Below are 62,660 nucleotides of genomic sequence, written 5' to 3'. Positions count from 1 at the left end.
GGCCCTGCACCAGCTCCGCTGCCCTTCTCTGGACCCGCTCCAGCACCTCAGTGCCATCGGACCGGTGCAGCTCGCCCAGCACAGGGACCTGTCCCTCACGGCCGGTTGAAGCAGAAGCAGCAGTGGAGAGGCCGAGCCCCGGGGTGTGGGCAGCGGTGGCAGGGCCGAGCTGCCCCTGCCTCCCGGCAGGCGGGAGCAGAGCAGCGTCCCTCGGGGGATCCCTTTATCTGCTGTGGGTGCAACTCCACGTTTTTATCTGCACGCAGCAGCTTCCGTGTTGCTGGATGTAGACCAAGTAATGCAAGCTAATGCTGTGCTCGGTGTGAGCCTGGTATTGGCAGGGCAGATGCTTGGTGTCCCGGTTCTCTGCCCTCCTGGATGGGGGTTAGTGGTTGTGCAGCTCTGATGTGCTGTCTCAACAGTGCTTGTGTTTCCACCCATTGTTCTGCCCTTTTCTGGTCATTGTTACTCCATCCCAACCTACGAAAAAGAAAACTGGCTAAGAAAATTGGGGCTGTTCAGCCTGGAGAAGAGAAGGCTGCATGAAGACCTCATAGCAGCCTTCCAGTGCCTGAATGGGGCCTACAGGGGTGCCAGAGAGGGACTCTTCATTAGGGACTGTAGTGATAGGACAAGGGGTAATGGAGTCAAACTTGAAAAGGGAAGATTTAGATTAGGTATAAGGAAGAAATTTTTTACTGTGGATGGTAAGGCACTGGAATGGGTTGCCCAAGGAAGTTGTAATGCTCCTTCCCTGGCAGTGCTCAAGGCCAGGCTGGACAGGGCTTTGAGCAACCTGGTCTAGTGAAAGGTGTCCCTGCCCACAGTAGGGGATTGGAACTAGATGATCTTAAGTTCCTTTCCAACCCTAACTATTCTATGATGCTATAAATGTCAATAAAGTCATAGAATCATAGAATCGTAAGGGTTGGAAAGGACCTTAAGATCATCTAGTTCCAACCCCCTTGCCATGGGCAGGGACACCTTGCCCTAAACCACATGGTCCAAGGCTCTGTCCAACCTGGCCTTGAACACCGCCAGGGATGGAGCATCCACAACCTCCCTGGGCAACCCATTCCAGTGCCTCACCACCCTCACTGTAAAGAACTTCTTCCTTACATCTAATCTAAACTTCCCCTGTTTAAGTTTGAACCCATTACCCCTTGTCCTACCACTACAGTCCCTAAGGAAGAGTCCTTCCCCAGCATCCTTATAGACCCCCTTCAGATACTGGAAGGCTGCTATGAGGTCTCCATGCAGCCTTCTCTTCTCCAGGCTGAACAGCCCCAACTCTCTCAGCCTGTCTTCATACGGGAGGTGCTCCAGCCCTCTTATCATCCTCGTGGCCCTCCTCTGGACTTGCTCCAACAGCTCCATGTCCTTTTTATGTTGAGGACACCAGAACTGTACACAGTACTCCAAGTGAGGTCTCACGAGAGCAGAGTAGAGGGGCAGGATCACCTCCTTTGACCTGCTGGTCACGCTTCTTTTGATGCAGCCCAGGATACGGTTGGCTTTCTGGGCTGCAAGCGCACACTGCCGGCTCATGTTAAGCTTTTCGTCAACCAACACCCCCAAGTCCTTTTCTGCAGGGCTGCTCTGAATCTCTTCTCTGCCCAACCTGTAGCAGTGCCTGGGATTGCCCCAACCCAGGTGTAGGACCTTACACTTGGCTTGGTTAAACTTCATAAGGTTGGCACCGGCCCACCTCACAAGCGTGTCAAGGTCCCTCTGGATGGCATCCCTTCCCTCCAATGTATCAACCGAACCATACAGCTTGGTGTCATTGGCAAACTTGCTGAGGGCGCACTCAATCCCACTGTCCATGTCGCCAACAAAGATGTGGAACAGGACCGGTCCCAACACCGATCCCTGAGGGACACCACTCGTTACAGGTTTCCAACTGGACATCGAGCCATTTACCACAACTCTTTGTGTGCGGCCATCGAGCCAGTTTTTGATCCACCAAGTGGTCCATCTATCAAATTGATGTCTCTCCAATTTAGAGACAAGGATGTCATGCGGGACAGTGTCGAACGCTTTGCACAAGTCCAGGTAGATGACGTCAACTGCTCTGCCCCTGTCCATCAGTTCCGTGGCTCCATCATAGAAGGCCACCAAATTGGTCAGGCAGGATTTCCCCTTAGTGAAGCCATGTTGGCTGTCACCAACCACCTCGTTGTTTTTCATATGCCTTAGCATGCTTTCCAGGAGAAACTGTTCCAAGATTTTGCCAGGCACAGAGGTGAGACTGACTGGTCTGTAGTTCCCTGGGTCTTCCATCTTCCTCTTCTTGAAAATGGGGGTTATATTACCCTTCTTCCAGTCATCGGGAACTTCACCTGACTGCCAGGATTTTTCGAATATGATGGACAGTGGCTTAGCAACTTCATTCACCAGCTCCTCTGGACCCGTGGATTGATTTCATCAGGTCCCATGGACTTGTGCACGTTCAGGTTCTTAAGATGGTCTCGAACCTGATCCTCTCCTACAGTGGGCCTAAGGTCTTCATTCTCACAGTCCCTGCATTTGCTTTCCAAGACTGTCGTGGTGTGGTCAGAGCATTTGCTGGTGAAGACTGACGCAAAGAAGTCATTAAGAACCTCAGCCTTCTCCAAATCCATGGTAGCCAGTTCTCCTGATAGCTTCTGGAGAGGGCCTACATTGTCCCTAGCCTGTCTTTTATTTGCTACGTATCTATAGAATCCTTTCCTGTTATCTTTTACATCCCTTGCCAAACTTAATTCTAGCTGGGCCTTAGCTTTCCTAACCTGGTCCCTAGCTTCCCGGGCAATGCTCCTATATTCTTCCCAGGCCGCCTGTCCTCGCTTCCACCTTCTATAAGCTTCTTTTTTCCCTCTAAGTTTCCTCAGCAGCTCCTTGTCCATCCATGGAGGTCTCCTGGCCCTCCTGCTGCACTTTCTTCTAGTTGGGATGCAACACTCTTGAGCACGTAGCAGGTGATCCTTGAATATCGACCAGCAGTCTTCGGCCCCCCTGCCCTCTAGGACTGTATCCCATGAAACCTTACTAAGGAGGTTCCTGAAGAGGCCAAAGTCTGCTTTCTTGAACTCCAGGGCAGTGAGCTTGCTGCATGCTCTTCTCACTGTCCTGAGGATCTCAAACTAAACCATCTCGTGATCACTAGAGCCAAGGCTGCCCTGGAGCGTCACATTTCCAACCAGTCCCTCCCTGTTGGTGAGCACGAGGTCAAGCATGGCACCTCTCCTCGTCGGCTCCTCTATTGCTTGAAAGAGGAAGTTGTCTTCCACACAATCGAGGAACCTCCTGGATTGCTTGTGCCGGGCCGTACCGTCCCTCCAACAGATGTCAGGATGGTTGAAGTCCCCCATGAGGACAAGGGCCTGCGAGCGTGAGGCTGCTCCTATCTGTCTGTACAACGCTTCATCCACAGAGTCCTCTTGATCGGGCAGCCTGTAACAGATCCCCACCGTAATGTCCCCCATTGCTGTTTTCCCTTTGATCCTGACCCACAAACACTCTGTTACCTCATCACCCGTCCCCAGACAGAGTTCCATACTCTCTAGCCTATCACTGACATAGATAGCAACGCCCCCTCCCCGTCTGCCTGGCCTGTCTTTTCTAAACAGCCTGTAACCTTCCATTCCGACACTCCAGTCACAGGAGCCATCCCACCATGTTTCTGTGATACCAATGGCATCATATTCCCGTAGCCTTGCACACATCTCTAATTCCTCTTGCTTGTTCCCCATACTACGGGTGTTTGTATAGAGGCACCTTAGCCGAGCTCCAAATGCAGCTGACTCAATGGCTGGGGCAGCTGGAACATCTCTACATCGCTCCAAGCACTTATTACAGGTGCTGGCAACTGACCAGGAGTGTTGGGATGGATCAATGCTCCCCTCCCCCAACACATCTAGCTTAAAGCTTTCTTGACCAGCCTGGCAAGCCTCCTACCAAAACAGCTCTTCCCCTTCTTTGTCAGACCAGCTCCACCAGCCTCCAGTAGATCTGGCCTCCCAAATGGAGCCCCATGTTCTAAATAGCCAAACCCCTGACTATGGCACCACCATTCCAACCATTTATCAACCTGCCAAACGTGCCTAGCTTTTTTAAGGTCCTCCCCTTTGTCCTGGAGAATCGATGAAAAAAACTATCTGAGCTACAGAGCCCCTAACCACCTCTCCCGGGGCTCTGCAGTCCTTCTTAATGTTCTCCAGGCTACTGCTATCTATATTTCTAGCACCCACATGGACCACTAGAAGGGGGTAACAGTCAGCAGGGCTTACTAGAGCAGGCAGCCTCTCAGCAATATCCCTGATCCAAGCCCCTGGCAGGCAACACACCTCCCTCGAGACTGGATCAGGCCAGCAGATGGGTGCCCCTGTGCCTTTCAAAGTAGAGTCCCCTACTACTATGACCCGCTGCTTTTTCCTGGAGGCACCAGTAGTGATCCTCTTTACTGGTGCATCAGCAGGATGCTCATTAGGTGTGGTGGGTGCTTTCTCATTAGCCCCCTGCAGAACCGCAAAGCGGTTCTGGGTGGGGACATCAGATTTAGGAGGAAGCCCCTTGTCGTTAATTGTCCTCTTCCTCCTTTTTTTGTTCGTTTTTCTCGTGACTAATTCCCAGCTTCCTGGGTTGCTGCCCTCCTTCTTTCCTATGTGAGCAATGCTGGACGTTTGCGGCCCCTGCACAGTCTGGGCCTGGAGCAAGCAGCCCAGCTTCCTCTCAACTTCCCTGGCATCTTTTAGCTCTCCAACAGCCTCCCGCAGCTCAGCCACCTGCTGCAGGAGGACCTCCACCAGGGCGCACCGAGTGCAGCCCTGCCCATTGTGCACCCTCGCCTCAAGAGACCAGTCGAGGCACTCTCTACACTCCGAGGTCTGCGCCGCAGCCTCCCCTCTCATCGGCTCTGTCTGGGTGCCTACGCTGGCCACCGCCGGGGCAGAGCTCCCAGAGCGGGCCCTGGTCCTGAGGCGAGTGCTCACCATCCCGCTCGCTGCCCGCTCGCCCTGCCTGCGCCAACTGCCGCGCCACGCCCTGTTCGCCGCGCTCCTGCTCGCTCGCGCTCCCCAGGGCGGGTTTTTCGCCACTGAGGGCTGGTGCCGTCACTCCTGGCAACGCCCCCTGTGAGTCAGCTGCTCGCGTCAGCTGAGCTGCCGGCTCCTGGGCAAGTCCTGTCGAGGGCTTGAGGCTCCGTCGGTCGCTCTCGCCGCTCCGAACTGAGGCTCCTGGACGCGGTGCTTCCCCCCGCTCCGGTGTTAAAGGCGTCCTCTCTGGAGATACTCACCTCGGCAATTCAAGTCCATTCGCACAGGTCACAAAAAATGCCCCATTCAGCTTAATCAAAAATAAAATCAAAAATCGGGAAACCACAAGATGCATTCAGTCATGGAGGGGGAATGTAATTCCTCTCATTCAATAGGGCACTTGTCTGGGGGAAATCTGTGTTGTGGTGCAGTCTGCTTGAATGAACTCTACGGCAAGTATTGAATGCAGCATGCATGCTATAGGCCCTGAAGCGGGGCTTGGACTCAGCTTACTTTTTGGAGGCAGAAGTTCTGGTTTCATGACTAAAAAGCTCATCTTTTCTGTTTCGTGTTTTTCATGAGGTTGCCCAGCTGCAGTGGTTGGGAGGGTAGAAGTCAGGGTTTACCTTTCGCTTCCTACCCTCTCAAAGCAAGAGGCTCCTAAGTGGTCACAGCAATGTGTTCAGAGATGAGGATTTGAAACTTGGGTAGGGAAAGGTCTGTGCCCTCTACATCCTAGGTGTTAATAAACATTACATTTTTTTGTTGCTTAAGGAGATGATAATCCTTCCAGCCATACTTCTGGGTAAAAGTGCTCTTAGCTGCTGTCGATGCTTCTTTTCCTGTGAGGTGCTACACATGCTCTGAGTGTGTCTGCAAAGCCCAGGCTCTCCTGGGATACCAGTGAAGCGACACGTAACTGGAGATTTAATTCTTTTGGCCTGTAGGTTAAGAAATGCTTGAGGGTTGCTAGAGGGCAAGATGCAAAAATAAGCAAAATTAAGTCATCAGCAGCTAAACCCAATGTCAGTTTTGCTTGTTAAAAGCCGGTACTGTTAGTATCTAACTGTGCTTACAAAATGCAGATGCTATCGATTCCTCTAAATGAACATATATGCAGCATTAGACAACTCAGGGATGTAAAAACTGCAAACATGTCCTATCAAAAAACCTGATGATTGAGAAGAGGCTGATACTAGTACAATGAAGGTTATCCACAAGAGGTTGTGGATAACCATGTCTTTTGAAACACATGATGTCTAATGCTATCTAGTATGCTACCAGTGCCTATACCTAGCACAGTTTCTTAAAAAAAAAATAGTTTATGGAGTGTTTAAACAATCAATGTAATTTTAGTTTCTGGTTTCCATTATTAATTTGTTTGGATCAATAAATATGCAATGCAATATATAATGTGGAAGTGTATTTATTGTGTAACAGAATAATAGTGAATAATAGGCTACTAAGTACCACTTGGTGTGGGCCATCATGTCTGTCATGATTATCCTATGACATTGCCACTAGACAGTCAGTGAGGAGAAAGCATGTTGTGATGAAGGTTACAAAGTAGGACATAATTTGTGAAGTATTGTCAGCTTCACCACAGCTTCCTGTGTGATTTTGTGTAAACTCATTGCTCTTTAAGACAAAGGCTGTTATTTATCCTTTTTCTGAAGCTGTAAAAAAAAAAAAAAAAAGTCAGCATATGAGCATTGCTGAAGTGCTTTTGCAATCTCAACAAGAGGATTTCAAAGCAACATTCAGTGTAGCGGTTGTACTGTCGGTGCTCTTTGATAAATGGAGTGAAATTACAACCTTTTATTAGCTTGTAAGAATCAGGAATGCCATTTTCAGGAGACAAGCCTTTCTGGTGGCAGTCTGCTGTGGACAATTCTTTGGTAATTATCTAATCTTGAGTGGCCGTGCTCCTAGCAACAACTAGGGCTCTCCAGATTGGCAGTCTCCTTGAGAACGAACTCAAGTGACACATTGTTATGTCCACAGTGTTAACTGCTAACACCAAATAGGTCTTCACTTTGTGCATCATTGATGCTATGCTTCTCCAGATCAGGAGGAGTACCCCCTTACGGGGTCCAACAGAGCCAACGTTAGACAGCTCTTTCCCACCATAAGATGGGCATTACTGTGAACAAGCAGCAGATGTGTCCCCCAAGGGTCTCTCCTCCCTTTTGCAGGGGTGCTGGATTTGCTGTATGTGTGCAGACCATGTGCGCAAGATGCACACAAGGTTCACTGTTTCCTGGAAATGTCATGTTTTCTGATGTAAGACACACTTGCAGGAACGCTTGGGCAGACACCTTCTGCGCCTGCAGCCTGTTGCTGCAGAGATGTGAGCAACACCTGGATGAACGGTGAGTAGGAGCAGGCTGCTGCTATCAGAGTGGTTCATAGGGCCTCTCTCAGCTTCCCACACACTCTTGAGACTAAGGTAGGGAGCCCAAGGCTGTGCTGGCAGCAGTTGCTGTGTGATGAGAGGAAGGCTCTGGACAACTGAAGATTTTGGCGGCTGAGTGTATGTGACTGCCAGCTCCACTGTTGTGAAGTGCTAAAAGCTGAGATATATACTTAGTGCTTTTTTTTTTCATCTTATTGGGAGGAAAACTATGCCCGTTGAAGGTGGGAGTTGGCTGCAGGAATTATGCAAAATGTGTTCTTGCAAGGTATAGGATACTATGATACTAAAATTATGAGTTTGGTTAAAAACATCTATAAGACAGAGCTGATCATGGTAAAGTCTGCTCAGCTATGAAAGCCTTGCCAGGAAAAAACCCAAACCAAACCCAAACCTAACCATTCTGCACATCAAGCGTGAGCTATTACTGAAATAAGTGATGCATTATGGTTGACCCTCTAGAAGATAAATGCGTGGATATAACATGATGCTTAGGGGGATACGGTGTTGCATTTCCCACCTTGATTCAGATTTATTCTGTGATAATTTGTTACCTTGTGTACAGGCAGTTTATAGGGAAACATTTTTTATGGCAAGTTATTTTATGTAAACCACACTTCACTGTAACTATTTTGTGCTCCAGTTAATGAACTACAAGTAGCTTACTATTTTATTACTGGTAGGAATATTTCATAACCTACCAAATATACCACAATATTTAGAGTTTATATTCTGGTAAGTCTAAATGCAGCTTCCTCACTGGTATTATAGAAGAAAGAAGCAGAAGCTCTATCTCCAGTACACAGGCAACCAAACAGAAGAGAAGACAATGTGTGCTCCTGTGGTCATCAATACTAAAACATACATGTGATGGAGGAAACTAGGCCACTCAGGCCTCACTGCATTTATTTCAGTTGGCTGACAGACAAAGGAGAAACTATTTGCTTGTTTCTTCTCATGGCAGCTCTGGAACAGGATAAAAGAAGGAAATACGGCATTTCATCTTGTTTGAAAAGCACGGAAACATAGGTTCAGGAAGGACACCCCTTAGGGAGTCCAGTGGTTCATTGTACAGGCTCAAGGCAGGATCAGTTGTATCTCCCCCCTTCCTAACGGTCATTTGAGGTTAGTTGTTGGTTTTGTTGGGGTTTTTTTTTTCTTTTTTTTTTTTTTAAATATGCCACTTCTCAGACAATATTTCCTATATTTTTTCTGTTTTCATCATTAGAAAACTTTACCTCTGTCTTGTTGTGGTCTTGTAACTGCTTTCATGTCTGTCATGGACATAGCACAGATTATTCATTATTCCTTAATGTGTCTGTGACAGTATCTTGTAAGTTATTACAAAAAATCTTATCACAGTAAAAATATAACCTACTGCTTCTGCCTCATGCACAAAGTTGGCTGATGTTCACTGAAAGGAATTAGAGCAAACTTTTGTTAATATACTGATACTCTGCAGCTGAGTGATAGTTTTTCTACAAAGTTTTTGAAGCTCAGAACATTATAAGTGAAGTATATATTAAAAACCAAACCAAACCGAACCAAACCAAACCCTGCTTCTTTCCCACTTATTTCCCAGCACTGTGTTTGGATATTTCTACATTTCTTGGACAAAGTGGGGTTGAACTGCTGTGCTTGCATGAAACCCCACTTCATAAAAATAGATGTGTGCCTTCCCCCCCCCTCCCCCCTTCTTCCTTCATGTGTTACAAAATTTGCTTTTAAAACTATTCTCTTTGGGATTGGGGTATTTCACATTGGGGAAAGCTACATAATAGCAGGTCAAGTTTTCCAAAATACTTCAATATCCCTTCTCATTCTAATTTGCAGTTCAATCTGACTGATTGCTCTGTGGCAAGGAAGAACCTTGTTTGCCTGTGGCATGTCCCTTTGTCGTGGTTTGAGCCCAGCCGGTAACTCAGAACCACACAGCCGCTCGCTCACTCCCCCCCCTCCTTCTTCCTCCCCCCGCTCCCGGAGGGATGGGGAGGAGAATGGGAAGAATGTAACTCCCACGGGTTGAGATAAGAGCAGTCCCGCAACTAAGGTATAACACAAAACCACTACTGCTACCACCAATGATAATAACGATTAGTGAAATAACAAGGGGAGAGGATACAATTGCTCACCACCCGCCGACCGATACCCAGCCCGACCCGAGCAGTGATCTGGGCCTTCCGGGTAACTCCCCCCGGTTTATATACTGGGCATGACGTGCTGTGGTATGGAATACCCCTTTGGCTAGTTTGGGTCAGGTGTCCTGTCTCTGCTTCCTCCCGGCTTCCCCTCCTCCCTGGCAAAGCATGAGACTGAGAAAGTCCTTGGTTGGAATAAACATTACTTAGCAACAACTAAAAACATCGGTGTTATCAGCGTTGTTCCCAGGCTGAAAGTTAAAAAACACAGCACTGCACCAGCTACTAAGCAGGAGAAAAATGACTGCTATAGCTGAACCCAGGACAGTATCCACCCCTTATTCCATACCATTCACGTCATGCTCAGATCCCACATCTCTCAGCACACCATCACCCCTGTCCCATATATACACATATATATACACCCACACCCACACACAGAGAAAGATATCGTTCCCTAGTCCATGGACCAATCCCTGTAAAATTGCTGAACTCATCCAGTCCATGATGTCAGGTTCCATCTCTTGTAATAGTCTTTCAGGGCAGGAGGGACGGTACATGGTGTTGGGTTGTTGCCTGCTGATGATACCGCCAAACTCATCTGGTCACTGCTGAGCTCATCTGGTTTCCTCAAAATTCATTCTTTGTTGAGGTGATGATCGGAGGGAAGTCAGGGTCAATGGCTGGTGACCTGAAGATATCTAGCTGGTGGGCTATAAAAGTGTTATAGAGCAGGCAACAGCGTACAATTGAGTTCATTGGCTGTTTTCCCCCAAAATCAAATCCCCTTGAGGTACACATCGGACTTCCCCATCTTCCCGCATTACCCACCAAGTATATCCAGGTCCCTGAGCAAAAGCAACCCCACGAGTGGGTTTGCCTTTACCTGAAGCAGGAATAACCCAGACTGTCTTCCCCAACAAATTCTTTATGTGCACCACAGGAACTTTATCCCCCTCTACAGTACGTAAAAGTTCTGATTGGGCTGGGCCAGCCCTGTTGGCAGATCCCCTACTGTTGACCAACCAGGTGGCTTTTGGTAAATGTGTATCCCAGTGTTTGAAAGTCCCACCACCCATTGCTCTCAGTGTAGTTTTTAACAGCCCATTGTACCGTTCGATTTTCCCAGAGGCTGGTGCATGGTAGGGGATGTGGTATACCCACTCAATGCCATGCTCTTTGGCCCAAGTGTCTATGAGGTTGTTCCGGAAATGAGTCCCATTGTCTGACTCAATTCTCTCTGGGGTGCCGTGTCGCCACAAGACTTGTTTCTCAAGGCCCAGGATAGTGTTCCAGGCAGTGGCATGGGACACAGCGTATGTTTCCAGCCAGCCGGTGGTTGCTTCCACCATGGTAAGCACATAGCGCTTGCCCTGGCGGGTTGGTGGGAGTGTGATATAGTCAATCTGCCAGGCCTCCCCATATTTGTACTTCAGCCATCGTCCTCCATACCAGAGAGGCTTTAACCGCTTGGCTTGCTTAATTGCAGCACATGTTTCACATTCGTGAATAACCTGGGCAATAGTGTCCATCGTTAAGTCCACCCCTCGATCACGAGCCCATCTATATGTTGCATCTCTGCCTTGATGGCCTGAGGTGTCATGGGCCCACCGGGCTAAAAATAATTCACCCTTATGTTGCCAATCCAAGTCCATCTGAGCCACTTTAATCTTAGCAGCTTTATCCACTTGCTGGTTATTCTGGTGTTCCTCAGTGGCCCGACTCTTGGGTACATGAGCATCTACGTGGCGTACCTTCACCACCAGGTTCTGCACCCGAGCAGCGATATCTTGCCACAATGCAGCAGCCCAGATGGGTTTACTTCTGCGTTGCCAGTTGCTCTGCTTCCATTGCTGCAACCACCCCCACAGGGCATTTGCCACCATCCATGAGTCAGTATAGAGATAAAGTACTGGCCATTTTTCTCGTTCAGCAATGTCCAAGGCCAGCTGGATGGCTTTCACCTCTGCAAATTGACTCGATTCACCCTCTCCCTCAGCAGTTTCTGCAACTTGTCGCAGGGGACTCCACACAGCTGCCTTCCATCTCCGATGCTTTCCCACAATACGGCAGGACCCATCAGTAAACAAGGCATATTGCTTTTCACTCTCTGACAGTTCATTATATGGTGGGGCCTCTTCAGCACGCGTCACCTCCTCTTCTGGTGACATCCCAAAATCTTTGCCCTCTGGCCAGTCCATGATGACTTCTAGAATTCCTGGACGACTGGGATTTCCTATTCGAGCTCGTTGTGTAATTAGTGCGGCCCACTTACTCCATGTAGCATCAGTTGCATGATGTGTAGAGGAGACCCTGCCTTTGAACATCCAGCCCAGCACAGGCAACCGGGGTGCCAGGAGGAGCTGCGCTTCAGTTCCAATCACTTCTGAGGCAGCTCGAACCCCTTCATAGGCTGCCAGTATCTCTTTTTCAGTGGGAGTATAGCTGGCCTCGGATCCTTTATATCCCCGACTCCAAAAGCCAAGGGGTCGACCTCGAGTCTCCCCTGGAGCTTTCTGCCAGAGGCTCCAGGTAGGACCATTCTCCCCAGCTGCGGTATAGAGCACATTTTTCACATCTGGCCCGGCCCGGACTGGTCCAAGGGCTACTGCATGAACTATTTCTCGTTTAATTTGTTCAAAGGCTTGTTGTTGCTCAGGGCCCCATTTGAAATCATTCTTCTTCCGGGTCACGTGGTAGAGAGGGCTTACAATCAGACTGTAATTTGGGATGTGCATTCTCCAGAACCCCACAACACCTAAGAAAGCTTGTGTTTCTTTCTTGTTAGTTGGTGGAGACATTGCTGTTATCTTGTTGATCACGTCTGTGGGGATCTGGCGGCGTCCATCTTGCCATTTTATTCCCAAAAATTGAATCTCCTGTGCAGGTCCCTTGACCTTATTCCGTTTTATGGCAAAACCGGCCTTCAGCAGGATTTGGATTATTTTCCTCCCTTTCTCAAAAACTTCTTCCGCTGTATCACCCCACACGATGATGTCATCAATGTATTGCAGGTGTTCTGGAGCTTGCCCCTGTTCCAGTGCAGTCTGGATCAATCCATGGCAGATGGTAGGGCTGTGTTTCCACCCCTGGGGCAGTCGGTTCCAAGTGTACTGGACGCCCCTCCAAGTGAAAGCAAACTGTGGCCTGCATTCTGCTGCCAAAGGGATTGAGAAAAATGCATTGGCAATGTCAATTGTGGCATACCACTTGGCTGCCTTTGACTCCAGTTCATACTGAAGTTCTAACATGTCCGGTACGGCAGCACTCAATGGTGGTGTGACTTCGTTCAGACCACGATAGTCTACTGTTAATCTCCACTCTCCATTAGACTTTTGCACTGGCCATATGGGGCTATTAAAGGGTGAGCGGGTCCTGCTGATCACTCCTTGGCTTTCCAGTCTGCGGATCAGCTTATGGATGGGAATCAAGGAGTCTCGGTTGGTGCGATATTGCCGCCGGTGCACTGTTGTGGTCGCAATTGGCACTTGTTGTTCTTCGACCTTCAGCAACCCCACAACAGAAGGATCCTCTGAGAGACCGGGTAAGGTGGACAGCTGCTTAATTTCCTCTGTCTCCAAGGCAGCGATACCAAAAGCCCATCTATACCCTTTTGGGTCTTTGAAATACCCTCTCCTGAGATAGTCTATGCCAAGGATGCATGGAGCCCCTGGACCAGTTACAATGGGGTGCTTTTGCCACTTCCTCCCAGTCAGGCTGATTTCAGCTTCCAGCATAGTTAACGCTTGGGATCCTCCTGTCACTCCAGAAATAGAAATGGGTTTCACCCCTTGATACCTTGATGGCATCAGAGTACACTGTGCACCGGTATCTACTAGAGCCTTATACTTCTGTGGGACTGATGTGCCAGGCCATCTGATCCACACAGTCCAGTAAACCCGATTATCCCTCTCCTCCACCTGGCTGGAGGCAGGGCCCCTCTAATAGTGATCACAAAATTCTCCACTTCTGTCTTGTAGAAAGGGATTAGTATTCCTTATCACAGGAGCTGGAGTAAAATCAGCTCTTTCGCTCCATCTGGGAAACTGCTCGCCAGAGACTGGAGCAGCAGCTTTCCTGGGAGGATCATCCTTGACCATTGTTCTCCTCTTCAGTTCACGCACCCGTTGCTCCAGAGCTGAAGTAGGTTTTCCATCCCACTTTCTCATGTCTTCTCCATGATCCCGCAGGTAAAACCATAGGGTGGCCCGTGGCGTGTACCTCGTATATTTTCTTTCTCGAGCAGTAGGGCGCCTTCTGTTGATAGCTGAGACATGGGTTGGTACGCGTGGAGAGCTGGATAGATCGGATAAATCGTCTCTCAATTGTTTGAACTCCTGGGACAGTTTTTCCACAGCTGAAATGATGGAAGGGGTGAGATTGTCTTCGAACTCTCGGAGTTGACGAATCAGGCAATCCACTGTTGGTGATACTCCGTCATTCCAGGTCATTGATGCCAATGTGTGGGCATACGATGATGGCGCACTCCGTGTAAGTTTCCGCCACATGGGTTGTGTACATTCGACTTCATCTGGGTCTACGGATGTGTTCCTGGAATCCGGCCTACGATAGATCATCTCTATAATGGCTGATTCCCTCAGGGACTGGATGCCTTTCTCTATCGTGGTCCAGTTGGCTGAGCGATTCGTAATATCGTCTTTGTAGGGAAACCTTTCCTTCACAGCTGCCAGGAGCCGCCTCCAAAGACTGAGGGCTCGCTTCTCTCTTGCAATCGCTTTGTCAATTCCTCTTCCTTAGCAAGTGATCCCAGCTGCTTGGCTTCCCTACCTTCTAGTTCATGACCGTCGGCCCCATTGTCCCAGCACCGGAGCAACCAGGTGACAATGTGCTCCCCTGGAAGACGGGTGAAATCTTTTCGCATATTCCGTAGTTCGGTTGAGGTCCGGGGTCGAGAAGTGACCTCTTCTTCTTCTTCCTCTTCCTCTGACCCACGTAGTAGTGACTCTTGTTCAGGTGCTGTTGCATATAGTAATGGCACTGGGTCTTCATCTTTCTTCGCTTCACGGGTTGCTCTTTGTGCCTTTCGTTTGCTTTTGCTTACAGGGGCAACAGACATTGTCACAAACTGGACATTTGGTTTAGCTGCAGTGTTTGTCACTGTGGTTGGAGTGGCTGCAGTGTCTGCCACTAGGATTGGAGTGGTTGCAATGTCTATTGCTGGGGTTGGTGCAGCTGTTGTGCTTGGGAGTTGAGTAACACCAACAGCTGCATTATCTGTTGCTGTCGGGGTTTGAGTAGCTACTGTGCTTGTCACTGGGGTTGGTGTAGCTGCAGTGCTTGGAGTAGCCATATTGTCTGTTGCTGTCGGGGTTTGAATAGCTACTGTGCATGTCACTGGGGTTGGTGTAGCTGCGGTGCTTGGAGTAGCCACATTGTCTGTTGCTGTCGGGGTTTGAGTAGCTGTTGTGCTTGTCACTGGGGTTGATGTAGCTGCTGTACTTGGAGTAGCTGTGTTGACTGTTGTGGTCAGGGTCTGAGTAGCTGCTGTGCTTGTAGTTGGCATAGCTGCGTTGTCTGTTGCTTTGCCATCAGATCCAGAGACATTTTTTTCCCTTTGAAGGTGCTGGATAGTGTTGAGCAGGGCTCTGTAGGCATAGGCCAAGCCCCAGCACGTTGCCAAAATTTGTCCCTCTCTGGTATAACCAGGACGACAGCACACCTCGTTTAAGTGTTTTACTAGTTTTTCCGGATGTTGCACTTGTTCAGTGGTGAAGTTCCAAAGCACTGGAGGGGCCCACTGGCCTAGGTACTTGCCCATACTATCCCACACACCCTGCCACTCATAACTGTCCAGCCTCAGGGAAAATCTCCTGGTGGTCCTCCTATATCGTCGTCTAACCCTAGACCAGATTCGAACCTGATACTGCTGAATTTTTGACATTAAACGAAATAGGATGTTCCTACGACGGGATGGCCGTGGGTAAAACACACTCCGTATGTTTGCCAACATGCTGATCCCCAGCACAATCAGCAGGCAGGTTTCAAGGGTACTCAAAGGCCATCTAAAACCTTCAGAACTCTCAATTGCTGTTGCAAATAGGCTGGTGGGGGAATGGGGGGTGAAAGAGAATGCTTCCTTCGTAAGTTTACCCCCCGAGGAGAAAAAAAAAGATATGCAATTGCTAAAATATTTCATTATATACCTCCCAATGTATAGTGGTGATGGCCACGCTGGAAGCACAAACCAGACCAGTTTCATGATCAATGAGTCTATTGTATTACAAGTCATTACCATGAAGTACAGTGAAACAAGAACCTTAGCCCAGGCCCCCCAGCCGATAAACGCTAAAACAGCAAATAGTGGCTGTAAGTAAGGTACAACATGCTGAAACTCTGAGATCAAGCGCAACACGTCTGAGAGCCAAATAATCACCATTGTGACGAGTAGTAACAATGAATGCTTATCACAAATATGATTAAACACACTCTGGTCAGATCTGTCGTTATCTCAACCTTTCGTGCCCCACGTTGGGCGCCAAAAAGAACTGTCGTGGTTTGAGCCCAGCCGGTAACTCAGAACCACACAGCCGCTCGCTCACTCCCCCCCCTCCTTCTTCCTCCCCCCGCTCCCGGAGGGATGGGGAGGAGAATGGGAAGAATGTAACTCCCACGGGTTGAGATAAGAGCAGTCCCGCAACTAAGGTATAACACAAAACCACTACTGCTACCACCAATGATAATAACGATTAGTGAAATAACAAGGGGAGAGGATACAACTGCTCACCACCCGCCGACCGATACCCAGCCCGACCCGAGCAGTGATCTGGGCCTTCCGGGTAACTCCCCCCGGTTTATATACTGGGCATGACGTGCTGTGGTATGGAATACCCCTTTGGCTAGTTTGGGTCAGGTGTCCTGTCTCTGCTTCCTCCCGGCTTCCCCTCCTCCCTGGCAAAGCATGAGACTGAGAAAGTCCTTGGTTGGAATAAACATTACTTAGCAACAACTAAAAACATCGGTGTTATCAGCGTTGTTCCCAGGCTGAAAGTTAAAAAACACAGCACTGCACCAGCTACTAAGCAGGAGAAAAATGACTGCTATAGCTGAACCCAGGACACCCTTCAACTGCTGTGGATCATACCCGGAGGTGAACATGCTCCATGTTTACTGCAAGTCAGGTCTCAATGATCAGCACATGGAGGAGCTCTTAAGTCCAGCTTGTCACTGTCATTTTACTAATAAACTAAATTCCACTAGAGTGGAATTTAGCAAAGAGCATAAGAGTTATCCAAGAAATATCTTGCCTGGTTCAGCAAGCTAAACTTGTTTTCTAACGGTCACTGTACGTACAGGTTCCCCTGTTCTCTTCACGAGGACCTTGCTGAGATTTTTCGGGTGCTGTACATGTTAGCTACAAGGCCTTGCCCCTCTCCTGCTTGCTCTGTCATTACTCACATGATGTCTGCCTGCTTACTTAGGAGGCATCTGTCTCTCCCATCGCTGTGTTATCTGTATAACATAATCCTCATTTAAGAGCTGAGGGAATTAGAAGGATAACGCAGCCAAGTGATTTGACCTGAGGTGAGAAGTCGGCAATGAAGCATTCATCACAGTCTTCCAAAAGTCAGATCATTATTTAACGTTACTTCTGAATTCCATTAGTATCCAGGAATACTAATGGTGCTTTCCTATACTGCACACATGCACATGCTGGATGTTTATACGACCAAAGGATGAGCAGACAAGCAAGCAGACATTCGTGTTGCAGGATGCCCTGACTGCAAGGTTAGCTCTGCATGAAGTAAGGCTTCTGGCACCAGATACTCACAGAATGTCTCTCTACCCTTTCAGAGAGGCATATATTCTGCATTAGAGCCTTCATTTCTGGTTTGTGTGGCATATAGTTTCCTAACTTTATTTACCAACTTATCTGCATTAAAACACCACCAGCAACAGTGTAGTCTAACAGCTCTGTTAGCTTAATGTCCTCAGAGAACTGGAGCATGGTATGATTGAGGGTTGAACCTTTGCTACGATTGTACATGTCTTCCTGGCAACTTCAGCAACCTCTTGAGATGCAGGGCTGGGGAATTCATTCCTATTTTATGCTAGCTGTGGTGCAGCTGGAATCTTACCTATTTTTCATTTTGGAATTCACTATATAAAGGCTTTATGACAATGATACAGACCTTATAAAAGTTGAAGGTGGGCTCATGTGAACTTAAAGCAGCTGTTTCTTTAAAGACATCATGTTCCATATCAAAGAAAATTTAAACAAAGAAACTGGTCAGGACAAATCCTTCCTTTCCCCATGTGTCTGATGTGTTGAAAGGGGAAGCAATATTCTGAGAACAAAGTCTTTCCCTCTCCTCTCATGTGATAGTACAACAATTGGTATTGGCAAACCCATGAGGGGAAACGCTTCCTCTTTTTAAATGGAGGAAGCCTTTTTAAATGGAGGAAGCCAACCTTTCAAAAGTTCAGAGACGATGTTGTTGCACACATTCTTCCTGCTTTAATCTAAAAACTCTCTCTTGGAATAGCCAAGATTATTTTTTTTCTCTCCCCCAATTTGGCTTACCAATGAACCTGTAATGAAGTGGCAAATCACAGAGGGCTGCCTTTTCTATGCTGTCATCATAACCTTTGAACCAGCTGATTGATTTCAGCCACGTTTGATAGACAGCAGCTTCCTGCTCTTCCATGAAAATCAGCCACTGGATAGATGAAAGCAGCTCTACTAAAAGAATGAGGAAAAGGCAGGGAAATCTCAACCCTCTTCTTGCCTGACAGCAGCTGGCCAGCCAACTAGCACATGCATTGGCCACACGAGCTATGCTATGTGCTTTTTGTCCTCTGAAAGCCCAAAAAACCCCACCAAAACCATTACATAGAAGAAGCTGCTACTGTGGTAGAAGGAGAGGGGACACACAGGGAACTGAATTTTTACAGTGGAGAGGCATACGAGACACAGGACATTGGCCATCATTAGGATCAGCACTCACAGAGCAGCTTTGGTGAGAGGTGAAGAAAAGCACCAATGAAATAAATGCCTTAAAGAAAAACCAAAGTGAAAATCCCTCCTCATTTTTTACATATTCCACATTAAACCAGAATATGATGAAAATCAAAAAGTGCAGAAAAAATGTGGCAGATTACAAAGTGGTAATTGATTCTACAGTGGTACAAAGAGTCGATGCCTGTTTTCCTCATAATTTCTCCTGCAGTGGTTCCCAAGAAGTGTGTATTAATGCATTAACAAACCTCAAATACATAGCCAAAAATGTTGCAATTCTGACGCAACATTATGCTTTACACACAACTTCACTCGTTAGTTCTGCTGACAGAATTCTATTTTTCACTCTCCTTTGATGTAATAATACACACAAAAAGACTCATGTCATAAAATTAGCACACAGTGCAAGGGACACACTTTATGCCCCAGTGTCAGCGTGGATATAACCTTCACATGCCAGCGAGATTGTATTGTGTAATATGGGCATCATGTCAACCTGGATTTACTTTTGTTTTTAATCAAGACTACATATCAGTAGATAGATAAATAAAATGAACCTACCTTTTAACTCCCACTTTAGCTGCAAAGTTTTCCACTGGACTCTGGATTAGGCAGCCAAAATTTAATTAGCCATAGAAACTGTGGGGCACAGGCTCAGGGGAGCGAGCAATACCTGAGCATGGAGGTTATCAGACAGTCTACTGGTGCATTCCCATTATCCTTAGCAATGAGGTATGAGTAACACCTTGCACTGCAAAACACATTGAGTATTTGTGTTTGGTTTGTTCATACCAAGTTCATATCATCATAATAACTTTACAATTTTGCATCAGGTAAAAAAATATTCAATAGAAAGATCATGCCACTAGGAATATTCTTAAGAAATACACACAATTTCTCATTACAAAAAATAAATCAGATCAGGTCCTACTTTACAAAATAAGATTTTCTTTTACAAACCTTATACAAGATACCAGTTTTATTAGCTTTTGCAATAAATAGTTCATCAAAGTTAAATTAACTAGTATTATATATAATTGCTCTTTAAATTAATGTCATGACACAGTGTTAGGTATTGCTACAACTTAACAATGAGCCACTACAAACAGTGGCAAAAATTAGGTATTGATTCCTCATTTATAGTCAAGTTTCTTGTACTTTAAAAAATAATATAATTCTGTCAAAAGTCTGTGTACACATCTTCGTGTATGAATTTTTACTGTCTTAAGAACGTAGCAATAAGAAGGTAAATTCAACAGCCCATTTGCTTTTCTTTAGGTCTGAGTGAAGTATGAGGAGTGCATTCAGGCCTTTTCTGAAGCTGATACTATTATGACTCAGAATATTCTTGTTCAGAGTCCTGAAGGTGCTCTGGTGTCTTGCTGGCTTCATTCCCAGCCTCATCACTGTGACTTTTGGATTCTTCTGAAATGACAGTTAGCTTGTCATAAAAAAGGTGCTCTTCTTGTGGGACTGGAGAAAAAATCTGCGAACCAATGGAAGGCTTGTTCAAGAACTGTGAAGGGAAGAGGAAATGAGAATTAGACTGCACCAGCCATACCATCCTGTTTGCTTAGAAATATGTTTTACATTGTTTTCCACACATCAATTGCTTTTCTCAATCCTAAGAAATCCCAGAGGGGCAACAACGTAGTAACTTCCCTGCTCACTTTAACATCCTGTGCAAGGCTTGGAAGCAAGTCAGAAGTGCCTTTATTTGCAAGAAAATAGCCTAGGTGTTAGTGATTTCTTTGGAATATAAACTTTCTTAAAAAAATAAAATACCTAAGTTTTGTTTGGAAACAAAAAACCTAAAAATGGTGATTTGACTGTGGGTGAAGGAGTTCACAGAGAGATTTGTCAAACAGCTCCAAGAGATGTGAACTGTTCCTGCCATCTCAGAGAGCTGTCTGTGCAGACATCAAATGGTGATGCTTTAAATGTCAACATAAACCATAACCATTTTGTTAAAAAAAGGAGAGGGAGGGAAATTTGTGAGGCTACGCAGTTCAGTGAGAAAGATGACTTAATTTTAGTACCAGAAAATCACAACTTCCTCCCACTCCCTATTCTGCTGGTAAGATGGAACCTCAAGAATCAACATGGACTTCACAGGATGTCATGACTGTATTTTCAATGTCAACAAGAATAGCACACCTACTCAACATCATAACAACATGTTAACCACTCCTTCTGGCAGCTGAAATGGCAGTTCATTTTAATGGTAGTGGCTGGAGGAGTACAACTGCGTTTTGTTCCTGTGACTTGACCCCTGTCTATCACTTTAGTGCATTTTATATAAGAAACAAGATGCTCTGCTCACTGTAGTTACAAACAAACAAACACCCACAAAAAAACCACAAAAACCCCCTAAGACCCCAACAACCTAATGCTACTCTTAGACCTTTTTCTAGCAAACTGTGATTTGAAATGTTCTGTCAGCGACCTGCAATCTCCAATGTTCATGTAGTGAAACCACTGACTTCGATAAATATAATTTTAGGTAAGCATGACTGACTTTGATTACTTTGATTAACGATTATAACCCACTAGCACAAAATGAAAATTCTCCCTTTCTTGTGAGAAGCCTGTGAGCAAAATGAAATCTGACCACATCCTGTATTGATCGGAGCAATGCTACCTTCCCAGCAGCTGAGCTGCGGGTTCTACATTGAGCGCTGAGCATGTGCTCAACGTAAAGCGCAAGATGATTGCTAAGTCAGCTGCAAAGCCTTCGTCTGATGAACTCTAAGTAAGCCAAAATGAAGGACCAGAGTAACTGCAGGAAATTCAGCAGAGTTGCTAACTGTGGTGTATGTCACACTATAGCCTTGTTTCTTGGAGGAGATTCTGATACAGCCTTTTTATGTTGCTATATGGGTAACAAGGGTCAGTGGTATTCCCCAGTACTAAAGCCTAACATTCACTCTCTTATTTTATTTTGAACTTTCAGACTTCACTACATGCTTCACTTAATGAAGTTAAAACTCATTATTGTATTTGTGAAAGAACTTTGTTTCAAACATTCAATTTTAAGTCTCAAATAAAATGGGGAGACATATTTCAATTGTTTACAATCTAACAAGAGGAACTGAAGGTTAATACCTGTTATTCTCTCACTTTAAAATGAAAGAAAACATCTTGTTTCTAAGCCATAGAAAGCTTCATATTGCAAATTATGCAGTTACTTTAGGAATAAAAGCCTATGCCAGGTTTTTTAATTGTTTGGCTTTAAATATTTGGGACCATTCTGTGCAGAACAGTGCGAGATGACAGTATTTTAGAGTTTATTATACACCAGTATACTTCAAAAAGAAGTCTAATATCACTGCTTCTTACTATGTCTATGCAGTGCCACAGAAATTAAATATGCAAAATAACATACACGCAAAATTTATGACCTTATAACTTCAGAAATTAAATATTAAATGAACTAACTTCCACTACCTTTCTCACGCAGAAAAGTACTTTCCTTTGTCAGCTTTTTCCAAAGTTCACAACTTCATCATTTACACTTATTTGAATGGCTTTTTATGTCTGGCAGAAGAATGAGTTTGACAAAAGTATATAATAACAGATAACCAGCATTGCTCCTTCTAGTCTAAAACCCCCTCAGAACAGTCTGCACTTTACAGATGGCTCACAATCAGGTGCAAATGAAAGAAGGTGAAATAAAAGAAGCTCTTAAGGTTTTGGCACATAGAGCTTTGAAAAACAACCGCTTCTGCCGAAAAGGCCAATTTTAATTGAGTTAGGTAGAAAACAAACCTCTTTCAAGTGTTGTGGGAAAATATACGAAGGACAAAAAACATGTTTGGTGAGTCGATACAGGTACAAAAAGAAAAAGAAACAAACAGGAACAGATATCGCAACGACCAACATTGATCCTATAAGAATGGTCACAACTATCCACACAGGAGTTACACCTGCAAGACAAGAAAAAAATAAAACAAAACAAACTTAAAACTGTGATTATTAACTTCTGGATACATTCTTTTGTATCACCTTCTTTATGGAATTAAAACCAAAACAAAACAAAAGCCAACCAACAAAAAAAAAAAAACCAAACCACCAAACACCAACCCCCCCCCCAAACCAAACCAAACTATTACAAGATTGTAACTGCAAACATAAGTCTTTGTTTCCAGATGTAAAATAGCTCTTCAATTTTTAGCCTGAATAGGCTGAGTTGAAGTCCTCAATATAACCTTACAAGCCAGCATATTTACACATTTATGGTTACACATACAGGTGATTCTACATGCAAGACTAGGCAAATGATTAAAGGAAAAAAGACCAACAGAACCACCCATAAGGCAATATCATGTAAAAATGGCAGCAAAATAAAGACAGCAAGGGAAAAATTACTATAAAATTCAAAACTGCTTAGCCATTAAAAAAAATGTCATGCTTGGGGATTTCACAACAGCCAATGGAAATGAAGATGTATCCATACATCACTGTATATATGTTTTAAACCAACTGATGCTTGCTAAGCACTGGTCTAGCTATGAACTAACAAGCAACACCACCACCAAAACCAACGTGCAATTCAGCTGCAGTGCATGCAGGTAATATACATGTAGGAGATATATGTGAGGAAACATTTTATAAGAAAAAAAACTTATGAGAAACAGCTTAGCCCAGCAGCTCCCCCAGAGAGCTTCCTTCTTGTATCTCTGCCTCTGATTTTTCACACGTTATATGAGGGCGTGTTAGCTGAAATACTGACTTTTTCAGAGGCATAATGTGTATCATCCATTCTTTAACTAGGGACATGAAGTTCCCTGCTAAGACAACAGAGTCAGACCACGTGGTGGTTAATTGCTGGACTCCACAGTCAGCAGCCTAGGTGGCATGGCTGGAGAGTGCTTTTCTTACATAACTACCTTCAAAATGAGAAGGAAAGTATCTAAACAAAATATTTATTCAATATTACTGATTAAAAACTGCTCTGTTTCACTGAGAAAGAGCATCATGGCCTAGCCTCATGACAGACACTGGCATTGTCATCACAGGTGAAGCATACTGCTACACAGAGTCCAATTCCTCTCTCAGTGACAAATACACAGAACAAAGGCTTTCATAGGATAAAAAATACAGCTGATGGTAAAAGAAATTCAGACTCAGTGTGATCAGTGAAGAGCATATGCTCCGTTTAACTCTGATTTGCAGAGTAGGAGGAACACAGAGGGCTCTGAAGTAAAGCATCATGACATCGGTGCCATATTGCTTGTAGTTTTCACTTTGTTTCCAGTTCCTGCACTCCAAAGGTACATACGTATTAACCACCAAACTATACTGAAGTAACAAACACATCCATTTTTGGAAGTTTTATATGTTACACCAATATTCATTCTGAATGGCTTTACACATTTCCCAGTTCCCTACAGTGTGTGTCCCGTTGTGATGCACCAGGTATTACCGTTGTGGGTTGTCTGCTCACAAAGCACTTCACTCAGTTCCCCTGTTTTGTTCCACTCAGGGATAACTGCTTGCACTTGAATACAATATATCATCCATGGCTCCAACTGAGATAGTATTTCAGTGTTATGTTTAGTATCTACGTGAGTTACCTAATAACAGAGAATACAAAAAAATTGAAAAGAGTGAGTCCAGTGGTCTGGCTAAGTAATTACAATTACATTTAGAATCACAGAATCATAGAATGGGTTGGGTTAGAAGCGACCTTAAAGATCATCTAGTTCCAACCCCCCTGCCATGGGCAGAGACACCTTCCACTAGGCCAGATTGCTCAAAGCCCCATCCAACCAGGCCTTGAATACCACCAGGGATGGGGCAGCCACAACTTTTCTGTGCAACTTGTGCCACCCTCATAGTAAAGAATTTATTCCTAATGTCTAATCTAAATCTCACCTTTTTCAGTTTAAAGCCATTCCCCCTCATCCTATCACAATGTGCCCTTGTAAAAAGTCCCTCTCTAGATTTCTTGTAGGCCCCTTTTTAGGTACTGGAAGGCTGCTATAACGTTTCCCCAGAGCCTTCTCTTCTCAAGGCTGAACAATCCCATCTCTCTTCACCTGTCTTCGTAGGAGAGGTGCTCCAGCCCTCTGATCATCTTTTAGTAGGACGTCTCATAATTTAGTAGGACAAATCCTAGCAGTTGTAGCTGCAAGGCTTTTAAAGGCAGAATGAGATGCCCTGCCTATGTCAAATAATCGATAACTCTATTTGGATTTTAGCTGTGGTTACTGTGAGACCATTCACATCACTGACTTTGTGGCTGCTATTAGGTGACTGCCAGCAGATGCAACTTGCTGGTTAGAGGCATGACTGGTTATGTCCATGTAACTATAGGGTTCCTGCAGAGCATAGGAATCCCCACTGGATACCCATTATGCAGCAACAGGTTCTTTCTCAGGGATGAGGAGACTGTGTAGCTGGGTTTTAACATTATAAGCAAGGATCCACTTTGAAAAACAACCTATGAAGTTAAACAGTCTATTTCTTCTGCTTCTTTGAGCCCTATGAAATTTCCCAGACTTCTGCTCTGAAGTGTTATAAGCACAGATTCTACCTGAACCTCTCGCTTTCTCTGTGTATTTGCCTAAGTTTGCATCCCATATGCAGAAATACCTCAATTTCTTGTAGTCTGGTTTTTGGGAAATGATGATCCCTCATTTTCTGGAATTGAATGCCTAAGAATTTTTCCAGGATAACAAATACAGATCACAATTATATGTAGTGGAGTCCTATTATATGAAAATTGTACTGATGTACAAAGCACTAATTATACTGTAACTGGTATCTTCCAGTAAAGGGCTTCCTTTTTTCCTGTAATAGAACCTATGACCCTATAATTAATATATTATTTACGATCTTTCTCCATGCATTCTGTGGGGAGCTGAGTAACACATCTGTCTATGGAAGAGGCTGTCCATGAGAGGAAGGAAGCAAATTACAACTTACGGAAATTGAAGAGGTGAAGGTGACCACAGTTAACATAAGGCCTCATCCATGGTGGTATTCAAAGCTCAAAGTCCCATGAAGAGCACAAATACTTGAATGACATGAGATTTGAATCTAAGTCAGCTTATTAGCTATGATCACAGACACTGCTGACATTACAGCTTCTAAGTTTACCCTTGCTTGTATGTATGAAATACAGAGATTTGGTAAGGAAGACTGCATTGCAGGTAAACACACCACTGAACTGAGAGAATAAACTCTCATAATGTAGCAGTTAGTTCTAATTATGGAAAGAGCAAATTATATCAATGCTACCATTTAACTACACAGCTATCTGCCATTTGCTCTGAATAGCAGTTGCAGTGACTAGACTTTCTTACATTAATTAGTAGACAAACATTTTTACTTCAGTACTGTTAGCTTTCAGAACTTCATCAGTTTGGTACTTTACCAAGAAAAGCATGAATCAAAACCATGGAGTCACAATACCCCAGAAGCAGTGCTGCCTTTCTTCCAGTACAGTATCCTGTAATTCCATGAACCGTAATACTGCTTCAGAGGCCAGTTGTCACGTTCAGCAAAAGGGCCTATGAAATCCACATGCAGGGACCCAGACTCTGACTTCACTTTTACATCAGGTGGCCCAATGATGGCTACGTATTAGAACGGTGGAAGAGAAGAAAGAACAGAATTCAGTTTCATGTTGTTTTCAGTTTGATGTTTTTATACAAACCATGACAAGTCACACTTTAAAGAAATTTAACAGAAAAAAGTAATTTCCTGTTATGGATCAGGCATAAATAAATCCTTTTCTTATAGAATTGCTCTTGAAAGGGATTTGTTTTTGCCGTTAGGTAACAGATGCTACTGCAGACTACATTTCCCATAGAATAAATTAACTCAGTTCCCTTTTGCCAGCTGTGTGACTCCTGGGAAAGGAAGGACTATTTCTATAGGTTATTACTCACTTCTCCTTCTCGGCCAAGCTGTTGCAACATCTGTCTTTTCCGAGTAGACCTCTAGTGAAGTGTTTTAATGTTTCTTTCATTGTGATAATTTTGAAAAACTGAAACATTTGAATTATTTCTGCATTTCTTGTACTCCTTAGACTGAATATTATATTCTTGCCATTTGTAAATGGCTTTTCCTTATTACATTTTTGTGCCACTTCCTAAATTATTTCAGGAGCACCTTAGTTAACTATGTTGTGTTAGCAATGAGCACTCCATTAGTGTCTCCTATAATTCCAGCAAAAAAACCTCTGCTCTGGCTACCTCACCAAAGTTCTGCTTGGCTACAGTCACACTATGAAGTGTCTAAGAAAGGAAGAGCTCGATATGCAGACAATTTTGCATTCCTTTAGAAATACATGCTTCTATAATTAAAAATAATAATAAACCCCCCCCAAACAAACTGCTCGCTGAACCACACATTCATGCAATGCTCATGAATGTGTTGTTGAACTTACAAAAAATAATGTGAGGAGGGTCTGGGTGACTCTGCTTTTCTTAGGCTATTCTGATAATACAGAGTGGAATTTATTAAAAAAAGCACTAATAGAAACAGTAACACAGAAAAGAATATCAGACATTTTTATCATGATACCCTGCTCAGATCAGCTATGGTGACATTAAAAATACTCATGTCCTCCTCAGAAATTTGGCCAGTTGGCCAGTACTCCCAGGTAGTTCTTTCCAGGTAGTTTTATACCTAGAGTTTCCCATTCGGGAATAAGCTGCCTTTCCAAAGCCAAGCCTGCTCTGAAGGCCACACATTCTTTCAACTATATGTCAAACTACAACTCTGTTAATGATTTACAAGTTTGCTCTCTACTCTGAAAGTCCATCCATACTTTTTGTATTACATCTTCTTTTGGCTCATACTTGCAACATTGATGTTGCTGTTTTTCAGTGCTTCTGTTATAGGCACATTAAATTATATCAACATTACACTTTTGGAGAGGTAATAAAAGCATCTTGAAAAACAAGGCTGTAAACTGTAAAATTACATTCTGAAATCCAAGGAACATAATGATGAAATTCAAGCAAATGGAGGCAGAACAGGAAAAGAAAAAAAATTTAAAAGTTATTTCTCAAAAATGAGATAGAAGCTTTGCGAATGGTTTTGTATTAACAGCTGTGAGGAGAAAAAGAGCCTTGGGTAACATTAACTACATAATCTAAAATAATTTGATTTTTGCTTATGAGTGGAGTAAGAATGTACAAAACAAAAGACTTTACTTCCTCTGATTCCCAAGCTCAGGTGACAGCAACATGATTAACATCTCTGTTGTACACGCTAATGCAAGGCAATGTCTAAATCACCTCTCATGAAAGACCATCGAGCTTCACTAAAAGAATGGCAATATTGTGCAATGAAGATTTCTTAACTAAAAATCAATCTTTGTGACTTTTTTAATAAAAAAATAAAATAAAGCTTTTTGCCTGGCATAGAAACGAAAAAGAAAGCAATTGAACTTATTGAGATATACAGGATATCTGAATCCTTGAAGAAAAGCTCTCCCTGACTGAAAAATATAAATGACCCTTGTTTTAAGGGAAAGACATACATTTTTGAAAATCTCCTCAACAGAGGTTTCAAGTACCAATACTAACATCTAGCTATAATAGTGAACCTACAATGCCTTCTGACAGCAACTTCTGCCTTCAAAAAATGAAAATGTTACAACTGAGGTTTTATTGTTCAATATAATTAAATCTAAAAACGACCTGCATGCTATAGGTTTTCTTATGGAGTCAAACTGCAAAGGTGCATTAATAGCATACAATATGGTGAGTTTTTCTGAAGATTAAAAAAATGCTTACTGTCATCCATTGGCTTAAATCTGACGGTCATCCAGTCTGAATGGTCATTTTCTGACTCCGCTCGGACCTGTAACATGTAGTCTCCATACACAGACAGAGAAGAGACATCACACTCTGTGACTCTCAGATTTGTGCTCACATTTTCATATGTGTCTCCGGGTAAATTGATGCTGTATGGAAGAGAAACAACACGTCTATGACATTTAAATTATATGTGACTATATGTATTTCCTCTCAATTAACTGGAAAAGTGGCATATCTGTTTGTTATACAGTTATCACTCACAAACAAGAAAAATTAGATCCAGTGTATAAGAAACATCATTACTAGCGTGTACACGCACACTGAGCATTTTATATGCATCTATAAAGCCATGATAGAGATTAAAATTATGATTCAGTAAATAGGTGTCCTTTTATTGACATTGGTTACAAAACTTCATTCAACAGACAGTAGTTATCAGACAAGTCTGCAAATATTAAGACAATATCGCTATGCATGGCTTTGCTGTCTAACTTGGACTTTGTTCAGAACTGTCTTTAAGATACGCGTATAAGGAAAAGCCAGAGAAAATTTTAGATATGCATATAAGGAACAGCCAGAGAAAACAGAGCCTGAAAACTCATTGCAACCATTCAATATATGATACTATTTCTGGTTTGCATCAAAAGCTTATGTAGGAATGTAGTGATCAACAGGTATTTGCTACCAGAACCCAGAAAAATCTTCTTTCAACTAAGACGGCCCATACCCTCTGTTTGGGGGTTTCTCCTCAGGAGGCACCTGCCTGTGGGTGCCATCATCTCCACTTTACATCCTATCTTGGCTTTTACCTTGTCTTGGCCAAATAATTCAACCTTCAGCAGGAACACAAGACCTCTGTCCCACCACAAGGTTTCCTTGCCAAGCACAGAGGCAGGTAGGGAGCCCACCGCTGGGCTGGGGAAGTGGGCACCTTCCTCGGTACAGCTGCACAGGCCACTTTTCCGAACAGAAAAGACCAACTCGGAATGACAGAGTGCCAAAACCAAACCAAAGCTAAATCAACCCACCAAAACCAGTAAAAGGAGACCTCAGAAAATGTGCCCCAAGTTTAAGGCACTGAATGGTCGAGCCACCAGCCTGCAGTTCTTCAAGCATTTCCACTAAGGGTGCAGGCAAGCTGGCTGCATTGGTGGCAGAGAACAAACTGCTGCTGGAGTGAAAGGTCAGATAAGGTCCTAAACACTCTGTAGGACTAAGTCTCTTGAATCACAGGTAACAGTTCCATGGTAGAGAAAAAAACGACACAGACAGCTACTAACAGCCAACGTTAAAATGTGTTTCTGGTTCCAAAAAAAGTACGTACAAAGCTGCCTTTGATGCTGGGTTTGCAGTAGGAAGATCGAAGCTTACCCCAGAAGAAACTATGTGAATATCTGTCAAGGTTTAGAAGAACTATCTTGTTTTGGGTAGATAATGATTGAATGAACAAAGGCCAAAGAGCCTCAGAGGAGGAGAGTAACATCCTCAGACCAAGGACATATATCTCATTAGCGAAAAATTGGCAACGAAACTAACTTTTGAGGCATGCTGAAGGGAACTGCCTTCATTATAATACTAAAAATCACCCCCCCTTAAGATAAGAGACCCTTGCCCACACAGACCTTTACTCACGAACACATGTAGTGAAAGAAATCTATACTGTGCCTTTAAACAGAGACAGAGAATCTAACAGCCAATGATTGTAGGTTACTGACCAATCACTGTAACTGGGAGTGTACTACCTTGGAACTTCTGTGTCTAAACGTAATGAAGAAGCCTCATTGGGTGTGCTTGATTTGTGGAAATGCACCATCGAGCACCCTGACAGAATAAACAATGTCTCCTCTCTAAACAGACTTAGACCGTGTTTTGAGAGTTCTCTTTCAAACACATAACACCTTGGATGTAAAATGTGTAGAAAATGTCTCTGCCCTGTTATTTAGCTTAGAAGATAAACCTCTTACCAGCTAAAAGAAAGGGACAGCTACTGATCTTCCTATAAAAAAAAGGAAACAAATTACAAACACATGCAGCGGTAAAACATGAAGTAAAGAAAGCAAACTCCCCAGACTTACCTCTTAGATTGAACAGTGTAACTTATATTCCCTTTGTAAAACCTAGGTGCATCCCACTGTAAAATGCTACGAAGATTAACTGAAGTTATCCTTGCGTTTTGGGGTTTTGGCACTATTCCAGATACTGTGGGAGCAATCAAAACCAAATAAACATTTTAGCATGTGTTCCTCCAGGTACTTCTCAATCATCCAAAACTTAAATACAGCCTCCTTTCTCTATCCTGTCTCAGAAACTTTTTTAAAACAGACTTCAATGTAATTAAGTTTAATCCTGATGCCTATCCTTCCTTCTGAGCTTGTGCAACAAAAACAAGTTAGCCAGCATCAATGATTTCCAGTAAGTACAGTCTTTATGATATCATCATTTATTATGCATGACTAACTTGCTACTGCCTAAGACTCAGGGCCCATAAAGCTACATGCATGAACTCTCACTGAGATTGTCAAAATCAGTTGTTTTTACTAGAACTATGGAAATAACATGGGTGTGGGGATTGATGTGGTTTTTTTTTTGTTTGTTTGTTTGGTTTTTTTTAAGAGGAACATGAACAGTCTTTATACATAGACCTGGGTATAAGACTGAAATAATTAAAAAACCCCATCCATCATAAGCATATTTGTGTCATCACTGCATGGATTAGCATTGCCATTTTAAATGCTTAACACATGGTGTTACTAAGCCACCCTTTTGAAAAACAGAGAGAAACACAAACTACCTTGGAAGGCAAGAGAGCTATTAAATACACCGTGTATCATTAATTGGCTCTCTTCACAAATGGCAGGAACACAATTGTATTGCTTTTTCAAAACCGAATAAAGCAAACCCTAAGGTAGTATTGATGAACAGTCCATTACTATTATAATTATTTTAAAATAGTTGTTGGTATTGAAACTAAAATCAAAAGGATTTTGGCCCATTCTTGCAAATGCAAAGAAACCCTGTCAGATCAGATTAGTGCTTAAATGTTACAGGAATAAAACCTAATGACATGAGTTCTAAGATAAATAACTTGTATTTCTATAGTTGATGCATAAATACATGAAATTAATGTTGCTTACCCACCTTTAGCAGACAAGTGTTTTAAATCTAAACCCTGCTTAAATAAAAACTACTTCACAGACTCAATTCCTACAATGTTCCCCTTGCACCCAACAAATCAACTTGAATGCACTTCACACCATAAAAGCAGAAGTCGCCTGCTCCCCTGCACCCCAATCTTCTTCAGATGCCATCCCTGTACATATATACCCTCGCCCATACCGGCCTCGGGCACTCTCCTTCAGAGATCTCAGCCCGAGCACACACTGTGCCCCTCCGCAGGCACCTCCAGCCTCCTGCTCCCACACCTCCTGCCTTCAAGACCCCAGGTGTGCAGGACGGTAAGGAAGATGGGTGCAGGGAACAACGGATTGCAAAGCCTCAGCGTGAACAGCACAGCTGAAATAAAATCTGGCTAGTAGAAGGCATATGATTTTTCCTGTCCCGCACGATGTGGCCCTTGCTATGAAGAACCCTTGCTAGGGCGCTGCCTGAGTTTTGAAGAAGCTCCCTCCAAAGCTTTGAGGTGGGATGGTAAATCCCCAGTAAAAAGCGTGATGCCTTGGAAGGTTCGCTTCCCAGATGGCGTTTCCTACTTGAAAAGCCTCCAGCTCAAGTTTTTACTCAGCACTGTGGACCCAAAGAGATGAGAAAGTACTTCTGTGGGTTTGCGCTTTGTAAGCGGGAGGTCTGTACGCTGTTCATAGCACACCTCAGTCTCAGACACGGCCTGTCTTAGAAACGCGTGGCCGGCCCCGTTGAGAGCCCTCGGTGGCCGCTGCCGGAGCAGCCCAGCTCGTACCGGCCGCGCAGGCACCGCTGCTCCCGCGACACGCTCGCTGTGCCCGCAGGAGCGCGGTTTCTCTTCCACACACGCGTTTCACCACCGGGGCTTGCACAAGCGTCCAAACAAGGGACAATTCCAGTTTCTCTGCACAGATACAGCCTTTGAGCGGTGGGGAAAGCCCGTGGGCAGCGGGAGCTGGGTGCCCGCCGGCGCCTCGGCACCCTCCGCGCTGCCGCCGGCCCCGGGGCTCTCCGGCCAGCGCGGCCCGGAGAAAGAAGCCGGCCGCTTCTAGCGACCCCCGCCGCCGCCTCCCCCCTGCTCCCCGCGGGAGGACGGTCCCTCTCCCGGGCGGTCCGCCACCCCCCGCTGCCCCCCGCCAGGCCCGGGGCGGACTCACCGCAGAGCAGGAGGCAGCTGCAGAGGGCGGACCGGAGGGCGGCGGCCATGGCGGCTCCCGGCGCGGGGCTCCCTCAGCAGCGGGGCTGCCGGCGCCGCCGCGCCATAGCACCGGGCGCTGCCGTCGCCGTCGGGGAGCGGGGCCGCCCCGAAACCCTTCCGCCTTCCCGTTGCAGGGCGGGGCGGTGTGCGGCTCCGCGGCCGCCCCCAGCTGCGGGGCTCAACCCTCCGCCAGCGGGGCTGATCGCCTCCGAGCGACAGCGGATACGGCCCGCACCGCGGCCGGCTCACCACAGCGGTTCCGAAGCCTCGCCAGCAGAAGCACACCCAGGTCCTGAAACCTTACCAGCGGGCTGATCGGCGCTGTGCTTTAACCCATCTCGGCGATGCTGGCTGCTCGGGTACTTACGATCGCTAAAGAGCATCTTCAGGCGGGCAGCGGGGAAGGCAGGAGGTGGGAGTTCGGAGCAAAGTGGATAAATAGATAAATGACATATAAAGAGAGGCCAGACGATGCATAGCGTCAAACCTGATCTTGAGTGCAATTCCCGCTGCAGGCAATACAAATGGTACCTGAGGAAAGGTTTGTCTTCTGACTTCAGGATCTGGCCCGCATCAGATGCCAAAAACTAGTACTTCTACCAGAACACTTAGCATCCCTGATCAAAACCAGCATAAACTTGGGGGAAAGAGGGAGCATTTTTATTACTCCCAGAGTAAAAAAGGTTGTTTCTCAAGTGATTACTGTCACCGACTGAAAATGCCAGTTCTTTGTGAGGGTTTAATAGACTTCTTTCCAGCCCATCTGTCACCTCGTGTCATTAAATGGGACCGCACACAGTGCCACAGCCTCCACTTACGTGTGAGCAATTCCCCTGCCCCTACCACCACGGAAATGTGCGCACCAACTGCACGCAGTGGCGCAGGGTGAGTGTGAGTGCAAGTTTCATCTACTAATGTTACAGATGTGTAAATCTGCAAACAATTAGCTAGTCAAGATCCAAGGTGCCAGGTACTTACACTCGCTTCGTTCCAAACTAAGTAGGTGAAGCAGCAGAATATATTCCAGCACCTCTGAAACTGCTCTCAGTGATCCTGACCAAAAGAATGACTGACTTCTGTGGTTAGTAAACTGTGGCAAGAAAACTAGTACCTAACCAGGTCATCACCAGGTGAGAAAAGCTGGGGTTTTTTTTCTAGCGATGTGATACCTAAAAGCAAGAGGAGTAAATTCTGAGCAGGCTAACTCATGCAGCATGTAGGAGCCACAGTAAAAATCCAGACAGGGATATGAAAAATTTTCTTTTTATGAAGCACAAATGTTAAACGGTACACTCTAGCAACTTTTAAATGTCATAAAAAGTATTTTAAAAGTGTAGTATTCAATAATTGCACATAATTATATTAAAAAATTATAAAAAGGTATATTAAATGCCTTGATTCACAGTAAGGAGAACTCTCCTGTAAGACTGAATATTCTTATCTCTGCCCCCATTATTTCACTTGATCAGTTTTCTCTGCACAACTGTAGAACTCTGTTCTCTGACTTGAATACAGCAATCCATCCAGCAAAACAGGTTCCAGAGTAATCCAGCAGCAGGGTGAACAAATAAAAAAAGGAAAATGAAAACAAGTGGTCTGGTTGAGGGATCAGCCACTCACAACCCCTGTACTACAAACTAACTTCTCACTTGAGTTACAGGAAATGCTTGCTTTGGAAGAGCTAAAAGGTGTAGTTCACTATCAAACTGCAAAATGAAGTAACTACTCTTTCTGCTGCATCTGAACACTCATTTTTGTTTCTCTGTGGCTCATCCAACCTGAACCATATCTGCAGCAACCTGGTGAGATCAGAAAAATTGCTGTTAAAAATGAATGTTGTGTGTTTTCAGTGTTCAGGCATATACTCACAGAATGTTAAAAAAAAGAAAAAGAAGATCTGTATGTCAAGTCCATAAATCAATGGTGTTGGACAACATTGATTTGTATGTCATAAAACAATAGTGGTTCTTACTTGTTCATCTTCTTATGTATTCATTTTTTGGGTACATATCTGAATCTGATAAGTCACTTTCATCAGAGGAAGGAGAGGAGTTTTGCCACTCGTGAGAGTCATTATGACAGTGGGGTTTCTGCACACTTTCTGTGTCATCCAGGAGTTTTGCTTCAACAGCATGAGTACATTGCCAATCAGCTGCATCTTCTTGGGAAGAAAGAAGAGCTGCAGAACTATCCACATTCTCTTCAGAGGTTCCCAACAGCACAGTTTTTAAGTTAATGGTAAAGCAAGCACTGTCCCTTGGCCTCGAAGAATAGTTACAATTTGCCTCAGAGAAAGGATTAAGCAACTCTCGACTTGTGACTTTGTCTTCTTCAATGCCCAACTCTTGCTCTTCAACATCTTCTGGGTCAGTGCCTGGATTTTCACTTGCCTGGCTGCTGCTGTCATCACACACGCTATTTGTCGAGTACTGCACGGATGCATCTGGCATGCCAGAGGAATGAGGTACTCTATTTAAGATATCACGCCTTGTATAGTCATGATTACTTATGACATCACTGTCATCGCTCTCATCTTCATCGCTGACATCACCACTGGATTCATTTGCCTTTTTTTTAACCTCTTTGTAAATGATCTCTATAGAGGCTATTTTTTCAGATTCAAATGTCCAAGGTGGATAGGCTAACCTCCTGATGAATACCTAAAAGAACAAAGCAAATAAATAAAAGATCAGCCAAATTAGCACACATGCAAAGTTTGAAAAAATACCCCCAGTCACAAGCTCGTCAAACAAATTATTCCTTCCGTGCCACATTTTTGGCTTTTTCTGCAGACTTCAGGGCTCAGCTTTACTCTGAACCTCTGCATGACTTGGCAAAGTCATGTTCAGCAATCTTAGGGATGTGAAGGTAAGGACATAGCCAAGGACAGAAACACAAGGAGTTGATACCAATCTGCTCCAGCTAAGTTTGTAGAAAAAGAGAAAATATTTATGCTGAAAATCTGCATAGAATTAAAAGAAGTCAGAGACAAATAAAATAAAATAAAATAGGCAAGCCAACAAGTCCCAGGAATCTTGTTATTTTTGTGGGAAATTTAGTGGCAGTTCAGTCTCTTCTATTAAAATAAAACAAAAAATAACTGACTCAGGACTGGCTTCCTCAAGCATTAAAACATAGCACCTGATCACAGAAAAAGTTACAGAAAGGTTATTCAAAATAGTGGAACAATTTGAGTGATATATTACCTTTCTTTCATTCTTAAGTACTCTTCCTTAGTCAGGGATGTTTTTGCCAACCACTCACTACATGTGACTGCTGAGAATACCTCAGCATTTGGAAGGTGATGCTGTTACTGTTTGCCTGGTGCACATGCACATCCTGCCCCTTACCCCCAGCCCAAGAAAGTTTTCTTCCAGAGCTACATTGTTTCTCTTCTTTTCCTTTGTTTTTTATTTTCATCCAACTCCACTATTTGGGGAGATCCCAACAGCCTGGTCCAGGAGTTAGTTTCTAAGGTGCTATGTCAAGCTCTAGATTCCAGCAGAGGTAACTTGCATATGAATGTCCTTTTTTTTTCTTACTAAGCGTTCTGCTATCAGGCATCCTTTTCACTATTGCCTGTGTACATCAGAATACAGTAATAAAACATTACTGAGATGGGAGAAAGAAGACAGGTGACCCAGAGAAGTGATCCTGAACTTGCCAGTAACACCTCTGGAAGTAACAACTAGGATTCTTTTCTGGCAGGGACATATCTGCACATAACTGCATCCCAATCTACAGTACAAGACACCTGTGAAACTGGAAGTTTGGGGACCTGCAAAGTATATCTGCTTTCAGTAGATTTTTCTAGTCGGACTTTTCCTTTGACTGAGAAGCTACTGTTGATGTTACAAAGCAGACTCAGGTTTCTGTCCACATCTACCCTGCACTGTGGTGACCAGAAACAGATATACTTCAGGTGTGGCCTGACAAATACTGAGTAGGGTAGGATGATCTCTATCTCTGTTAGTAGCTTGTCACAGAAGTAGCAAGAAATGGTTTTGGAAAAGCCTGAATATTTTTTCCATAATCTATAGGCTGCTGCATCTTGTCTGTTCTATCTTTGACATATGTAAGCCGCAAATTAAAACATTATATGTACTTATATAACTTGCACCTAATGCACAGGATTAGAAATTTCAGAGGGTAAAACTTCCTCCTCCCAACCAGGAAGGTTAAATATGGAATTAATACATACCAAAGTACGTGGAAGTAATTTATTTTGAAGAATATAGCCTCCTGCATGCATACATTTCAGGGCACCAGCTAACATCAGTGAAAAACATACAGCACATGTGATTACAACTGTATGATAATCTGCAAGTGAAAAAAACAAAACAAATTAACATACATAAATGAAGTTTCCAGTAACCACATTTCATATTTCACATTCAGAACAGCTATTTAGAATCACAGAACCTCTGTGATCAGAGGTCGTCTGGTCCAAAGTCAAAACAAGACCAAATCTCAGATTCAGGAATTAAAAAAGAAATTACAGCATCATTGATAACTATTTATGCAGGTAGTGGAGATTTGTATGGCTTGCAGGATTAAGAATAGATCTATAGCCCCAAAGTGGATGGCGTTTTATGTTTCACTTAAAAATCCCCACAATGTTTATCACTCAAAAGGTACTTTCTCTCTTACTACTTTTAGGATTAATTGACTTGTAATTCTTCCTATGTAAAAAGAAAACACATGCACCTAGTTAAGCCACACAGTCCATTCCTGCACCACAGCACAGTTACCTTGTTGAGCTACAGAGTCTGCAGTTACACATTTCCAGGCTGACGGGATGGAATGTTTGTTTAGAGATGCAGTGACCATAACAGACACACAGTAATTTCTATTTGGATACAATTCTTCAATGACAGTATTAAAAACATCTTCAGTGGTTTTCTCACGTGGCCTCTGCCATGAAAGACAATGTTTCAAAGTTAGCTATGTGCCTGAAAAGAGATCCCCAGCCACTGGTGAAACTGCAAAGATTGACACAGTAACTCAGTGGTTTACCTAGGCAGCTGCTTCATCTCTAGTTGTAGCTGATGTCAAAATGCCTACCTTACATCTGTTTGTGAACATCGTATTATTAAAGATAAATTGCCTGTTGTCTCCAACTGTTGGTCACTGTATGTCCCCTTGAAGTAGCCTCAGATAGATTGTACAGATTTGAAACTGCAAGTGGTATTCTGATTCAGAAATCAGAGGGAAAAAACATCCATGGCAGGAAAGTTGTGGTCCTTCTGTGTCTCCTGGCAGGACGAGTTAGATTAAATTCCCAACAGGTACCTGTCTGTCCTGCTGTTCACAACTTCCAGTACACCTGCTAGTGTGCCTACACCTGCTAGTAGTTTCTGCTAAAATGTCTTTCCTTTGTCTTCCCATGGAATAACCACTTGAGCCAGTGCTCTGTGCTTTATTTCAAGTAAGGATACAGGACAACCAGTACTCCTCTTCTAGGCCTGCTACTCTGCAGTAAAAGGAAACAGGTTATGATGGCCATTCTCTTTGTTTCCTTCTAAGTATCTTCCATTCATATATTCACATATTTGCTTCTGTGAATCTGCTAACCAGCAGAGCCATTTTATGCTTTCTATATTTCTCCCCTAAAGTACAAATAAAACAAAAAAATCTTTACCTTATGCTCTCCATCAAGTGTTTTCAGTGTTATATCATAATCAAGCTCTTGATATATATCAATTAAAGACAGTAGCTTTTCATTTTCTCTCAAGTAAGAGGTTGGCAGCTTTATGGTGACATTTATGCAGTTTAGACAGGAACTGATATTAACTTCTGGTGGTCCCAGGAATGCTATTGGGGAAAAAAAAAAAAAAGAAAAAAAAGGGGAAAAAAATATACACTATGTATTCAGTACCACTTATATTTTGGTGACAGACATACAGCTGACTAATCAGATTCCAGAGCATTTCACTGCTATAAAACCACAAGGCCTTGCAACATTGAAGTTCCACAGTCAAAGAGCCTTTTCCCACATGACTAGATTTTAAAAACAGAAAGCAGTGGAGCAGAGGGAAGAGGCAGAAAGGTGACAAAGGCTTTGCTTCAGCTCCACAGAGATGTGAGCTTTTTATCTGTTTGAGAGGAAAGCTAAAGTTAATGTATAGGAAAAGCTGATTACTTTCTTGCTCATCATCACCTTCTAGTCACTCTCTGGAAGAAATCTTTGTACAAATTCAGTGGTGTTTAGCCCTGCACATATTCATGCTAGTTGCAAGGAAGGCTATAGGGCTAAACTTAACAGCTGAGCTCCAAATACTAAAACTCTACTGAGAGGGGGACAGAGGACCTAGTGAAACACAGTTACACTTCTGTGAGGCTTCCACTGAGTTCAAAGTAATTTCTGAAGCTCAGGTTCTCAGAACATGCATGTGTTCCAAGAGCTATGCATGCTGATTGTCTCCTCTCTCCAAAACTACATATCCATCAATATCAGAGGAACTTCCATAGTGAATCAAGTCTAAGATCTTCTTTCCTCCAACACAATAAAGGAGAAGGAATTTTGGAAAACAGCAGGAGAACAAACTATGTCCATAAACCTCAATTTCTGTGTAGCACATTGGGGGGGAAAAAACCATCAAAATTTAGAGTTTGCATTTCACTTTGTCTTTTCCAGAGGCATGTACATTTTGATCAAGGTAGAGACTGGTTTGCCAACCTCTGCAAAATTCAAAAAAGCAACACACATTTGCTAACTACTTCTGTTCCTGAAACAGGGTAGAAAGTAAAAAAAAAAAAAACCCAAACCAAACAAAAAAAACAACCCCCCCAAAAAAAACCAAAACCAAAAAAAACCAAAACGAAACCCCAAAAACCAAAACCCAAACAAGTTTGATACTTAAAACAAATGCGAGCTTTCATCTGCTCCCAAACAGGAAAGCATGTTCTAGTCAAATGGTTACACACTTATTCCTTTCTCACCTTTTAAGTTACAAATAAACATTAGCTTAAATCTGGTTACAGCCAGCAGTGTTTTTTTCTCCTGGCTCTTTGTTTATGCCGCCTTTCTATCTTTGCTCAAATCCATCTGTCAATGGGAGCGAGATTCCACCATAAGTATTTGAAGGTAGCCATCAACTACACCCAGTAGGAAAATATCTCAGAATACTGATTCTTTCCTACTCAGGCATTGCAAAAGAAGAAAATGCTACAGGGTTCATCTAAGTCCTGTGCCCTGGAAAACGTGACTTCACTCGATTGCTTATGGTTTGAACTAAAGAACTGCTAGCAAAGCATCCAATTTCAATTTACAAGTTTCCAGTGACGGACAACCAGTCAAAGCACCTGACAGTTTGTTCCAGTGGTCAATTCAAAATATGCCTCTTGTTCCTAGCTAAAATTTAATCTAGCTTCAGCTTCCACTCAGGGCACGCTGTTATGCTTTGTTTTTGAGACTGAAGAAGCTTGCCACCATATTAATTACTGGTCAATGGACCTTCTGATCCTTCTCATTTAATAAACTAACTGCTGAAAGACTGAAGACCTCCACTTTAGAGGAATGTTCTCAAATCCTTCAGTTATCCTTGTAGCTATTCTCCCCATCCCCTCCAATTTTTCATCATTTCGAGATTCTAAGTGGATACAGCAGTGGCTAACTCTGTGCCAAATTTAGGGGTAATATGACCTATTTCTCCTCCATAGTCCTCCAATTGTTCCTCAATCTCTCTCCGTTACTTCAAAACTGAATACTAAGCACAACTAAGGGTGAAGCCACCTCTGGCATTAGAAGATGTCACAGCTAATAAGCATCTTCTTTCAGCAAGGAAAGGGAAAAGAGCATGTCGATGCACAAAGAAGTAAATCTCTTCCCCTATACCTAGTGCAGGCACAGTATTTCTTTAACTCTTAACATTGATTACTTGAAGACAAAAAAAAAAAAGTTTTGTGGGTTAAATTATGTATCTTATGCATTTAGAGATTTTTGCTTGTCAATGCTTCATATGATCCTATTTCCTCTATACTTACACATATATTTTATTTGAAAACCAGAGCCTTGTCCATTTACCAGTACTGCTACTGTAGACACTAATTTTAGAAAGCTATCTATATATTCTGTCTTGTAACTGACACGTGCTAGATTATATACAAATCCATCTTTTCTTACATGAAAGAATAAACTACTGACCCAGTTAGTTTGCAGTATCTTAGTGTAAAGCTAGCAGAATATCATTTACACATGAGCTATGAATAAAAACTACTAAAATGAGCAAATGCAGAGAACTTACTGTCAGTAACTGGCACAAAATGAAGTACAGGAGAATTGAATTCTTCATTTCCTACACAGCTCTGAACCAATGCAGAATACTGAGTGTTCACCTGTTTAAAATCATCTGTCAGATTACAGGAGAGTTGTGTAATATTTGAACATTGTTTAGCAGTCTTCCAGCTCCTGTAAATCAAGACAAGTTAAAAAAAGTTCAAAATAATCTATCTGGGTGTTCTGGTATAAGAAAGTATGGGAGAGGAAGCATTTCTGAGTGGAAAACCAGACAAACAAACCCCCTCTAGACTAGTATTTTGAGTTGATAAACATTAAAAGTAAAAATTGTGTCATAAAATATGACTTGCCTGCGGTCAGTGTACAGCACACGATAGTATGTTGGCATAGTTGGATCACTTTTTGCCTGCCAGGACAAAATGTGCTGAAAATTGTAAGATTCCATTTGTAGGTTTTGAGGTGGCTCTCCCAGAAATCTTTCTAGAAAGGGAAAAAAACCCCAGAAACAATCAGTATGTTTGGCATATTGTTTGCCATATGAATGGCAAAAAACCGTGAGATTGCAACAATTCTAATACATAAACCCAATTAGAGCAGCCCAATACTTGCCCCAAAACAAAGCAACTATAGAAGAGAATTCAGCACAACAGAAACAATAATGCAAAGGACTGTCCCCTCCCGTGTTAAGTTCTTCCTTCAAAAAGCATGAAGCTTTAAAATTATGCTTGGTAATATTATGCAAGTTTTTTGAACTGTGTTAGGAAAAACATTTGAAAGACAATAAAAGCCTCTTACCAGGCAAGCTGCGACAAGCCATGGACAGAATGCTGATGAACACTGGAAAACGAAACTATGTATTAATGCATTTGTATGTCTACAATATCTCATTACTAGCCTACTATTGGCAATATTAACTTCCAACAATTAGAGACAATACACAGTATTCCCTCAGTGGAACTGTTTCTTTCTTTCACATCTTCTTCCTATGACTTTCCCCCACTCTTCCCTCCTTCCTCAGAGTACGAGATGACCCCTTCCAACCTCTGTCATTAATTGGAGGCTCCCAGGAGCTAGTTTTTTGATAACTACGCTTTGGGCTTTTGCTGATCCCTGCCAGATGAGGTTCATCACTCAGTGTGAATAAACGTTCTTAAGATGTTCTTATCAAATATTGTCTTGCAGGATTCTGACTACATTTCGGGTAGCTCACTCTGCCTATTAAACAGCATTTTAAGTCATGACAAGAATCTTAAAACTGGTCTTAAAACTAAATCTTAAAACTTACTGCTTGAAGAACATTATCGAATCATCTTCACAGATGCCCTTCATTGCTAAATGTGGGGAGTCCTCAAACCTGTAGTTTAACAACTTTGGTATATCACCCACTGTCTTCAGTCAGCTAACACCTGCAACTCCCTATTTCAGGCTCTATTTTGTAACTCCCTCTCTATTTTGTGTCCTGAAATGCTACAGAAGTAACATTTCCCTGTGGTGTTTAACTCTACAGCATTTTAATATCTGCCTGCAAAAGAACAGAAAGAACACCACCAACAGATGCCACAACACTTCTGTCACAAAATGTGGTTAAGGTCACATTCAGACTGTTAGTCAGGCCTACTACCCAGGTAAACTCTTGAACCCAGCCTTCTTGCAGATCTTGACATTCTAGAGGTGCCACATCTTCTTCTATAATGTCTGTAAGAGACTGTTCATCCACGTTCTCGCTGTATTCAGAATTCTTTTCTTTGACCAACCCAGTCTTGCATCATTCATGTATTTTCAGCACAGTGCTTCGAGACACTCTTAAAATAATTGTTCTGACCTTTCTTTTTTCCTCAAAATCCTTAATTTCCCTTTCATTTCCTGACTGCAACAAAAATAAACTTCCTGTCCTCATTTTAAAGGCATTTTGTGGCCTATCTTTCTACTGATGAGATGCCAACTCCCACATTTAGTTGGCCAAAGAAGTTATTAGTTTAATTTCAAACACACGTTTGTTCTCATGCCATAGACTAATTTCACAGAAAAATCTGCAAAATTACTCCATTGTTTTCCCTAAAACTCTTCTCCATGAACTCTCTTCTGTCTTAACACCTAAACCTTCTACCCAAAAATATGACAATACCCAAAACACCACTGGCCTGCTATGTCTGGTGAACTGTGCTGATTAATACTGACTTAATGTTTTCTTTTATTCTCCTAATCTCACTTAGAATGGTAACTTCTGTAGCATGACAAATGTCTTCGACTTTACATTTATACAGCAACTAACACAGCAGCACTCTGGTCCACAACTGACGTTCTCAGGTGCCACACTGTGATAAATAACAGAACTACTTGACATGTGCCACAGTAAGAATGATGACGAAAAGATGAAGAAATCTGGGACATACCTCATAAAAAATTAAAACAATCTTTATGGAGATCTACAAATAATGGGTAAGACAGAGCTATCACAGAATGGTTGAGGTTGGAAGGGACCTCTGGAGATCATCTGGTCCAAGGCCCAAATTATGTGAATCATAGTACCAGAGTACATATTCCTGGTCAAGTAGAGGGGATTCAGAGTAGTATCAGGTCAGTGGGAACTGTCCTGTCCCAGACACACTGGGAGAATTTGCTAATGGATTAATGCAGTTATTTTACAATCCTTGCCTCCTTTTGCAGAGAGGACTGGAAGAGGAAAGGAAAAAATTCCTGCTCAATTAATTAAAGAGATATCTGCACCAAATCTTTATGGCTGCAGAGAAGTGTCTTAAAAGACGACCTTTAATTAGCAGTGGACACACACAGAAGCACGCACAAACACACTTGGGCACTAAGCTGGTTGAAATCATTTGGGATGGATACTTAGCCAACCATCTCTTATAAATCTGGCTCTTCAGATATCTGTCTCACAAACATCAAACTATGCTCCCAGCATCCCTTCTGAAATTAGATGCAAAGAGATTAAGCAGCTCAGTTGTGAAAATATAAATTTGCTGCATGTGCAACTCAAGATAGAAAACTCGTCTCTCAAGTTTCATTTTGCCATCCAAACCAGAGACATCCTCTTTTTTGCATGTCTTCCTTCAGTACTTGTCCTTCTACATTATTACTGAGTAATAAACACCTCCTTAGAGAAGTGCAGATAAAAGTAGAACAACTGATTTCCTGTCATATAGTAACAGATCACCTATCTGGAAAAAACATCCAGTGGGTGTGAATAACAAAGCAATACTTTAACAGTTATTATTCTTTACCTGAAACACAACCTCAGATTTGTGATCATTTGTGTGAGGAATTCTGCCTTGTGCTAACAGGCACACAACCTTTACCACATTAAGACTATTCCCATTATAGAAACAGGTAGTTTCAGTGTACAGACTCTAGTAATGACACACTTCCGTGGAGCAAGCCTTTCAGATTAGGAGATGTAAACAGTCTGTTGTCATTCTCACACCAGCCACCTCACATGTGTCAGCTGTCTTGCCAATATATTTCCTGCCAACAGAATGTTTTTCTATTCAAGGATCCTCAGATTAGACAGGCAATTTTATGACGACAACAATTTTATGTCAATATTTGTGATTTTTAAATGCCTCTCTGCTCTCAAAATCAAATTCCATTCATCTAGAGTTCAAGCCACCTCAGAACTTTGTTTCAACAAACATGCTTAGCAAAGATAGTTGGAGAGTTGCAAAATTTTGTAGGTTACATTCTTACATAAGAGACACAGACAAGAAAAAAAAAATCTTAGACCAGATAACAGGGAAAATTAAGACTGGAGAGATAAAGATGGTTTGTAAATCAAATGTGGAACTTTTTTTACCATCTTTTTTACAGAATTAAATGTTCCTAGCAAATCAGTTTCTCTACAACTACGCCTCAGCTAACAAGCTATGCCTGTTGTGCCTGCTAATTCAGAAACTAAGGAATCCTGAAAAAAGCTAGAATAAGAGATGAAAAACAACACATCCAACTAAGAGTTCACTGGACATCTATAGGCAGAATGCAGTATGCTGTGTCAAAGCACTTCTTTATTATGCGAAAAATCCAGGTTTATGTATAGAATGGAGTGTGTAGAATGTAATACACTAGATTCTTGATTCTGTGAATTATTCCAGGGAGAGCTCTACAAGATGATGGTATCTTACTTCAGTAACTCAGGAGGAGCGTTAGGGAAAAATTAGCATTATTACTCCTATTACAATATAAAGGTACAGGCAACTTACCAAGTTGATAAAAATGCATCGGTACATCCATCAGTGTTTCCACAGCAATTAAGAAATATAACCTACTGATTGCAAAAGAAACATTTTGCTTCTGTACCTGCAAATAGATGAAAACCAACCACAATCAGCGAATCACCTTAGTAAGTTACTTGCAAGGAAAACAGGTTTATGTACAGTTACTTTAACCTCTTCAACGTCTAGGGGGAGACAGAGGTACTGAAACAGCTACTGCTATTGGGGGGTGGAGCAAGGATCCTCACATCAGACAAGCAACTTTATGACAACAGTACTTTCCTTTTTTTCCATGGAAAGGTCTTTTACAATCTTAAATGAACACAGAAAACACTGTATGATTAGTTGTACTAATATTGCATGAAATAGCATCTCAAAATTCTATGCCACTCACTCCAATTTATTAAACACAATGTAAATAAACACTACGTGGCTTTATTTCAAATATAACAAGAGCTTATCACTGTTGTAAAAATTGTTTCCAGAAAGAGGGTAGATCAAGAGGGAGGTTAGAAAAAAAAAACCCACCCCAATTATAAGATTATTAATTATGAAGTTTCTGTTACAATTTTTTAATACAGAAGATCCATTAAAATGTTTCCTCTCCTTGATGTTGTTATTTTAGTTTATTTATTATCCTCACAGCATTAATATTGGCAGGATCTGGTTTCTAATTACAGGCAAAGTATAAAGGAACAACTGTGAATCTATAGATGGCTGGGCAAGGGTATAACTATTTCCAAAGAATCTTCTCCTCAGGTTTAATAAAATAAATGTTTTTTACATTTAAAATTATTTTTTAAATACAATTTAAATTATTTTCTCTGGGAAAAAAACCCAACCCAAAACCAAACCACAGCTTAAAATTTAAAATCATGACAAAGCATACTATGGTCAAACTTAACACAGTGTGTTAAAATCTGACTGGAGATGTCAATCTTCCTCTATTCAAAGTTTTAGCATGACTATAGGAAGCCACTAGATAAATGTTGAAAACCTGTATCCATGCAAATGATAATCATCATTTCATAGACAAAGAGAATGTTCTTTTCATTTCAGTTTGGTTCATTTATTAATCTATTCAAGCACAAGGAATATTTAGGAGATATAAAATACCAGTCTTCCTCTTTTCAAAATTAAAAATTATGGATAAGAAGATAAAATTTACTAGTCACAACATCTTTACGTTTATCACTGATATCAGCAAACTAGAAAGCAATTAAGTCACATACCTATCAAGTCCATTTAGTCTGGGCACTAGTGAATATGACAAGAAAAAAATCATTTGACTTTCTCATTCGAATCAAGTTTACAGGTTACACAGTGTGTGTATATACAAGTATATATATATGAAAAATAATCTTCCTACTTCAACAAGGTTAACAGCTTTGTTCAGAAGTCACACAGAAACATAGTGCCAAACAATGCTACTTTCACAGTCACTTTAGGGAACAGTTACAGCCCTGGCATTTGAATTTTCAGGCTGTTCAGAATTTTCTCTTAAGGGGAAAATTTTGAGGATCCCGAATTCACTGAGCAAAATATTACCTTTACGTCTTAATCCTTGCAATTAATCATAAACCGTGTTCAAAACACTCCATATATGGTATTATGCAATAGATGTATTTGCGTACCTTTGATCCTTGCTGTACATGCTGTCATGAATAACAACTATCCCACTCTTGGAATCTGAAGTGACTCCTGTATGGCTCTGTATGCTGAACACCACATATATCTTAAATGATGCATGTTCAGTGCCAAGTTATGTGTTTAGCACCATAGAATATTTAAACAAAACAAAAAAAAAAACAAGTGAAAAGCCTGAGGTTTATCTCAGAGTCTGCACAGTCGTTCACATGTGGATGTCATCCGCAGATCTACCAACGCCAGTGAAATTCCAGGGGGAAACCATTTCTGTCAGAACTCCGATTAGCTTTTGTTACTCTTCTTTTTCAGATCCCCAGCAATTCCTGGAAAGAAGCCAGGGAAATACTAGTGAGTCCAGCCCTCACTCACCTTATCAGCCTGGGTTCACAGTAACTCCCCTCCGAGCTGCTTGAAGCACTATCAAAACTCAGCTTCGCTAAGTCCTGAACTGGAGTTCAGGCTGGCTTGTTCTGTATTTGCTTCCAATCAGACAAAGCAGGTTTTGAAGTTTTGAAAGTCACTGGCTTGTATTTCAGAAAAGCTCCACATCAGTAAAGCAGAAAACACGCCCTATTATTTGAAATAAGCAGATGATGTATTTATTTATATAAATTACTTATTGGAACATTGGGAGAGAAATAGAGAGAGACAAAGACCACAGAAGACGTTTCAGGCAGAGAAGTCAGCAGAGAAATGTTCTAAATCTACGCACAGGTACACAACGTATGGACTAACTTTACTACTGAGACCATGTGAACTAGGGAATCGCGCTGTGGGTTGTAGTATTATGCCCACGCTGTATTCCTGGCTTCGCTGGGGGACTTCGGATAAGTTGCTTCTAAGGATATTGAAAAAATTTAACCGTAATAATCCAAGTCCGTTAACCAGAAGCCCATTTTCCATACACTGCCAGCAGTGCTCCTGCTGAGCCAGACATGCCCCTGGAGCAGCCAGTGTGGGGCATGCAGCATTAAAACAGGGACGGACAGACAGACTCCTCGGCTGCGCTGTGCCGCTCCAGCACGGCGGGGGGGACACAACGAGACAGCACCGTTGCCAACAAGCTTCGTCAGGCTCTACCGCTGCCCATTTCTCCTTACAGGTTTCTGTCCTACACGATTACCTACAACGCAACTCACGGGCTATCACTGGGGTCGGTTTTGCAGCCAGTGACACCGCTGAAGGAACGATCCCAATAACTCGCTGTTTTTAGGTGCGATGCCGCCGGTATTACACAAGCCGTGCCGCGGGGTCACGGATTTGGGCCAGCAGCGGCCTCCGCTACGCGCCCACCGAAGCGCTAACAGCAACCAGCGGCCTTTCCGGGAAATCCCCGCAGCCCGGGACACCGAGCCCGGCGCTCACACGCACCTCCCCTCGTTGAGGGAGAGCGCGGAGCACACCGCGGAGCTCCGCCAGGCCCGGGCCCTGAGAGGGACTGGGGTCCGCCCCGGCCCTCGCACCGGATGCTCTAACGGAATGGCTCCAACAGCCATAGCACAGACGAGCACCCCCGCGCCACGGGCAGCGACCCACTAGGAGAAACGGGGGTGGGACACGGCACGCTCCGCCGCCTCCCAGCCGTACCTCACAGCAGGCGCCATCCCTGCGGCTCCGCTCCGTGCCGTCCACCCTGTCAGGCCAAGGGCCGCGCCGCCCGAGAAATGGCGGAGGGGGCGCTGCGGAGCGCGGCCGGCCCCGCCCCGCCCGGCGTCCCGAGGCGGGGGTAGGGCAGCCTGCGGCGGCGCCGCCGGTGTCCGTCAGGGCCCTCGGGCGCTGGCCTCAGGGCGCCGCTTCGTCCGGAGCGGGGTCCGCGCCTCGCCGCTGGCCGGAGGCTCCCCTGGCGAAGCACAGCTTCCCTCCCCGCACCCGCGGAGAGCGCTTTCTGCCCTTGTTTCGCTTTTACCCGCCTCTCCCTCCTCCCTCCAGCGTTCAGTGCGTGTTGTCGTGAAGGAAGTCTCTGAGGAAGGGTGCGAAAGCGCTTGCTGATCTCCTTGCTCCTTAGTGTTGAGGGAGCGCGGTGCTGCTCATAGGGGTTTTGTAAATATTTGCCTTAATGGGCGCCGAAATGGGTAAGATGTCCTCTGTCGTAGTGTTTTCTGACAGTGGAAACAGCAATTAGGTGGCATTGAACACAGCCTGTACCATGTCATGTGAGGGGTCCTCATGAGAAGATCTTGGTGCCTGCCTGAGGTGAGCAAGGTGTAAGAAACCAGGTCTGCTTAGTGGCCATGTCCCACTGGACCTGCAGCCCCAGTGACTACCCCTCCTCGTCCATCGGCCTCCATTTCTTCACTGATGGAGACGTGTAATTTTAGGAGTTGTTTGGCAGTTGGACAGGAGGTGATGCTGCACCTCCTTAAGCCATACAAAGAAAAGCAAACCTGAGTTTTCCAGTTTCCAGTTTCTGTTCAAGGCTGTTTTACCGGTGAGGCCTTTCTAATTTTTGTTAACTGTTTGGGTTTTGTTTGGGGTTTTTTGGGGTGTTTTGTTTTTTTTTTTTTTTCTTTAAAGAGTTGTCTTAACCAAAATATCTAATTTCCTGCCATCTTTCCAGAAGCTCCCACAAAGCTTTCTGCCTGTCAGATGAATTCACTGGCTCTTGTGGTCACCCAGCACGCAGTGAATCCAGTGAATCTTCTGCCTGACCTAGGTACAGGAGGGATAAAGCACCCTTCCAGTCACTAGCTTCGTTGTATGCAGGAGAGGGAGGTTGAGAGGAAAAAAACTTAAGCGAGCAACGACAGGAGGCAACAGAGTTCAGCAGCTTTGGCTCACGCAGGCATCGGCTATTTTGCTTTTGACTCTTCAGACACAGGGACTCCTTCACCTTTTTGCTTGTCTACATACCTGGTAATGAGGGAGCCAGCAAAAAGGAGATCATGTTACGGGCAATTGTTATTTACCAATATTCGTTAAGGGTAAAGGGAGAAGAATTTGGCTGGGAGGAGTAAGGACACCAACCTTCAGCCTGAGTGACTGGAGGGTATGGGAAGATTATTATTTCATAGGTGAGATGACTAAGGCATAGGGGTAAGAAGGTCTGTTTTCAAAGGTACTCAAACCTTCCAACCCCCCAGTAATTTTAGGGTGAGTTACAGGTTGTGGGCAGTTTCTGTATCTAGGATTAAAGTAAAAAATGACATGTCCAAGTTTATCCTGTATGTTGGTGGTGAAGGAGACCTAGAACTTAGTTTTAACAAATTTTGGTCAAGTCAGCAGGTCATAGATATTACCATTATAAATTGCCTCCCATAATGATCTGTCTGTGACTTAAAGGTAAATGTATCTGTGAATGCTGAAATACTACTTCCACTCCTAGCTGTTCCTGATTCTAGCACTCAGCAAAGGACTCTCACTCAGGTGCTGACCCAGTGCAGACAGGGAGAAGGGTAGGACTATGGAGCGAGGAGCAGTGAAGATTCAGCTAGCGCAAAGTATGAAGCCTCTCTGTTTTGGCAACTCAGCTTGCATTTCCCATAAAAGAAAAAATGTGCTGAAGACACAGGGATGCTCAGCTATATATCAGGAATAAAAGTCTGTAATGAAAACTCCAGTCGTTTTTTATTTGTTTGGGGTTTTTTTCATTTGTTTTTGGTTTTTAATGTAGAGGATGGCTCCATCTGCTGCACTTCATGTAAAAAATTGCCTGTAGAATTTGTAAGTGAAATGGGGAGCCTAGCCCTGGGCTCTGCCATAGTAAACACTGACAGTATTCTTCAAAGAAAATTGGGAAGAAATTGCACAGACACATATGTGTCTGGTATCATACACAATTATTTTGTTAATTCTATTAATATGTGTGTGTGCACGTGTGTGTTTATACATAAATATCCATTTGTGTGCATGTAGCTGTTTGATCAGTTGCTCTCTGAAAGATCATCTGATGCATTATTGCACAAGGTCAACGCTGGATGAAGAGCAGTTTGCTATATGTGAAACGTGCCATGTGAGGCTGATACCAGGGAGGAGGCATTTTGAGGAAGTGAGATGCTAAATTTGCTATTCAGAGAAGGCATCTGTCCTTTGTTTCTCAGTTTCTCTCATTGCAATGTAAGGTTCCATAAAATAATCTGGAGAGTTCACTGTGATTCATCTGTTACAATCAATTGGATTCAATTTACAGTAAATTTATTGCCCAGGATTAAATGTGCTAGCTCTAACCCATGAAATACATGATTGTTAAAAGAGCAGGAAGTTTTAAAACTAGATTCAAACCAAAAGGTTAACTAACATAGAAAAAGTCACTGTCATCCATTTGTTCTGCTCTGAGCAGAGAGAGATGGTGGCTCTTTCCTTAGGGCAATGGCAGAAACATTTCTTTTTGTGTTTTAGTACCTTAAGTCTGAGCTTGGAGCAGGAATCTTAGCACACCATGCCTGGGTAAAAGTTAGATTTTAAGACTGGTAAAGTAAGCACCCTCTCTTTCCAGCTGCCGTTTTGCTGTTCAGATTTTGAATGCAGGGCTGTCTGGAAGGAAAGTCTCATCAGTCTAAACTGACACAAGGTCAGACTGTTGCTGTCTGCAAAAGCCAAAGCTTGTGGAGCTTATTCAGAGGTCCAAAGTATTCAAAGTATATCACAACCAGCCAGCCTGGGATGTGGCAAAGAAATCATCTAGTTCCTCTCTGGAGCTACTGTGGTATCTAGACAAGCCAAAGAATAGCCAGCTGTAGGCAGGTCTGTGGGTGTAACTGCTGCTGTAGAACTGGAGGAGTCAGCTGCTGTCCTAAACACACATGGTGGTTCCCATGCTATGCTGCACAGAATGGTGGTTCCCAGCCTTTTTGGAATAACGAACCATTGCCACACCTCGCCTCTTGTGACTGCTCAGCCTAATTGTGCTCAATAGTTTTTACTATTAAAGATAATCACGTGTGTATTCCATACTCCACGACTGGCAGCAGTATGAAAATAACTCAAATGATCATTTCAGAATAGCTCAACAAGCTCGTATTTATCCTGAAGTTGTGGACTGGTTTCTTTCCCTGAAATGAAGGAAATTTCTAGTGTGCTCATAAGTTTTGTTTGGTTTGACCTAATTTCTGCTGATAGCTGCTTCTGCTTGCACACTCTGACACATCCTGTTTTCTGCCTTTCATACACTGTGTTGACCTTTTCAACTGTATTACTGTTACTGGGGACTTCAGGTTGCAAAATAATTGCTACAATAGTTGGCTACTGATAGGTTTGTTGGTAAAACTGGTCCATTGCAAAGAAAGAGAGAATAAAGATGTAGAAAGGCAGGACCGAGGTGCTCTTACTTTCTTTGTGAATTCATGGGGCATGCATTTCATTTCACACATGCAACTGAGATATCCTCAACTTTTCCATGTCCTGCATTATTTCGTTTCTTCTCCTTACATCCTCTTGCTTTCCCACTGCTGATACCTCTAGTAAGGGCCAATCACAGAATCATAGCATAGTTAGGGTTGGAAGGGACCTTCAGATCACCTAGTTCCAACCCCCCTGCCCTCTATTTTAAAGGCGGGGTTTCACTGAGATATAAATGCTGGGTATTTATAAAGTAGTTTAAAGTGTTTCAAGCTTGTCTTCCAATTGCTATGCTTACTGTCAGCATTAGTACCAGTGCACCTGATTTAATGTTAGTGTTAGGGAGCACACTCATACAATTTCCAGGTGTAGGAATATATATATTTATATAACTTTCCCTGATTATTTACTTCTGATACATCTCTTTCTATGAAATCTTATTTCTGTTTCCGCTATCTTCATTTTGTTCTGAGCTCAACTGTGTGGACTGTTCTGAAACTTCCGTGGATCTAAAACTAGGAGAAACTGCCCTGTCCCATTTTTAGTTTTTTTTCACTTGTTTACTGCCTTATATTTTTTTGTGTATGTTCATGATTTGCAACCTAGAATCAGAAAGAAATAAAAAATGTGCAAGATTTTAAGAAGTAATTTTTAAGTATTTCCTGAATAAAGAAATTGGAATGTGATCTTTTTTTGGCCTGGAGGTGATGCTGTTTCTCTAGGAAAAAACATTGGAAAAGAGATTGAAGAGGAGTACTTTGGAAATCGTGTAGAAAGTACTTGCATTAAAGCTAGATATATACCTATTTATGCCCTTCAACTTTGTGTAAGATTTTATCAACATTTTGGAAGACTGAGTCCTCTCTTAGCAGAATTCAAGTGTACTTTATTAAACCTTCCAGCATATCGTGGACCAGGACACTAAAAAAGGAGCCATTTTTATTTTTTCTTTTATTATTCGTGCATATCTTTAGTGTGTCTTCTTGTGTTGGTCATATGCTCTGACATGCTTTCGGATCTGTTGGTGGGGGAGAGGTGTAGTTTCTGTGCAAGTTCCCATGAAAGATGCTTATGCTTATTTGTTTTGAAAAATTCACTGGGCAAAGCTGTGAGTTTTGTGTATTACTTCAGTACCTCAGAAATGACTCAGTTTTTACTACCCTTGTGTTTTGTCTCAAATTGTAATATACAGGCAAATGTCTGAATTTTGGCCCAACTTCCTTGTCCTTTTGTAGGCTTAGCAAACAGGTGAGATCCTTCACCTTTTTACTAAGAAATATTCTGTTTCTTGAAAAATTGCTTAAAATCCAGTTCCAGTTTTAGATATCTCTGGGATGTGGCCTGTCACCTTCAGATGTCACCTGTGTCACACCTGTGTCTTACCTTGCAGGCCAATTAATCCAGATGGGGGAGAGAACTTGCCTTATCCTCAGCTTGGGTGGGTGGAGAAAGGTATCACCTACTGCCTTTGGTGGTGCGGCCTGAGATGCCATGCATTTCTTCTGGGATATCAAGCACAGCCCGTGGTTATTTCCTGATTATAAGGGAAGGATTAAGGTTCTGGAGCATCTCTTCTATGAGGAAAGGCTGACGGAGCTGCATCTGTTCAGCCTAGAGAAGGCTCAGGGGATCTGATCAATGTTTATAAGTAACTGAAGGGAGGGTGTGAAGAGGATGGGGCTCTTCTTGTTGGTGCCAGGCGATAGGACAAGAGGTTAATGGGCATAAACTAAAACACAGGAAGTTCCAGCTGAACATGAGGAAGAACTTCTTTACTGTGAGGGTGAGTGAGGAATAGGTTGCTCAGAGAGGGTGTGGAGTCTCCTTCCCTGGAGATATTCCAGAGCTGCCTGGACACAATCCTGAGTATAGGTGACCCTGCTTAAGCAGGGAGGTTGGACTAGATGATCGCTGGTGGTCCCTTCCAGCCTCAACCATTCTGTGACTCTGTGAGTATAGGACTCTAGGATAGGTCAGACAGTGGGTGCAGGATGTTTTTCTTCTGCATAGGCATATGTTACCCTGTTCAGTACGTTCAGAAATTGCCTGGAAAAGGGAGCAGGCAGACAAAGTTTACTGCTAGTGTGAAATTATGCAGAGTAGAAATATTTTGCAATACTTTCCAGCTGTCGCTGGGCTACTGAATAGATTAAAGTGGCAGATGAAATTAAATGTTTAGGTATGACTAGACACTTGACTCATTTTTACGTCATTCCTGAGGTCTGTGCTGCTGGCTACTGTGTGAGACAGGACATGGGTACTGCTGAATTTTTGGTATGATGACGTCTGACTGAGCTTGTGTCCATATGGCTGCAGAATGAGGAGGACAGACTCAGACTGCAGGACATCCAAGCCCAGGTGTGCTTAGGGATAACAGGATTTTGTGAACATGTTTCAGGTACTGTGAACTACCAGATGTTCTTTGTGGAGTTTCAGATACTGTGAAAGCCCTAAACTCCACGTGAACCTGATAGGCATAATGGCTCCAGGAATATAGCTGAGTTCGTACATAAAGCTGGCATGTAAAAGAAATAAAATCTGCAGGCATGCCAAGACATGTGAAACTTAAAATTGCATCGACTTGGCGGCATTGGCTGCACAGGGACAGATTCTGTTTCATGTCTGCAGAAAATGGATTGTCCGTCAGATCTTGTCCTTGCCTAAGCCTCCACACCTGGGTTGTAGAGGTCCTCGCTTATTCTGTCTTACATGCCTTGCACTGTGTTCTGCCTGTGTTGTATTTTGAGTCATGTAGGTGACGAGCTCTCTCTGGGTAAAGATAGCTGTCAGGCCATGTGCATATAAAAGGTGACTACTGCTGATTTCTGGTCTTTGGCTGGGATTTTGAGACACTTCTGTAACAGCAATGATAAACACTACCTTTCAACACTGTTTGTTCTAGAGAACCTGCTAACTTTTCTCTGAAAACTGCTGCCTTAAGTAACCTTGATCATTTTCTCAGGGGATATGCAGGTGTTAAACTGAGTCCTTGCTTATCATGACCTGCAAAATTTAATTTGATATCTACATGGTTTATTATGTAGAGAATCACAACTGGAAACATGATGCTGTACTTCGCTCCTTGGACTAGGGAGATGTAGAAGAGGAATGGTGGCTCCCTGTTGTCTAGTAACAGTTTTCACTCTGAAATTTGTTGCATGCTCCTGGGAGAAAAGAACTAAAGGATGGAAAGCATTTTCTCAGTTTTATAGTGACTTTTATGTGCCCTCTAAAATATGGTTTATGTTTGAAAATTGAGGTCAGAATAAGTCTTTTGTTTCCAGCTGGATAATCAGTGTTGTCAGCTTACCACTTGTTAAGTAGTCTTAACAAAAATTTGGTTACATTTCTGTGCGACTTTACATGACAGATAGGAAAAGAGTGCTAGACAGCACTTGCCCATGGCCCTGCTCTTTGGCTCTCCACACAACGCAAAGAGCACTGTGAAAAAGGGAGCACTTTAAAGTATAACTCATACTGGCTTTGAAACTTTGGCTGAAGATCTAGTCAGGGATTAAAATGAAGTTTTAAGTGAGTACAGTGAAGTATAGTTCATTCAGTATTTCACAGTCCTAGGGTAGTTACTCTAAATGCATTGTATAGAATAAATCCAATTACTTTTACTACCACTACTAATACTAATTGCATAAGGTCAGTTTTTCTACAAATAAGTTAATATATGAACTTTTAAACTACATATAGTTACATGTAGTTACGTGTAACTACATCTCTGCGCTTTGGACATGGCTGTTTGCAAGCCAGATGCACAGATCAGTACTTTAGATCTCTTCTTTTTAAATTAAGCTTCAACGCTTTAATTTAAAATCATGTTAGTGTGTCATTACTTGATTGAATACAGTATGCCCTTTTCCATCCTATTAATTAGATACTTTCTCCTGCGAGGTAGTTATAATACAAACAGAGAACTGTTTTTAAGTTAAAACAAACAAACAACACAAAATCAAGACATTTACTGAATATTTTCTTACATTTAAAATGTCTCCTATGATGAGTACTTCCAGTGACTTAACACAATACTGTATCATCACGTAACAGCACTGAGTGTAATGAAAACAATCATGGGAATCCTCCTACAAAGCCCCAGGGAAACATCCATATCTAGGCATGGAGTAAACCAAGGATTAAATTGTTGTACTGTTTAAATATAAAATACATGTGAGAAAATTCTGGTTTAATACTTATTAATTGGAAGATAGATAACAAAGAATTAATTTGCCTGGCTAATATCACTAACAACTTGTCTTCTTTATTAAAATCATTCTGCTAGCCTTTGGTGCCTTAGTATACCCCATAACTGAGCTGGGATTGGATTTGGTATCGCACCAGCAGCGAATTTGGTACCTGGCCCATAGTTTCTACTGCCTGTAGCACAGTAAGTAAAATCAATACAGGTGTGACTTGTTAAGCCACATTCTACATGAACTCGTGCCACCTCAGTGAAGTCAATTAGTCTAGTAGGGGTTGCAGTAGGGTGGTACAGAATCTGGTCTCCAGTTATTTGTATTCATTAAAAACCAGCACTGAGCTAGAAGACTATCAAATGCTGTCTGGGGCTGCTAAACACTCAGAAGTGGTTTTGTTTTTGTTTTTTTTTTCTTTTTTTCAGAATACTCAGTTTTGAAAGAACTATAATCAGCCTGTCATTGATTAGCACCTGGTAGGGGTAGAGAGCTATGGAAACTGCACAATCCTGGAGCATATGACAACATATTATTCCCAATGTGGGACCATTAGTTTCACAGTTTTCTCAGATAAATATAAACACAGAAACATGTAATAAGTGTTACTTGAGGCAGAGCATGCATCAGCTGGGACTTCACTGTCTGTGGGTTTTAAATCCAGTGGTGTCCCGAAGGCTTAATCAGTATTGATGGCAATTATTCTTAGTCCACGCACCAAATGAAATGAACACTTATATTTTAACTAGTTTGCTTTGTTTATTCACTAAGAGTGACATAGAAATACCAAAATAATAAAAAGATTGTGTTAGAGCTGCAGCAGGCTGACAGAGTAGTTAGATTTATTTTGTATCAGGTGTTGCTCTGTAACAATCTCCATTGCCTTAGCCCTTTGGGAGAACGACAAATGTGTAGCAGATCTCTTTGGTGCAAAAGTATGAAAAATTCCAGCACCCTTGACTTGAAGGACATGTGAACACTGTACCTTGGGGGAGGTTTATTTCTGTTTTCCCTTTTGTAACTTCAGCATCTGGAAAGCTGCTGGCTTAGACCCCTGCAAAGTTTTTCTCAGTATTTGACAGGCACTGTACCTAACATGAAATACGTGTAAACCACAGCATGGTTGCTAAACAGAGGTGATGAAATGTAGGTATTACTGTAGCCCTACAAGCATTTACATACATCCTTGGTCTTACTCCCACAAATTGTCTCAGTGAAATAAATGAGACTATTAAATCCTTACATAAGTGCATATGAGTAAAAGGCCTTGAATGGTAAAGAAATAATGTAAAATCTTCCATTGCCCAGCAGTGGGATTTTCAGCCTACAAAAGCTGTCAGTATCATTTTGTTTGCAAATGACTGGCCTACATGTTAGTCTGGTGCAAAGATTTCTGCTCTTCTCTCTGGGTTTTGAATATTCCTTTTAAGTTTTGAATCAGGTAACATTTTTTTTTTTTTGCCTCACAGGAGTGTTTGAGTAGCTTGAGGGAAAAGAGCAAGTGAATGGCGTTAGAAATTACCCAGCTAGTGAAGGGCTGCAGGCTCCATGTGCAAAATGTGCTGTGGTGGACCTGAGAAGTAGGCTTCACAGATGTGGGCAGAGATTTCTCTTTCTGTGGGTATCATCTTGTTCTTGAAAGCATAACTCTTGCAGTCTCAAACACTGAGCCTCACTGGTTTAATGTTTTCCCTCCCTTGATGCTTTCCTTCTTGTAAGTAATCACTTAATGGCATGTCAGAGCCAAGGAAAATCATTGTTAGTATTATAATAGCACAATTTGCAGCTCAGCTGGCAGTAACCAACTGCAGACTATGTTTCTACATGGGATGATAATTTTTACCTTGCCATGAAGATGTATTTCTATTAGCTCTATAATGGGAAGCCCAGAAAAGAACACAGTTAAAAGAGGAGGTTGAATAAAAGTGTGGAGGGAGAATGGGGGGAGTGACCCCGGAGAGTCCCAAGGAAGAGAGGGGTGTAGTTACTGTGACAACCCATCAGTTTCTTCCTCTTGCAAATCCAGTGCAGCCTCAGTTTACTGAACATCAGTGAATGTAAACCCCTTAGCAGCCATATTTAAATTGTGTTCTGGGATGTGTCTGAGTGTGTTGACACTCTTGGAAAACTGCGAGATTTCCTAAATGGCAGGGCTGAAGCTGGGAGATTTCCCCACTGGCCCTGCCTTCTCCAGAGCCTTCTACAGGAGGGCAGTGCATTTGATGTTTTTTTCTGCATTAATCCTTTATTTCACAAAAGTTTGAGGTCTTTGCCAACACTTTTAAGACTTGTAGCCTCCAATGCTTGTGGCAAGCAGCAGTACTACCACCTTAGCAAGACAGTGCGTTTCCCTTCCCCTTGTATGGATTTTTTTGCTAGTGTGAGTGCTTCCTTGGGTATGGTACATAACATTTTGCCCCAGCAAGAACACACACCTGTCTGGCCACTGGGCACTCAGTGGCTGCAATGTTATGGAGACTTAGTTAGGAATTTGATTTTTCTTTTTTGTGTGAAAAATGACATTGTTCAGTCTGACTAATGTTCATTATTCTGGGGAAATAATGCATGGTCTTGCCAGAAGATGGCAATTGGAAACACTTATTGTAAAACTCCATTCATTTAATTTTACAATTTGGAACACCTTATAATAAAGGGATTGGGTTTGTAGTGGGGATGTGTTGTTAATTATCATTAGACCTCTGCTTTTGATTAATGCTGCTAATTAGTTTCTATCCTTGACTTTTCCCAAGTAAGGAGTAGATGACTTAGTGCTAAACACATGGGCATGTTATCTAATTAGATGAAAGAAACATGTACTCTCTTTGTAGGGAATTATTTTAACTTTTGGTAGTTGCTTTGTACTAAGCAGAGGTAGTTCTGTCTCTTTGCATGATGGCACAGGAAATGTCAAGATGCCAGTGAGCAGTGAGGTGGGTGTGAGCCATTTCATGCCACTTCCTGACGGTACTTTTCTTGGTGATCGCTCTTCTACTTCTGGCAGACATAGGGCTCAGTAAAGAGGAATCAAAACGAATCAAAACACAAGAAAAGGAAATGTAAGACTGTGCAGCTCTGCTTCTTAAAACTGCTTAGAGGCCAAAAAATTGCATTGCTTTCAAAAGAAGTAGCCATCTGAGAACATTTAAGGGCCTGATAGAGTCTGCTGATATATGTATTTGAACACTCTCTCCTTTCTTCTCATTGAGGGCTGGAGGAAGCAGCTCCTTGTGCAACGTGCTTCCAGGACGCCTCAGGAAGAGGAAAAGGATCAGCTTCAGTTAAACAGCCTGCTGTCCCTCAGGTGCACCTCTCTTTGGCCTCCCTCCTGAAGGAGTTGGCCCAATCCACCTGAATGTGACAGTAACATCTGTCTGGGAGACCTGACAAAAGTGAATGCTGCATTGAGTGGCTGTCACAAGCTCCTATGTGAGTTTGTGCTCCCTCATTCTCCTACAGAACGGCTTATGTGCAGTTCCTGTCACTCTCTTACTTGCTGTTAGGACTTGAGGTGCTCTCCAAATTTTCCCCATGGATGGTTATAGTTCTGGCTATCTGGGGGACAAGGCAACCCTTTTACTGGTGGGCTTTACTGAGGATAGAAACCAGCTAGCCAACTCCATTTATTGATCCTCAGTTTTAAATCCTGAAAGATTTTAATAACAGAAAACTTTCTGAAAGACTTTCAGAACAGAGAAGAACCAGAGGTTTGTCTCTCTTGTTAGCTTTGTAAGATGCAGTTTGAAGATCCTAGCTGAGACTGAACATGTGCAATACAGGTAGCGTATAAAGCAGGTGCATCACATAAATTGGATCTCTGAGTAAGCATCCCACTCCATGGGGGTTGATCCTAGTAGGGTCAACATTGCAATCCTTTCTGAACTGGCTTTCATACGTGTTTTGTGTATGGGAGATCTCAGAGGGCACTCAGGTCCCAGCAGAGGTCAGTGAGAGTCAGATACGAGTCAGATGATACCTGTTTATCAAAATCTCCTGTTCTTTTCTTCCTTTCTCTTCTGAAATATGGGGAGAGGGCTACATAAGCACCACTGATGATGCTTTGTTGTTTTCTTATGAAGTAAATAGTACTCACTGCTTCACTAAGACAAATAATGTTAGCTCTACAGCCAGCAACTTGCCAAGAAAATAGCATCCAGCCACAGTGCACACACTGTGATAGCTAGCTGCAGATTAACAGAAGTCCTCCTGTGCAGCTTGCCATAGACACCTACTCAGAGGATGTGTCTTCTGTGTGTAGACAGGCTGCAGTTAACTGGCAGTTCCCAAGGTGTTGGGCAGTTGTCTAGAGAACAAAAAAACCCCAACAAACCCTAGTTTCACCCTGTGTTCAACCTGGGGGTTTTGGAAAGCAGCGGAAAAACCTGGTGTCCTCCTGTCCATTTGGTTAGTGCTGGCAGCCTCAGCTGGCATTAGAGGCTGTGAGAAAGACCATGAATACCCACAAGAGAAAAGATCCTGCGATTCTTTTTCTAGGCTGTCTAAAATGGGCACCCTGATAATTCATTCAAACCCAGAGACCACTGGCTAGTGACAGGGACTTAGGGAAAAAAACCTGAAAGCAGGTTAAGGACCTACTCAGCCAGAGAGAGACTTACTGAGTTGATCTATTTTAAACTTGCTGTCTGACAAAAGGGAGAGCTGAAGGAAAGTATTGGTCATTATTTCAATAACTTGGTGTGCTGATGAACTGTGACTAAGCTTTATCTGCCCTTATACCTTGTAAAGCCCTTTTCGTGTTTGTATGTTTATATATTGTGTGATAATGATGCTGAAGGGAGAAGGTAACTTCAGTTAGCCCAATTCTTCCTGAAGTGTGGAGTGAGTAGACAAAGCACTGCTGCTTCATTTCTGAGTAGATGCAGTTCTGGGCTTTGGAGTGGGTGTAAAATTTGCTTTGGGTGTAAAAGTTTGCAGTGGATGTAAAAATGGTGCTTTGAAGATGTCTTCTGTACAGTTTTCTAATGTGCTGTTTCCCATGGTTCTGGAAAGTCCTTCCAAACTTTTCATGTTTGCTGCTGTTCAAAGTCTCTTTTGATGGAGATTCCCAGTGATTAGATTGCATGTCTCAAATCCATCGCACAAGCAACGTACAAGTAGTCCTGCAGGCTTCTCTTTGCTACCCAGCACAGGACTGCTGCTGTTGCTGCACATGTTCTTTGGTTGCTCGCAGCACATTGTTCTAGTTGGATTATATCTCCTCCAGTACTTTTTCTGATCAGAAATTCTTCAGCTGCAGATAGACTTTCACCTTTGTCCTATCAACTAAAGCCAACCAACTGCCTGATCAATGACGGACAATGACATCAAAAGTGTATTCTGTTAAGTTGTTTGGGTTACCAGCCATGGAAATGTTAGCACACTGCACTCTCATTACCATACACAACAGAATTAGATGTAGATTTCCAAGGAGGAGTAAACAGAAGTTTGTGCACAAATCCCTGTGAACAATGCTGTGGGATTTGTGCAGCCCTCTGAAACTGTCCCCCTTAGTGTATGTGAGAGCATTAACTCCTCGCAGATGAATGTGTTATTGACTCTGAGTAAACAGCTCTTTTTAGAGACTCTACAAAGTGTTATTGGCCAATAATACACAGTAAATAGACAAAGAATTACACTGTGACAGTTAGAACAAAAGAGAGAAAGAGAGGGGTACAGATAATGAATCATTAATGATCAGGAGCTGTGTGTTGCTTTTTAAGAGTTGCCTGAGGGAGGTAAGTGGGAGGGCTAAAACTCCTCCATGTGATATGGACATCAGGCTGGCTGTGGGCAATGCTGGAAGATGGTTTCTTTTTCATCTAAATGTGGCTTCCCCTCGATATCGCCAGACCCAGAGCGTCCCGTCCAAAAGCTCTAAACATAGTCCTATGCTATGAGCTTGTTTGAAATACAAGGGTAATAATAGAAATCTGAGGAAAAGAAAGGGTCTCGGAAATGATATATTCTCCTTTCATTTTGTTTTCTTCATATTTTTGGCTGACTAAAACCTACCAGAATGTGTTTGGCCTACAAGTGCAGGGCTTGACTTGCTTAGTTTGGGAGGAAGACTGTCTTCACATTGCTCTCACTGTCTGCTCGTCATGTAAAAGGAATCTCTGCTCAGCTGCATTTAGAGAATAGGAGGGAATATTTTTCATCTTTTAAATAATATAAAAAAATAGAAGCTAGTTAACTTTCATTCAGCATATTGGGAATTTCCTGATTTGCCTTAACAGAAAATCCCAGACGCTGAAAGGCAGTTGACACTTTCTTAAATTCAAAGATTAGCTCAAAACCCAATAATCTGATTTCTGTAGGAAAAAGCAAACTTCTTCAGCTAACTGGCTACCCATTTACAACTGCGCAGGTGACTAGAACTGCGCCATCCAAAAGGAGGGGTCTGAAATTACCGTATTC

General features: G+C 42.9%; 2 protein-coding genes and 1 long non-coding RNA gene across 6 annotated transcripts; all 3 read right to left on the bottom strand.

Annotated features, from left to right (window-relative positions):
- Positions 1 to 6,423: 6,423 nt before the first annotated feature.
- LOC115604032 lies at positions 6,424 to 9,278 on the bottom strand. Its single transcript, XR_003990105.1, has 2 exons — positions 8,667 to 9,278; positions 6,424 to 6,691 (listed from the first exon to the last, which is right to left on the bottom strand). It is a non-coding gene; the product is annotated as an uncharacterized LOC115604032 (long non-coding RNA).
- Positions 9,279 to 18,693: 9,415 nt separating this feature from the next.
- IL10RB (interleukin 10 receptor subunit beta) lies at positions 18,694 to 33,635 on the bottom strand. Of its 2 annotated transcripts, none has more exons than XM_030476250.1 (7): positions 32,966 to 33,635; positions 30,398 to 30,521; positions 28,299 to 28,468; positions 25,963 to 26,126; positions 23,969 to 24,119; positions 22,312 to 22,469; positions 18,694 to 20,059 (listed from the first exon to the last, which is right to left on the bottom strand). In XM_030476250.1, the coding sequence occupies exons 1-7, from the start codon at positions 33,042 to 33,044 to the stop codon at positions 19,874 to 19,876; spliced, it is 1,032 nt and encodes a 343-aa protein (XP_030332110.1). In that variant the 5' UTR covers positions 33,045 to 33,635; the 3' UTR covers positions 18,694 to 19,873. The 2 variants fall into 2 exon arrangements, with proteins under 2 accessions (XP_030332110.1, XP_030332111.1); XM_030476251.1 differs by lacking the exon at positions 32,966 to 33,635 and adding an exon at positions 32,621 to 32,923.
- A 383-nt stretch (positions 33,636 to 34,018) lies between these two features.
- Positions 34,019 to 48,618, bottom strand: IFNAR2 (interferon alpha and beta receptor subunit 2). 3 transcript variants are annotated; one of them, XM_030476248.1, is made up of 10 exons: positions 48,361 to 48,618; positions 46,761 to 47,096; positions 45,115 to 45,211; positions 41,696 to 41,737; positions 41,251 to 41,380; positions 40,908 to 41,071; positions 38,303 to 38,475; positions 37,413 to 37,575; positions 36,863 to 36,981; positions 34,019 to 35,321 (listed from the first exon to the last, which is right to left on the bottom strand). In XM_030476248.1, exons 3-10 carry the CDS (start codon positions 45,143 to 45,145, stop codon positions 34,638 to 34,640), a joined length of 1,506 nt encoding a protein of 501 aa, XP_030332108.1. In that variant the 5' UTR covers positions 45,146 to 45,211; positions 46,761 to 47,096; positions 48,361 to 48,618; the 3' UTR covers positions 34,019 to 34,637. The 3 variants fall into 3 exon arrangements, with proteins under 3 accessions (XP_030332108.1, XP_030332107.1, XP_030332109.1); XM_030476247.1 differs by lacking the exon at positions 48,361 to 48,618 and having other exon boundaries at positions 46,761 to 47,383; XM_030476249.1 differs by lacking the exons at positions 46,761 to 47,096; positions 48,361 to 48,618 and adding an exon at positions 47,143 to 47,383.
- Positions 48,619 to 62,660: the final 14,042 nt, after the last annotated feature.

Source organism: Strigops habroptila, chromosome 2 (genome assembly GCF_004027225.2).
Source record: "Strigops habroptila isolate Jane chromosome 2, bStrHab1.2.pri, whole genome shotgun sequence".
NCBI classification, from domain to species: Eukaryota; Metazoa; Chordata; class Aves; order Psittaciformes; family Psittacidae; genus Strigops; species Strigops habroptila.
The sequence above is the reverse complement of the archived record's forward strand: the minus strand, read 5'-3'. Positions and strand labels throughout refer to the sequence as shown.

Coding starts and splice junctions, on each gene's coding strand:
- IL10RB (XM_030476250.1), bottom strand. CDS start 33,044: ATGCTCTTTAGCGATCGTAAGTACCCGAGCAGCCAGCATCGCCGAGAT. Junction 30,522..32,965: donor CAGCGCCGATCAGCCCGCTG/GTAAGGTTTCAG, acceptor TTGCTCCCACAG/TATCTGGAATAGTGCCAAAA. Junction 24,120..25,962: donor AAGGCAGCACTGCTTCTGGG/GTATTGTGACTC, acceptor CTCTGTTATTAG/GTAACTCACGTAGATACTAA.
- IFNAR2 (XM_030476248.1), bottom strand. CDS start 45,145: ATGGATGTACCGATGCATTTTTATCAACTTG. Junction 41,381..41,695: donor GGCTTGTCGCAGCTTGCCTG/GTAAGAGGCTTT, acceptor TTCCCTTTCTAG/AAAGATTTCTGGGAGAGCCA. Junction 41,072..41,250: donor GTGCTGTACACTGACCGCAG/GCAAGTCATATT, acceptor CTTGATTTACAG/GAGCTGGAAGACTGCTAAAC.